The following is a 72089-nucleotide window of genomic DNA, read 5'->3' as shown; positions in this document are numbered from 1 at the left end:
GGTAATTATTATTTAGGGTTTAAATCCCTCTAATAAGGTTTTAACAAAATAATAAATAAAGAAAATTAGTTTTAATGTTTTCTTTATTTATCTACTGGTTTTTATTTAATTTGGAAAGTTTTCATAATAATTGAATTTTAATTGAATTTAGAATAAATGAAAAGGCTTGATTAATAATGGTTAAACAATTAAATTTTTATTAAGAATAAAAATTTCATATTTTATTTTTATTGAATAGATTTTATTTTTAGGAGCATTTTGATATCTCATTTGTATTTTCCTGAGTTATAATGAATTTCCTAAATATTTGCAAAGTTTCAGATATTTAATGGAATTTGAATTTAAACGAAATGACTAAACACACCGGGCTAGTCTACCCGCAGAGGCACTGACCAGTGGGCCGGAGTCCACGTCAGCTGCCACCGTGGCTTTGACTGGTCAAAATCGATGACATGGCCAGGGGAGCTCTCTACCGGCGATCAGACGGCAACGGCGCCGCCGTTGCTGGGCGCGGCGGTGCTCACAGGCGTGCGACGCGACATCGTTAGGATGGATGCGCGAAGGAACCAAAGGGTCCTCGAGAAGCAGGAGCTCACCGTGATCACGAAGAAGGTGACGACGAGGTCGGAGGTGGTCGGACGGCGACTCCATGGTCGACGGAGACGGTGGTCGGGAGCGGAGAAGATGAGCTCGTGAGGTCGCCTCGGGATGCTCTGGCTCAATTCCTCGCGCCAGTAGAGCAAGTATAGCATGGCGATGACGATGACGTCCACGGCGGGGCCTGTGGCTTCCCCAATCGACGGCGAGAGGTGGCGGTCCGGGAGCTAGGGTTTCGGATCTTTGGTCGATTGAGACGAAGAGAGGTCAAATTGAGAGCTTCTACGCATTTTATAGGGTCCCTGGCGTGCGCTGGCGGTCAATATCGGCGGCGACGACCGCGGGACGTGGAGCTCGTCGGCGCCGTGGCGCTCTCCCGTGCTCCCAGAGACGAAGACGAAGACGTCGACTTGGTCTCCGACCTTATCCGCCCGAAGCGGTACACGGGCTGGGCTGGGCCATGGTGCTGGGTTGCCTCGTGGGCTACTCCTGGGCTGCGTCGGCTGGTAAGGTCTAGGTAAGGTTTTCCTCTCCTCTCTTTTGTTTCCATTTCTTTTTCTGTTTTTATATTTGCCCATTTAAATTCCTATTTTCAATTCGGTTATTTTTACAGGTCTTGCTCATTTTATTCATACAAGAATTAGTTCAGGGTACTGCAAAGTCTTTAGTGGTGTATTAGAAAATTTGATATGACACTATAACATTGGTTTAATAATTAGTATTGGTATTTGGATTAAATTTCCATTTAGGCATGAATTTGTGTGTTCTTTAAAATTCCTTTTTCTTCTTGGTTCTAAATCTCTTCTGAATTATTAAAGTGGGTAACTTCTATTCAAAATATTTTAAAGACCATTATGGAGGCTTGGTTTCTTATTTGAGAGTGTTTCTCACTTACATATTATTTTAGGGGATCACTTATGTATTAAAGTTTTGGAAGTTCTATTATAACACCTTTTCAAGACCACACTTTTATTATTGTTAGTTTATATCCAAATTAGATATTGTTCCCATAATGGCTTGGTCTTGGTTACAGAGATGAGGGGTTGATCACCACACATGGTTTTAATTCTAGGATTTAGCACTAGGTTCATCTTATGCTCCGTAATTAAACATAGGATTTAGTTTGTGAGCAATTCTAGGGTTCTAATGATATTCATCTAATGGTATATGGTTTGGAACTCAAACGTGAACTAGGTTTATAGTTGTGATCACTCAAGGGATGCACAAACTAATATTGGGATATAGGTTAGGGTTTTACTTGTGATTATCAAATAATTCACAAGTTAGTTTGAGACATGGGGATAGGTTCTATATGGGATTTAACACCACTTTACTTTGGCTAGGGTTGCTCTTCCTCACCACACATAGGATGATTCAATCCAAGATCCTTTGGATTGAGTTAGGGCTGGACTAGTCAAAGATTTATTACTATTCAGTTGTCTCTCTAATTATCATATGAAAAATGGTTTAGGGTTTCTAATAGTTCCCCTATGATTTTATGTGTTGGATACAATCTGTTTAACCCACTAGGGTTTAACTTATAATTATTTATCTTCAAGGTATGATCATGGATTGGACATGATCAACTTGTTATTAATGTCTTCTACCTCAAGTTCTTAGGGTTTATGATCATTACACAATTTATAATGATCAAAGTTTGGCTTCCTAAGTTATCTCTCAAGAATTAGGTTTCTCACTCCCAAGATTAAGTATTGTCTTGATCAACTAGATATAGTTTCTTTCTTATATTATCATGAATGGATATGATTTCCTCAATAATTTATATCCCAGGAGAATGAATGAGATAATAACTTATAGTTCTACTTAAGGAATGATGATTTAATCATCAGGACATATGGATAGTTCTCTCCCTTACATTTAAGTGTTGTCTCAACTATTTTGAGTATAACACCATAGGTTGAGCTCTTTCATATAGGAATAGTTATTCTAGGGTTTATGGTGTACTGTTAATATTTCTTTAGGTATCTCAGCTAAGGATTCAATTTTCTAGCTTAATTGAATTAATCTTATCCTTATTTCTTTAACTCAGGGACATGGTCTTATTCCATTTGGTATTTAGTTATCTCACCCCTTCGAGATGAAATGGTTTACCTCCTAATACTTTAGTTCAATGGTGGTAATTTATTCCTAAGTAATTAAAGCTAGGATTTATATGGATGGTATCTCTCATTTGGAAAGGATTGTATTACTATCCTATGGTTAGGCTCCCTAGAGATTGATATGATCACCATTATCTATGTTTCACATAAATGGTTTCTCTCTCTAAGGAATGTAATACGTCTCAAACGTATCTATAATTTCTTATGTTCCATGCTACTTTTATGATGATACTCACATGTTTTATACACACTTTATGTCATTATTATGAATTTTCCGGCACTAACCTATTGACGAGATGCCGAAGAGCCGATTCTTTGTTTTCTGCTGTTTTTGGTTTCACAAATCCTACAAAGGAAATATTCTCGGAATTGGACGAAATCAACGCCCAGGGTCTTATTTTTCCACGAAGCTTCCAGAAGACCGGAGAGGATACGAAGTGGGGCCACGAGGCGCCGCCACCATAGGGCCACGCGGCCTAAGGGGGGCCGCACCGCCCTATGGGGTGGGCCCCTTGTCAGCCCTCCAACGCTGCCCTTCCGCCTACTTAATGCCTTCGTCGCGAAACCCTCTGTACCGAGAGCCACGATACGGAAAACCTTACTGTGACGCCGCCGCCAATCCCATCTCGGGGGATTCAGGAGATCGCCTCCGGCACCCTGCCGGAGAGGGGAATCATCTCCCGGAGGACTCTTCATCGCCATGATCGCCTCCGGATTGATGCGTGAGTAGTTCATCCTTGGACTATGGGTCCATAGCAGTAGCTAGATGGTTGTCTTCTCCTCATTGTGCTATCATGTTAGATCTTGTGAGCTGCCTATCATGATCAAGATCGTCTATTTGTAATGCTACATGTTGTGTTTGTTGGGATCCGATGAATATTGAATACTATGTCAAGTTGATTATCAATCTATCATATATGTGTTGTTTATGTTCTTGCATGCTCTCCGTTGCTAGTAGAGGCTCGGCCAAGTTGATACTTGTAACTCCAAGAGGGAGTATTTATGCTCGATAGTGGGTTCATGCCTCCATTGAATGCGGGACGAGTGACGGAAAGTTCTAAGGTTGTGGATGTGCTGTTGCCACTAGGGATAAAACATCAATGCTTTGTCTAAGGATATTTGTGTTGATTACATTACGCACCATACTTAATGCAATTGTTTGTTGTTTGCAACTTAATACTGGAGGGGGTGCGGATGCTAACCCGAAGGTGGACTATTTAGGCATAGATGCATGCTGGATAGCGGTCTATGTACTTTGTCATAATGCCCTGATTAAATCTCATAGTAATTATCATGATATATGTATGTGCATCTCTATTTGTCAATTGCCCAACTGTAATTTGTTCACCCAACATGCTAGTTATCTTATCGGAGAGACACCACTAGTGAACTGTGGACCCCGGTCCATTCTTTACATCTGAAATACAATCTACTGCAATACTCGTTCTTTACTGTTCTACGCAAACAAACATCATCTTCCACACTATACGATTAATCCTTTGTTTACAGCAAGCCGGTGAGATTGACAACCTCACTGTTACGTTGGGGCAAAGTACTTTGATTGTGTTGTGCAGGTTCCACGTTGGCGCCGGAATCCCCGGTGTTGCGCCGCACTACACTCCTTCACCAACAACCTTCACGTGCTCCTTGACTCCTACTGGTTCGATAACCTTGGTTTCTTACTGAGGGAAAACTTGCTACTGTACGCATCACACCTTCCTCTTGGGGTTCCCAACGGACGTGTGTCAACTGCACGCATCAAGCTCTTTTTCTGGCGCTGTTGCCGGGGAGATCAAGACACGCTGCAAGGGGAGTCTCTCACATCCAATCTCTTTACTTTGTTTTTGTCTTGCTTTACTTTATTTTATTTACTGCTTTGTTTGTTCTCTATATCAAAAACACACAAAAATTAGTTGCTAGTTTTACTTTATTTACTATCTTGTTTGCGTTCTCTATATTAAAAACACAAAAAAATTAGTTACTTGCATTTACTTTATTTAGTTTGCTTTATTTACTACTGTTAAAATGAATACTCCTGAAAACACTAAGTTGTGTGACTTCACTAGCACAAATAATAATGATTTCCTATGCACACATATTGCTCCACCTGCTACTACAGCAGAATTTTTTGAAATTAAACCTGCTTTACTGAATCTTGTTATGAGAGAGCAATTTTACGGTGTTAGTTCCGATGATCTTGCTGCCAATCTTAATAATTTTGTTGAACTTTGTGAAATGCAAAAGTATAAGGATGTAGATGGTGATATTATAAAACTGAAATTGTTTCCTTTCTCATTAAGAGGAAGAGCTAAAGATTGGTTGCTATCTTTGCCTAAGAATAGTATTGATTCATGGACTAAATGTAAAGATGCTTTCATTGGTAGATATTATCCTCCTGCTAAAATTATATCTTTGAGAAGTAGCATAATGAATTTTAAGCAATTGGATAATGAACATGTTGCTCAAGCATGGGAAAGAATGAAATCTTTGGTAAAGAATTGCCCAACCCATGGACTAACTACTTGGATGATCATCCAAACCTTTTATGCAGGACTGAATTTTTCTTCGTGGAACTTATTGGATTCAGCTGCTGGAGATACTTTTATGTCCATCACCTTGGGGGCGGCAACAAAGCTTCTTGATGATATGATGATAAATTACTCTTAATGGCACACTGAAAGGGCTCCACAAGGTAAGAAGGTAAATTCTGTTGAAGAAACCTCCTCCTTGAGTGATAAGATTGATGTGATTATGTCTATGCTTGTGAATGGTAGATCTAATGTTGATCCAAATAATGTTCCTTTAGCTTCATTGGTTGCTCAAGAAGATAATGTTGATGTGAATTTCATTAAAAGTAATAATTTCAACAACAATGTTTATAGGAATAATTCTGGTAACAACTATAGGCCATATCCTTCTAATAATGGTAATGGTTATGGTAATTCTTATGGTAATTATTACAACAATAATAGGAGTGTACCCTCTGGTCTTGAATCCATGCTTAAAGAATTTATTAGTACACAAACTGCTTTTAACAAATCTGTTGAAGAAAAGCTTGGTAAAATTGATATTCTTGCTTCTAAGGTTGATAGTCTTGCTGCTGATGTTGATCTTTTAAAATTGAAATTTATGCCTAATGAAGATAAAGATACTAAGTTATTTGCTACAGCAAACGCCATACAAGTTCGAATTAATGAAAATATTAGATTGATGGCTGAATTGCATGCTAGGTGGGAAAGAGAAGAAAACGAAAAACTTGATAAAGAGAATAATGTAGCTAAAGTTTGGACTATTACCACCACTAGTAATGTTGATGCCTCACATGTTGCTAAACCTCCTACTATCAATGGTAAAATAATTGGTGTTGGCAATGTTTCTACTCCTAGTACAAAGCATACAAAACTGCCTGAAACTGCTAAAACTGCTGAAATTGCTTGTGATAAAACTGCTGAAATTTTTCAAAATATTGGGGACAATGATCCCATTGATGTAGATCATAATGATTTAGATTTTGATGATTGTCATATCTCTGAAGTTATAAAGTTCTTACAAAAACTTGCTAGAAGTCCTAATGCTAGTGCTATAAATTTAGCCTTTACAAAACATATTACAAATGCTCTCATTAAAGCTAGAGAAGAGAAATTAAAACTTGAAGCTTCTATTCCTAGGAAGTTGGAAGATGGTTGGGAGCCCATCATTAAGATGAAAGTAAATGATTTTGATTGTAATGCTTTATGTGATCTTGGTGCAAGTATTTCTGTTATGCCTAAGAAACTCCATGATATGCTTGGCTTGCCATCATTGAAAAATTGTTATTTGGATGTTAATCTTGCTGATCATTCTATAAAGAAACCTTTGGGGAGGATTGATAATGTTCGCATTACGGTTAACAATAACCTTGTCCCCGTTGATTTTTTTGTCTTGGATATTGAATGCAATGCATCTTGTCCCATAATTTTGGGAAGACCTTTTCTTCGAACTGTTGGTGCTATTATTGATATGAAGGAAGGGAATATTAAGTATCAATTTCCTCTCAAGAAAGGTATGGAACACTTCCCTAGAAAGAGAATGAAGTTACCTTTTGATTCTATTATTAGAACAAATTATGATGTTGATGCTTCATCCCTCGATAATACTTGATTCACACTTTCTGCGCCTAGCTGAAAGGCGTTAAAGAAAAGCGCTTATGGGAGACAACCCATCATTTTACTACAGCACTTTTGTTTTATATTTGAGTCTGTTGCCTGCCAAAACCCACCGGCGAGCAGCGACGAGCAACACGAAGAGCCGGGAGGCTCCCAGGACTGCTGGTGGGCCCTGGTCCCTCGGTCAACGGCCCGCAATGCTCTGGCACACGTCCTGACGGTCTCAAGGGCGTGCCACCTGACCTATACCTGGTCAGGAAGGTGTTGGATCGCTTCGATTAGCTTCCTGCATGGTAGACACGTAAACATTAAATACGAGCCTGATCGGCTCTCAAGTTGCCCTGTGAATCGGCTCAAAGAGCCGATTGCCCCATGGTTCACGTTGGATTTACGATGACATGGGGATCTTGCTTGATCAATACAAAGTTACACCAATCTACGACAGTTTAGGGTTTTCACCGCATAACCGGAACATCCTACGCGTAGTTGAGCCTAGCAGATACGCAAGATGATGGAAAACTAATCATAAAAGAGGCCTAAAAACCAACATTAAGTCAATTTCCGGAACAATCCCTTTTAGGACTAACAGACCACGCCTCACGCACTACCGGATCGTTCAACCCGTTTGCAAGGCCTAACCATGCAGATATCAAACTAATCCTTGGAGAACAAGGAGCAACTATAACAGATCGGATCTACTAAATAAAGAACAAGCAAGGTGCTGCCCTTACACCTAAGATAGGTGTAAGGGCAGCTAGATATCGAGGGACGGCATAGCTAAGCAAATATATATAAGAAAAGCATCGATGCAAGCCCCAAAACACCTACGATAAGTAGTGTTACTCGCCATCAACAAGGCTTCAGTACGAGCAACACAAGATAACGAATAAACCTATACTGCCTAGATCGCAAGATGCGATCTAGGCAGCATGATGCTTACCCGGAAGAAACCCTCGAAACAAGGGGTGGCGATGCGCCTAGATTGTGTTTGTTGTGAACATGATCATCCTTCTTTCTCGATAACCCTAGATACATATTTATAGTCCGGGGACTTTCTATCTTTAGAATACACCTATCCGTGTACGAGCTAAACTCTATCTCTTAATTCTAAACTAAGATGCAATCTACTATAAAATACAGATACACGGGCAATCTAGCCTAAATTCTCGTTCAAGGCCGATTCAGAGACACTCCACGTGTATATCTTCCAAGCCCATCTCAATTACGGCCCATCTCTTGATCCGGTTAAAATCTGGTGATAACACATGCCCCCCTGGTTTTGGTAATGATAATTTCAAAACCACTCTGTTTTTTCTTCGTAGGGTCACGTCGTGGCAGAGCAGAACCGTCACAGTATCCTTTCATCATGATGCCTTGCCTTCTCAACTTCTCTGCACTGCACGATTTGACAGTTTTGGCACCGCATCCTCGAAACTGCCACAGCATTGAATCGTCTTTCACTAGACCCCCTTTATTTAAACTCATCTGAGCAGTTCGCCTCTTGATCCCCCTTTTCCGCGCTAGCCATCGGCAAAAAATCCTCCCCTGCGCCATGGATTCCTCCTCCTCCTCTGCCTCCTCAGGCCTATCCTTCCAATCCTCCTCCTCCAGCGAGCCGGAGCCGGACTTCGACCTGATGGCAGCGTACGAAGCCCTCGCCCCAGAATGGTGGGATGAGAGGGATTGGGTCTTCACCGATGGGTCGGAGGACGACGCCTCCCTGACCGACGGGGAGGACAACCTCCAGCTCCTTGTGGATGGAGGGTTGGAGGAGGAGAGCGACGACGACCTCTTCTCCTGGGACGGCTTCTCCTCTTCCGACGAGGAGGAGGAAGAGGAGGATGACAGCTCTTCCGACGAGCCGTCGGCGAAGCGCTTCCGCGCCGGGTCGGATGCCGACGACGACGACAATGACGAGGAGGAAGAGGCCCCTGCCGAGGGCTACGGCAGTAGTGACGAGGAGGTCGCCGGCAGCAGCGCCGACAGCGGCGCAGACGGCGACGACGAGGGTAGCGACGGCCCGTAGATTAGGGACTAGTAGTAGTGCTAGTAGTAGTGCATTAGGCACTAGGTGATCCTTTTGAGAGCAATCGGCTCTTCCTTATAAAATCTCTCTGTTAATCAATGAAGAATGTTCCTCCAATTTGATTTTCCAATTGTCCAATTCTAATCTTCCGATTGTCAAAGTAGGTCAACGCACCAAGAACCGATAGCAACGCATCGGTCTTTCACCATCAAACGCCCATAAGGCCAAACTCAATTACCAAATTAGACAGGTTCAAGCAAACACTCCTCAAATTCAGACTGTAACTTGATACCTGATCATAATATTTTGTACCTCTAGAGTCGATGGCTGCGCATCGGCTGTTTTATTCTCAAGTCGATGTCTGTGCATCGGCTGTACCTAGCATCCTGTTGCTTTGCACATATATTTCTTTTTACCGGCCGATTTCATGCATCGGCCCCCATATTCCACTGTACATCATCCCCATACTTGGGAAGAAAATTGTTTTTCTTTTACTGGCCGATTTCGTGCATCGGCCTCCATATTTTACTGCCCATCATCCCACATACTTGGGAAATACTTCTTGAGATGCTGGCCATTGACAGCCACTGGGAACTTCACGCCATCCAACTGCTCGAGCATGTATGCATTCCCCTTTAAAACTTGGTCGACTCTGTACGGCCCGTGCCAATTTGGAGACCATTTACCATACAGTTTATCCTTAGTCCCTAACGGCAATACAACTTCCCATACCAGATCACCAACTTGGAACTCCTTTGGTCTCACCTTCTTATTATATGCACGAGCTACCTTGGCTTTGTTCTCCTTAATTTTCTCAAGCGACCATATTCTGAGTTCCGTTACATCCTCAATGCTGTCACTCATCAGGGCTGCATATTCTTCAGTAGTTAAGTCATTCTGAAACGCAATCCGTCTCGAGCCAGCCGTGATTTCCCAGGGTAATACAGCTTCTTGTCCATAGACCAGATGGTATGGCGAGGTTTTTATCGCTCCATAACATGACATGCGATACGCCCACAAAGCTTCTGACAATACCTCGTGCCAACGTCTAGGATACTCGTCGATTTTCCTCTTAATCAGCTTGATAAGACTCTTGTTGGATGCTTCAGCCTGCCCATTTGCTTGAGCGTAGTATGGAGACGATCGGATCAGCTTGATTCCCATATCCTCGCAGAACTTTCTAAACTCCTTAGAAACGAAAACCGAACCTCCATCGGTCGTGATAGTCTGGGGAATCCCGAATCTATGAATGACATGTTCTTTCACGAAATTGATAACATCTGTCGATGCCACTGATTTCATAGGGACGGCCTCCACCCATTTAGTGAAATAATCTGTAATGGCCAGCACCCACACATGGCCCTTGCTCGATGGAGGATTGATTTTGCCGATCATATCCATACCCCAACCTCGAAATGGCCAAGGTTTGATGATGGGATTCATTGCTGATGCGGGTACCATCTAAATGCTCCCAAATTTCTGACATGCTTGACACCCTTTATAGTACTTAAAGCAATCTTCAAGCATGGTGGGCCAATAAAATCCCGATTGCCTGATCAGCCACTTCATCTTATGAGCCGATTGGTGAGTTCCACAGGCACCTTCATGCACCTCATGCAAGAGCCGATTGGACTCGGCTGGTCCCAAACATTTGAGAAGTAACCCTTCCAGAGTCCTGTAGAACATGTCATCCCCAATCAGGACGTACTTCATGGCCTTGTATCTTATCCGTTTAGGTGCCCCCCGAGCCGAATCTTTCAAGTAATTGAAAATATCGGCTCTCCAGTCATCCAGTTCCATGAACTGCACCTGAGCATCGGTTCCATCTGCTACGTCCTTGTATCCTGATGCCATCTGTGCGAGATCGTCCGCCTCGGTATTCTGCGACCTTGGGATCCAATTGAAATTTATATACCTGAACTGTGCCATCAGCTCACGGCATTGCATCCATAATGGGAAGAGCGACTCGCTCTCACACTTGTATTCCTCCGTGAGTTAGGAAATCACCAATTTGGAGTCTCCAAAAATTTCCACTGCTTCTGCCCCGGCTTCCAATAGCAACTCCATTCCCTTGCAGATTGCTTCATACTCGGCGACATTGTTGGTGCAAGGGGTAGGTAGCCTGATGGAGAAGGAATATGTTACCCCCCGAGGCGACACGAGTAGAATGCCGATGCCGCAACCATCCTCACAGACCGATCCATCGAAGAACATGGCCCATGCACGCACAGACAGTGCTGCTATATCAGTGTTTATTCGTTCAGCAATAAGATCAACCAACACCTGTCCCTTGACTGCTTTCGCAGGCTGATACCGGATATCAAATTCCGATAATGCAAACATCCATTTACCGAGTCGGCCTTTCAACACAGGAGACGACAACACATGCTTGATGACATCTGATTTGCATATGACGATAATTTCTGCTGACAACAAGATGTGCTGAATCTTGGTGCAGGTGAAAAACAGACAGAGGCACAACTTCTCGATCTCAGGGTACCTCGTTTCTGCATCCAACATCCTTCTGCTGAGGTAGAAAACCACTCTCTCCAGACCATCATACACTTGCACCACCACTGAGGCGATGGAGGTGTCAGCTACTGACAAGTAAATGTAGAATGGCCTGTCTTGCTGTGGCGGAACCAACACAGGTGGCTTCATTAGATACTCCTTAATCTCGTCAAATGCTTGCTGTTGCTCTGCCCCCCCAGCGAAACTCCTCGTCAGATTTAATTTTCACCAAGCCCATGAATGGCTCGATTCACCCTGACAGATTGGAGATGAATCTTCTGACGAAGTTGATTTTGCTGATGAGACACTGGAGTTCTTTCTTCGTGGTAGGTGGCTTCATTGTTCGCACTGCCTCTTGGCTTTTCAGGCCGATCTCAATTCCGCGTTCATGAACCAAGAAACCCAAGAATTGGCCGGCTGTTACACCAAAAGCACACTTCTTTGGATTCATTCTTAGTCCGAACTTTCTAGTTCGGTCCAGGACGTGTCGCAAATCCTCCAAGTGTCCTTCCACTGCAACAGACTTGACCACCACGTCATCAATGTAAATCTCCACCAATTTGCCGATCAGATCATGAAAGATGTAATTCATGGCTCTTTGGTACGTTGCGCCGGCATTTTTCAGCCCAAATGTCATGACTACATACTCAAACAAGCCCACCGAGCCTGGTACTCTGAATGCAGTCTTGTGTATATCTTCTGGAGCCATGAAAATTTGGTTGTAGCCGGCATTGCCATCCATGAAACTTAGAACCTTATGACCAGCAGCTGCATTGATCAATGTCTCTGCTACCGGCATTGGGTACTCATCCTTTGGAGTGGCTCTATTGAGATCCCGAAAATCTATGGCGACGCGCCATCGGCCGTCCTTTTTCTCTACAGGTACGACGTTAGAAATCCACTCAGCATACCTGCATGGCCTGATGAATCCGGCGTTCAGCATTTTCTCGATCTCTTTCTTGACTTCTACCAGAATTTCGGCCTTCATCTGTCGTGCTCGCTGCTGGAACGGCCGAAATCCTTTCTTCGAGAGGAGCCGATGCTCAATGATGCTCCTGTCTAACCCTGGCATCTCTGTGTAATCCCAGGCAAAGCAATCCGGGTACTCTTTCAACAAAGCTATCATCAGGCCCCTCAGACGCGGATCTAACTTTTTGCTGATAAATGTTGGTCGTGGCTTATCCCCATGACCAATGTCAATCTCTTCTAGCTCATCAGCTGCTGTAAACCCATATCCTAGCTTTCCGTCGCCTGCTAGATCGATGCTGAACACAGGCAAAACATATGGTGAGGATAATATGGGCCGATTGCCTGAATCGGCCTCCTTTTCCATTGCATTACTCAATGAGGGTTTACAACTTATTTGTGCTTTACAACGACTACGTGACATGCTTGAGGTGAGATCATTGCTTTTTATTTTTTGGGGCCGATCGCAGGAATCGGCCTTGCCACGTACGTCTACTGACTTTGGTCTTGCTAGTCTGTCAGGCCGGTGGATAAGACCAGCCTCACCCCGTTTTTTGAAGCTTCGATGCGCTCACAGCCGTCCAAACTGATTCCAGAGATCGGCTCTTGGTCGTCTGCATCCCAAATATTCATGCCAGCTAGTGAGATCTCGATCGAGTCATCTGCATGAACGACCTCCACTTCGTCTCCATCCCACTGTATCAGGCATTGGTGCATCGTGGATGGAATGCAGCAGTTGGCGTGAATCCAATCCCTCCCTAGTAGGACAGCGTAGGTGCTTTTGCTGTCGACGATGAAGAACGACGTAGGGATGGTTTTTCGGCCTATGGTTAGATCCACGTTCAGAACACCCTGTGCTTCTGATGCTTGGCCGTTGAAATCGCTTAGTGTGACGTTGGTCTTGATCAGATCTTCATTAGAGCGTCCCAAACGCCGTAGCATGGAGTATGGCATTATATTAATTGCCGCTCCCGTGTCAACTAACATCTTGTTGACAGGAAGCCCATTGATATAACCTCTTAGGTATAGGGCCTTCAAGTGCCTGTAACTCCTCTCTCGTGGTTTTTCAAAGATAACCGGCCGTGGGCCGCAGTCAAACTGTGCTACTGGCACTTCTTCAGTTCTTGGAGCATAAAACTCCGATGGCAGTATGAACACCATATTTGTGTCAGCCGATGCCTTTGCATTGGCTTTTGTCTGCTTGGGGCGCCATTCTTTCTTTTGCGGGCGAGTCTCCGTCTCCAACGTTTGTTGAATTTTCACGTCCAGATCGGGCCGTGCTTTCCTCAACGTGTACAGGTACTGCGCTTCGGCTTCCTCCAAGTTACGTAGCCGCTGAACCCTACGCTTCTGGGAATGACTGAGTCCATCAGGGCACCACCTTGGCCGGTGGTACCTATCTTCTTCTTCATCTTCTGACTCCTCGAAGTCTTCATCTCGAGATGACTCAGCTCGTCTGCTCTGAGGTGGGAGAGGCCCTAGACACTTGAACACTGAAACCTCACTTGTGCCCTTCCTCTGCTGTCTACATTCTGGGCAGTTGTCGATTGTGGGCAATCGGCTCATTCCTGAGTCCCAGCTGTGCTTAAAGAAAGGACAATCCCAGTGCCTGTCCATGTCTTCCTGCTCTCTTGACCTCCCTTTAGCGCGGTGTTCATATCCTTCATCGTCTCTGTCATATCGACGATGTTTTCTGTTGTCTGCATCAGACCGACGATATCTGTCGTCATCTACGTCGTACCGCTGGCGTCGGTCATACTGATACTCATATTTGTTAAGGAGATGCGCGGAGAGGGGTCGTTGGTACCGCACGCTTCTCACTTCTTCCTCGGTGTGGTACCGTCTGTTATCATATTGGGGCCGGTCGCGTGGATCGGCCTCCTTCTTATCCTTGCCATGGGAGTGACTGCTTTCCTCTTTATCCTTACCATGGCGGTCTACAGGCCCCGCCATGTTGATATCGAAAGAGAAACCCGGCTGACGCTTCGTGGAATGGTTGAGCTCCACCATGTTGATGCCAGGAAACGGTTGCATGTCCACTTTCATGGCAAACTGACCGAAGATCAATCGGCCTTGTTCTATCGCCATTTGAATATGTCGACGCAATTCTTTGCAATCGTTGGTGACGTGGGTGAATGTGTGATGCCATTTGCAGTATGGTCTCCCGTTCATCTCTTGCGCCGTAGGGATTTTATGGCCTTCGGGTAACTTCAGCTGTTTTTCCTTTAGCAGCAAATCGAAAATCTGCTCAGTTTTGCTTAAATCAAAGTCAAACCCTTTTGCAGGACCTGGTTGTTTCACCCATTTGCAGGACACGGGTACTGCCCCCCGAGCCCATTCAGCCACGGCGACTTCCTGATCTTCTGCAGAGTCTTCAACTTCTTCTGCCTCAACCAGGCCTATCGGGCGCTTGAACTTGTCTTGGTACAATTCTGGGTGGCGCTGCTCATACAATGTCAGTTTCTGGACCATATGCGCCAGTGAATTGTAGTCCACTTGGAAAGTCAGATCCTTGAGCGGCGCTGCGAGGCCTGCCACTGCCAGCTCGACTGCTTCTTTCTCAGTTAAACGAACCGAATAACATCGGTTCTTGACAGTCCTGAAACGCTGAATGTAATCAGACACCGTCTCTCCCCGCCTTTGCCGCACCTGAGTCAGATCGGCAATGCCAGCTTCGGTAGCTTCTGAGTGATATTGTACATGAAACTGCTCTTCCAGATGCTTCCATGTCCGAACTGAATCTGGTGGCAACGAGGTGTACCACCCAAAAGCTGGACCCGTGAGCGATTGCGCAAAGAACCTTACACGTAGCGGTTCTGATGCTGAAACCATGCCCACTGTGCCAAATATCGGCTCACATGCTCAATCGAGCTAGACCCTTCTGATCCACTGAACTTTGTGAAGTCAGGGAGCCGATACTTGGGCGGCAGCGGGATCAGGTCATATTCGTTGGGATACGGCTTGGAATAGCCGATTGTTCTCCTCTTTGGCAGGATACCGAACTGATCTCTCAAGATTGTACTGATTTGATCCATGGTATGAGCTGCAGGGGTTGAGCTTTTATGACTCGTTCCGGTGGCATATTTAGCTAGCCACGCCTGTTTCTCAGCGTCTGCTCCAGAAATCCCCCCTGCTCCAGCAATCCCTCCTGCTGTAATCTGGTTCGTGTGTGCCCAGTTGTTGCAGTCCGGCACGTATGTGCACACGTATCCATGTGGGATCTCTTTGGGTGGCTCATACAGGAATTGGTAATCGCCAGGATCACCTCCAACCTTGTAGACGACGTATGCCGGTGAACCTTGTTGCTGTGGAGCTGCAAGCGGGAATGGCAGTTGCGGTCTGGTGTGGAACGGTATTTCTCCCTGGTGAGTCCCTAGGGCAGGTCCTGACGGAGAATACTGATGCTTCATGATTTCCTGAACCACACGAAGCGCAACACGCTCGAAAGCGTTCACCAGGCTCTCAGAATGACGATGTAGAGAATGAGCCACCATATAATTTGTTTCCTGGCGCAGGGCTCGGTGCGCTCCTCCGAAGGAAGAGACAGATCTACTCCATCGAGCACGCCTTCGGGTGTGAATCCTTTGAACCTAATGCCATGTGAACGGGTTTTTCGAAAGAGCCGATGAGATCGGCTTCGAAGAGAGCCTTAAGCTCATCATACTTCTTCCGGTGCTCTTCGAGCGGATCTTCATACTTGACTGGTTCGTCCGACATCTCAGCTGCAGATGTTGACGTGGTTGCTGCAGATTGTCCCACCGGGCGTGCCAGAATGTGTTGCCTGCCAAAACCCACCGGCGAGCAGCGACGAGCAACACGAAGAGCCGGGAGGCTCCCAGGACTGCTGGTGGGCCCTGGTCCCTCGGTCAACGGCCCGCAATGCTCTGGCACACATCCTGACGGTCGCAAGGGCGTGCCACCTGACCTATACCTGGTCAGGAAGGTGTTGGATCGCTTCGATTAGCTTCCTGCATGGTAGACACGTAAACATTAAATACGAGCCCGATCGGCTCTCAGGTTGCCCTGTGAATCGGCTCAAAGAGCCGATTGCCCCATGGTTCACGTTGGATTTACGATGACATGGGGATCCTGCTTGATCAATACAAAGTTACACCAATCTACGACAGTTTAGGGTTTTCACCGCATAACCGGAACATCCTACGCGTAGTTGAGCCTAGCAGATACGCAAGATGATGGAAAACTAATCCTAAAAGAGGCCTAAAAACCAACATTAAGTCAATTCCCGGAACAATCCCTTTTAGGACTAACAGACCATGCCTCACGCACTACCGGATCGTTCAACCCGTTTGCAAGGCCTAACCATGCAGATATCAAACTAATCCTTGGAGAACAAGGAGCAACTATAACAGATCGGATCTACTAAATAAAGAACAAGCAAGGTGCTGCCCTTACACCTAAGATAGGTGTAAGGGCAGCTAGATATCGAGGAACGGCATAGCTAACCAAATATATATAAGAAAAGCATCGATGCAAGCCCCAAAACACCTACGATAAGTAGTGTTACTCGCCATCAACAAGGCTTCAGTACGAGCAACACAAGATAACGAATAAACCTATACTGCCTAGATCGCAAGATGCGATCTAGGCAGCATGATGCTTACCCGGAAGAAACCCTCGAAACAAGGGGTGGCGATGCGCCTAGATTGTGTTTGTTGTGAACGTGATCGTCCTTCTTTCTCGATAACCCTAGATACATATTTATAGTCCGGGGACTTTCTATCTTTAGAATACACCTATCCGTGTACGAGCTAAACTCTATCTCTTAATTCTAAACTAAGATGCAATCTACTATAAAATACAGATACACGGGCAATCTAGCCCAAATTCTCGTTCAAGGCCTATTCAGAGACACTCCACGTGTATATCTTCCAAGTCCATCTCAATTACGGCCCATCTCTTGATCCGGTTAAAATCTGGTGATAACAGAGTCTTGGAAGTTTTTACTACTGTAGCAACCTCTCCTTATCTTTATTTTATTGCATTGTTGTGCCAAGTAAAGTCTTTGATAGCAATGTTGATACTAGATTTGGATTACTGCGCAGAAACAGATTTCTTACTGTCACGAAATTGAGCAGCCCCGTCTGTAGATATCTCATAAAATTCTGCCAATTTACGTGCGTGATCCTCAGATATGTACGCACCTTTCATTCAATTTGAACTTTTTCATCTGAGCAAGTTAAGTGCCCCAGAAAAATTTGTCTTTACGGACTGTTCTGTTTTGACAGATTCTGCCTTTTATTTCGCATTGCCTCTTTTGCTATGTTTGATGGATTTCTTTGTTCCATTAACTTTCAGTAGCTTTGTGCAATGTCCAGAAGTGTTAAGAATGATTATGTCACCTCTGAATATGTGAATTTTTTATTATTCACTAACCCTCTAGTGAGCTTGTTTTGAGTTTGGTGTGGAGGAAGTTTTCAAGGATCAAGAGAGGAGGATGATACAATATGATCAAGAAGAGTGAAAAGTCTAAGCTTGGGGATGCCCCCGTGGTTCATCCCTGCATATTTCAAGAATACTCAAGCATCTAAGCTTGGGGATGCCCAAGGCATCCCCTTCTTCATCGACAACTTATCGAGTCACCTCTAGTGAAACTATATTTTTATTCGAGTCACATCTTATGTGCTTTACTTGGAGCGTCTATTTGCTTTTGTTTTTGTTTTTGTTTGAATAAAATCGGATCCTAGCATTCTTTGTATGGGAGAGAGACACGCTCCGTCTGTTGCATATGAACACATGTGTTCTTAGTGCTACTTTTAATGTTCATGGCGAAGGTTGAAAACTGCTTCGTTCATTGTTATATGGTTGGAAACGGAAAATGCTTCATGTGGTAATTGGTATAATGTCTTGAATAATTTGATACTTGGCAATTGTTGTGCTCATATAGATCATGTTTAAGCTCTTGTATCATGTACTTTGCACCTATTAATGAAGAACTACATAGAGCTTGTTAAAATTTGGTTTGCATGATTGGTCTCTCTAAGGTCTAGATATTTTCTGGTTAAGGTGTTTTGAACAACAAGGAAGACAGTGTAGAGTTTTATAATGCTTGCAATATGTTCTTATGTAAGTTTTGCTGTACCGGTTCATACTTGTGTTTGCTTCAAACAACCTTGCTAGCCAAAGCCTTGTACTGAGAGGAAATACTTCTCGTGCATCCAAATCCTTGAGCCAAAAACTATGCCATTTATGTCCACCATACCTACCTACTACATGGTATTTTTCTGCCATTCCAAGTAAATACTTCATGTGCTACCTTTAAACAATTCAAAAGTTATTATCTCTTATTTGTGTCAATGTTTTATAGCTCATGAGCAAGTATGTGGTGTTTTATCTTTCGATCTTGTCATTTACTTCGGACAGACTTTCAACAATGGACTAGTGGCTCATCCGCTTATCCAATAATTTTGCAAAAAGAGCTGGCAATGGGGTTCCCAGCCCCGATTAATTAACTTGCATTAATAATTCTCTTCACATGCTTTGACCTGATCAATCAGTGAGCAACTTAATTTTGCAAAAAGAAAAAGGAAAGAAAAAGAAAAAAATAGACACTCCTCCATGGTATGAGAATGTTGGAAGGCACCCGAGGATTCGGTTAGCCATGGCTTGAGAAAGAAAAGGTGGGGAGGAGTGTCATCTATAAATAATAAAATGCATGTGTAAACAAAAGAGAAGAGGGATGATCTACCTTGGTGGTAGAAATAACGTCCTTCATGGGAGCCGCTCTTGAAAGTCTGGTTGATAAGGTAGTTAGAGTACCCACTACCATTCGTTGACAACAAAAAACACCTCTCAAAACTTTACTTTTTATGCTCTCTATATGATTTCAAAACTTGAAAAGCTCTAGCACATGATTTAATCCCTGCTTCCCTCTGCGAAGGGCCATTCTTTTACTTTATGTTGAGTCAGTTTACCTACTTCTTTCTACCTTAGAAGCAAACACTTGTGTTAACTGTGTGCATTGATTCCTACATATTTGCTTATTTGCATTCATCATATTACTTTGTGTTGACAATTATCCATGAGATATACATGTTGAAGTTGAAAGCAACTCGCTGAAACTTATATCTTCCTTTGTGTTGCTTCAAAACTCTCTACTAAGAATTTATTGCCTTATGAGTTAACTCTTATGCAAGTCTTATTGATGCTTGTCTTGAAAGTACTATTCATGAAAAGTCTTTGCTATATGATTCAGTTGTTTAATCATTGTCTTTACCATTGCTTCGAATCACTTCATTCACTTCATATGCTTTACAATAGTATTGATCAAGATTATGATAGCATGTCACTTCAGAAATTATCCTTGTTATCGTTTACCTACTCGAGGGCGAGTAGGAACTAAGCTTGGGGATGCTTGATACGTCTCAAACGTATCTATAATTTCTTATGTTCCATGCTACTTTTATGATGATACTCACATGTTTTATACACACTTTATGTCATTATTATTCATTTTCCGGCACTAATCTATTGACGAGATGCCGAAGAGCCAGTTGCTGTTTTCTGCTGTTTTTGGTTTCAGAAATCCTACAAAGGAAATATTCTCGGAATTGGACGAAATCAACGCCCAGGGTCTCAATTTTCCACGAAGCTTCCAGAAGACCGGAGAGGATACGAAGTGAGGCCACGAGGCGCCGCCACCATAGGGCCGCGCGGCCTAAGGGGGCCCGCGCCGCCCTATGGGGTGGGCCCCTCGTCAGCCCTCCAACTCTGCCCTTCCGCCTACTTAAAGCCTTCGTCGCGAAACCCTCTGTACCGAGAGCCACGATACGGAAAACCTTACTGTGACGCCGCCGCCGCCAATCCCATCTCGGGGGATTCAGGAGATTGCCTCCGGCACCCTGCCGGAGAGGGGAATCATCTCCCGAAGGACTCTTCATCGCCATGATCGCCTCCGGATTGATGCGTGAGTAGTTCATCCTTGGACTATGGGTCCATAGCAGTAGCTAGATGGTTGTCTTCTCCTCATTGTGCTATCATGTTAGATCTTGTGAGCTTCCTATCATGATCAAGATCGTCTATTTGTAATGCTACATGTTGTGTTTGTTGGGATCCGATGAATATTGAATACTATGTCAAGTTGATTATCAATCTATCATATATGTGTGGTTTATGTTCTTGCATGCTCTCCCTTGCTAGTAGAGGCTCTGGCCAAGTTGATACTTGTAACTCCAAGAGGGAGTATTTATGCTCGATAGTGGGTTCATGCCTCCATTGAATCGCAGGACGATGACGGAAAGTTCTAAGGTTGTGGATGTGCTGTTGCCACTAGGGATAAAACATCAATGCTTTGTCTAAGGATATTTGTGTTGATTACATTACGCACCATACTTAATGCAATTGTCTGTTGTTTGCAACTTAATACTGGAGGGGTGCGGATGCTAACCCGAAGGTGGACTATTTAGGCATAGATGCATGCTGGATAGCGGTCTATGTACTTTGTCGTAATGCCCTGATTAAATCTCATAGTAATTATCATGATATATGTATGTGCATCTCTATTTGTCAATCGCCCAACTGTAATTTCTTCACCCAACATGCTAGTTATCTTATCGGAGAGACACCACTAGTGAACTGTGGACCCCGGTCCATTCTTTACATCTGAAATACAATCTACTGCAATACTCGTTCTTCACTGTTCTACGCAAACAAACATCATCTTCCACACTATACGGTTAATCCTTTGTTTACAGCAAGCCGGTGAGATTGACAACCTCAATGTTACGTTGGGGCAAAGTACTTTGATTGTGTTGTGCAGGTTCCATGTTGGCGCCGGAATCCCTGGTGTTGCGCCGCACTACACTCCTTCACCAACAACCTTCACGTGCTCCTTGACTCCTACTGGTTCGATAACCTTGGTTTCTTACTGAGGGAAAACTTGCTACTGTACGCATCACACCTTCCTCTTGGGGTTCCCAACGGACGTGTGTCAACTGCACGCATCAGAATGTCTTGAATAATACTCTAGGGGGTTCCTCTTGCAGATAATGTTGTGATCATATGGATATTTATATCCAAGGTTTGCCTCAAGGTTTGTCATTGGTTCTCTAATATAGAACTCTTACCTCTCTAGGTTTGATGTATAATAATTTGGAACAGAGAAGAATTTATATTCCTAGAGTTGATCTTCTTGTCATGTTTTCAAGAATGAAGTGGAATGATTACCATGAGGTTCATGGTATGGTCATGGATTAGTTTAAGACATGGAAAAGATAAATCTAGAATAGTTTCTCCATTTTATTGTTACTTGATTTGCACTTGAATAGATGTTTATATGTTATGGCAAGGATTACCATATTATGATCTTTTGCAAGATCAAGTAATTGATCCTTGATTAATTTGTTATTGTGTTGGTTTTTATTTCATTTGATCTAACCCTTTAGATCAAATCATCTCTACCCAAAACAAGGTTTAAACAGAGTCACATTGAGGTTTATAGCGCTTGACTTGATGAGCTACTTCAATTCCACCAAGGTCAAGTGAAACTTCAGTTACTGTGACTGTTTTACTTTAAAGCGCGAAAATTCCCCGGATTTTCTATGCATGAATGCAATGCACACATCCGTTTCCTCTATTTTTGTAACCCCAAATACTGGGATATTACAACCATCCAAGGGCTTGGTAGAGGAGGGTAATGCCGAAGCACCTCCCTCTTCTAACGCACCCTTGTCCTTTTTCTTTTCCTTTATGACGGGAGCCACAGAGGGAACCGGAGTCAAAAGCTCGGAAATCATTTTTCTCATGCTTTCCATTTGAGCTTCCATGGAGGACCTCAAAGATGTTTCCATTAACTTGAGATCATCCATGGAGACCATCTTTGCGGCCCCTTCCGCAGGCGCGTCGTCCGACATACTCTTAGGCGGTTAAGCTCGAAATAAGAGTCGAGGCTCTGATACCAATTGAAAGGATCGTATTCTGCACCTAGAGGGGGGATGAATAGGTGCTAACCAATTTTTAGTTCTTTTTCCGATTTAGGCTTGACACAAAGGTAAATTCTCTAGATATGCAACTATGTGAATTTACCTATATGACAAGGTCAACAACTAAGCAAGATATAGCTACGCAATATATAGGGGAGATAATAGGATAGAGGTAACCGAGAGTGGAGCACGTGGAGACACGGAGTTGATTCCCGTAGTTCCCTTCCTTTGCAAGAAGGTACGTCTACGTTTGGAGGAGTGTGATCGCTACTGATGTCTACGGGAGCTTCTATTCTTGTAGACAGTGTTGGGCCTCCAAGAGCAGAGGTTTGTAGAACAGCAGCAAGTTTCCCTTAAGTGGATCACCCAAGGTTTATCGAACTCAGGGAGGAAGAGGTCAAAGATATCCCTCTCATGCAACCCTGCAACCACAAAGCAAGAAGTCTCTTGTGTCCCCAACACACCTAATAGGTGCACTAATTCGGCGAAGAGATAGTGAAATACAAGTGGTATGAATGAATATGAGCAGTAGTAACGGCGCCAGAAAAGTGCTTGCTGGCGTGCAGTTGATGGTAGTAATATTGCAAGAAGTAAACATGCAGCAGAACAGTAAACAAGCAGCGATAGCAGTATTTAGGAACAAGGCCTAGGGATCATACTTTCACTAGTGGACACTCTCAACATTGATCACATAACAGAATAAATAGATAGATGCTAGACTCTACACCCTCTTGTTGGATGATGAACACCACTAAGCGTGTAGGATTACACGAACCCTCAATGCCGGAGTTAACAAGCTCCACAATATTCAATGTTCATATTTAAATAACCTTAGAGTGCATAACAGATCAACATAACCAAACCAAGTACTAACATAGCATGCACACTTGTCACCTTCACACTACGAAAGGAGGAATAGATCACATCAATACTATCATAGCAATAGTTAACTTCATAATCTACAAGAGATCACAATCATAGCCTACGCCAAGTACTACACGATGCACACACTTGTCACCATTACACCGTGCAGGAGGAATAAACTACTTTAATAACATCACTAGAGTAGCACACGAGATAAATTGTGATACAAAACACATTGCAATCATAAAGGGATATAAATAAGCACTTCACTATGCCATTCATAACGGTGAATAAGTATTACGTGAAATATAGCCTAAGAGACCCACACGGTGCACACACTCGTCACCTTTACACACGTGGGACAAGGAGTCTCCGGAGATCACATAAGTAAAACCCACTTGACTAGCATAATGACATCTAGATTACAAGCATCATCATATGAATCTCAATCATGTAATGCAGCTCATGAGATTATTGTATTGAAGCACATAGGAGAGAGATTAACCACATAGCTACCGGTACAGCCCCGAGCCTCGATGGAGAACTACTCCCTCCTCATGGGAGACAGCAGCGGTGATGAAGATGGCGGTGGTGTTGATGGAGAAGCCTTCCGGGGGCACTTCCCCGTCCCGGCGGCGTGCCGGAACAGACTCCTGTCCCCCAGATCTTGGCTTCGCGATGGCGGCGGCTCTGGAAGGTTTCTCGTACCGTGGCTTTTTCGTATCGTGTTTTATGTCAGGGACCTTTATATAGGCGAAGAGGCGGCGTCAGAAGGTCAACGAGGCGACGACATAGTAAGGCGGCGCGGCCAAGGCCTGGGCCGCGCCGGCCTATCATCTGGTGGGCCTGTGGCCCCCCTCTGGCGACTCTCGGGTGTTCTGGAAGCTTCGTGGAAAAATAGGATGCTGGGCATTGATTTCGTCCGATTCCGAGAATATTTCCTTACTAGGAATTCTGAAACCAAAAACAGCAGAAAACAGGAACTGGCCCTTCGGCATCTCGTCAATAGGTTAGTTCCGGAAAACGCATAAATATGACATAAAGTATGCATAAAACATGTAGATATCATCAATAATGTGGCATGGAACATAAGAAATTATCGATACGTCGGAGACGTATCAGCATCCCCAAGCTTAGTTCTGCTCGTCCCGAGCAGGTAAACGATAACAAAGATAATTTCTGGAGTAACATGCCATCATAACCTTGATCATACTATTGTAAGCATATGTAATGAATGCAGCGACAAAACAATGGTAATGACATGAGTAAACAACTGAATCATAAAGCAAAGACTTTTCATGAATAGTACTTCAAGACAAGCATCAATAAGTCTTGCATAAGAGTTAACTCATAAAGCAATAATTCAAAGTAAAAGGTATTGAAGCAACACAAAGGAAGATTAAGTTTCAGCGGTTGCTTTCAACTTATAACATGTATATCTCATGGATATTGTCAATGTAAAGTAATATAACAAGTGCAATATGCAAGTATGTAGGAATCAATGCACAGTTCACACAAGTGTTTGCTTATTGAGGTGGAGAGAGATAGGTGAACCGACTCAACATAAAAGTAAAAGAAAGGTCCTTCAAAGAGGAAAGCATCGATTGCTATATTTGTGCTAGAGCTTTTATTTTGAAAACATGAAACAATTTTGTCAACGGTAGTAATAAAGCATATGTATCATGTAAATTATATCTTACAAGTTGCAAGCCTCATGCATAGTGTACTAATAGTGCCCGCACCTTGTCCTAATTAGCTTGGGTTAACACCGATTATCATTGCATAACATATGTTTCAACCAAGTGTCACAAAGGGGTACCTCTATGCCGCTCGTACAAGGGTCTAAGGAGAAAGTTCGCATTGGATTTCTCGCTTTTGATCATTCTTCAACTTAGACACCCATACCGGGACAACATAGACAACGAGATAATGGACTCCTCTTTTAATGCTTAAGCATTCAACAACGATTAATATTCTCATAAGAGATTGATGTTTTATGTCCAAACTGAAACTTCCACCATGATTCATGGCTTTAGTTAGCGGCCCAATGTTCTTCTCTAACGAGTATGCATACTCAAACCATTTGATTGTGAAAACCGCCCTTACTTCGGACAAGACGAACATGCATAGCAACTCACATGATATTCAACAAAGAGTTGATGGCGTCCCCGAGAAAACATGGTTATCGCACAACAAGCAACTTAATAAGAGATAAAGTGCATAAGTACATATTCAATACCACAATAGTTTTTAAGGCTATTTTGTCCCATGAGCTATATATTGCAAAGGCGAATGATGGAAATTTAAAGGTAGCACTCAAGCAATTTACTTTGGAATGGCGGAGAAATACCATGTAGTAGGTAGGTATGGTGGACACAAATGGCATAGTGGTTGGCTCAAGGATTTTGGATGCATGAGAAGTATTCCCTCTCGATACAAGGTTTAGGCTAGCAAGGTTATTTGAAACAAACACAAGGATGAACCGGTGCAGCAAAACTCACATAAAAGACATATTGTAAACATTATAAGACTCTACACCGTCTTGCTTGTTGTTCAAAACTCAATACTAGAAATTATCTAGACTTTAGAGAGACCAAATATGCAAACCAAATTTTAGCAAGCTCTATGTATTTCTTCATTAATGGGTGCAAGGTATATGATGCAAGAGCTTAAACATGAGCACAACAATTGCCAAGTATCAAATTATCCAAGACATTTTATCAATTACTACATGTAGCATTTTCCGTTTCCAACCATATAACAATTAACGAAGCAGTTTCAACCTTCGCCATGAACATTAAAAGCTAAGAACACATGTGTTCATACGAACCAGCGGAGCGTGTCTCTCTCCCACACAAGGATGAATTTATTCAAACAAAACAAAAACAAACAGACGCTCCAAGTAAAGTACATAAGATGTGACCGAATAAAAATATAGTTTCAAGAGAAGAAACCTGATAAGTTGTCGATGAAGAAGGGGATGCCTTGGGCATCCCCAAGCTTAGATGCTTGAGTCTTCTTGAAATATGCAGGGATGAACCACCGGGCATCCCCAAGCTTAGACTTTTCACTCTTCTTGATCATAGTATATCATCCTCCTCTCTTGACCCTTGAAAACTTCCTCCACACCAAACTCGAAACAAACTCATTAGAGGGTTAGTGCATAATCAAAATTTCACATGTTCAGAGGTGACAAAATCATTCTTAACACTTCTGGACATTGCACAAAGCTACTGGAAGTTAATGGAACAAAGAAATCCATCCGACACAGCAAAAGAGGCAATGCGAAATAAAAGGCAGAATCTGTCAAAACAGAACAGTCCGTAAAGACGAATTTTAAAGTGGCACCAGACTTGCTCAGATGAAAATGCCCAAATTGAATGAAAGTTGCGTACATATCTGAGGATCACGCACGTATATTGGCAGATTTTTCTGAGTTACCTACAGAGAATTATGCCCAGATTCGTGACAGACAGAAATCTGTTTCTGCGCAGTAATCCAAATCTAGTATCAACCCTACTATCAAAGACTTTACTTGGCACAACAATGCAATAAAATAAGATAAGGAGAGGTTGCTACAGTATTAACAACTTCCAAGACTCAAATATAAAACAAAAGTGCTGTAGTAAAATAAACACATGGGTTATCTCCCAAGAAGTGCTTTCTTTATAACCATTAAGATGGGCTCAGTAATTTCAATGATGCACTCCCAAGAAATAGTAGTTGAAGCAAAAGAGAGCATCAAGAAGCAAATTCAAAACACTTTTAAGTCTAACATGCTTCATATGCATAGGAATCTTGTAAATAAACAAGTTCATGAAGAGCAAAGTAACAAGCATAGGAAGATAAAACACGAGTAACTTCAAGATTTTCAGCATATAGAGAGGTGTTTTAGTAACATGAAAATTTCTACAACCATATTTTCCTCTCTCATAATAATTTTCAGTAGCATCATGAACAAATTCAACAATATAAGTATCACATAAAGCATTCTTATTCACATGCATAAAAGTATCATTACTCTCCACATAAGCATAATCAATTTTATTAGTTGTAGTGGGAGCAAATTCAACAAAGTAGCTATCATTATTATTCTCATCATCAAATATAGGAGGCATATTGTAATCATAATCAAATTTATCCTCCATAACGAGGCGGTACTAAAAGACCAATATCATTATAATCATCATAAATAGGAGGCAAAGTATCATCAAAGAAAATTTTCTCCTCAATGCTTGGGGGACTAAAAATATCATGCTCATCAAAGCCAGCTTCCCCAAGCTTAGAATTTTCCATATCATTAGCAACAATGGTGTTCAAAGCGTTCATACTAATATGTTCCATAGGTTTTTAAATTTTCGCATCAAACCATCCATGTCTTAAATCAGGAAATAGAATAAGAAGCTCATTGTTGTCCATTATGCCTAACTAGTGTAAACAAGAAACAAAAAGATGCAATTGCAGGATCTAAAGGAAATAGCTTCGAGCACACACACAACGGCAACAGAAAAGTACTTAGTTACCTGGGACCGAAGTATGAGTGCCTCTTACCTTTCCTCCCCGGCAACGGCGCCAGAAAATAGCTTCGTTGCCGGGATCCGGTGTGTGTGTGCCGTTTACCTTTCCTCCCCGGCAACGGCGCCAGAAAATAGCTTGATGTCTACGGGAGCTTCTATTCTTGTAGACAATGTTGGGCCTCCAAGAGTAGAGGTTTGTAGAACAGCAATAAGTTTCCCTTAAGTGGATCACCCAAGGTTTATCGAACTCAGGGAGGAAGAGGTCAAAGATATCCCTCTCATGCAACCCTGCAACCACAAAGCAAGAAGTCTCTTGTGTCCCCAACACACCTAATAGGTGCACTAGTTCGGCGAAGAGATAGTGAAATACAAGTGGTATGAATGAATATGAGCAGTAGTAACGGTGCCGGAAAAGTGCTTGCTGGCGTGCGATTGATGGTAGTAATATTGCAGGAAGTAAACATGCAGCAGAACGAGTAAACAAACAGCGATAGCGATATTTAGGAACAAGGCCTAGGGATCATACTTTCACTAGTGGACACTCTCAACATTGATCACATAACAGAATAAATAGATAGATGCTAGACTCTACACCCTCTTGTTGGATGATGAACACCACTAACTGTGTAGGATTACACGAACCCTCAATGCCGGAGTTAACAAGCTCCACAATATTCAATGTTCATATTTAAATAACCTTAGAGTGCATAACAGATCAACATAACCAAACCAAGTACTAACATAGCATGCACACTGTCACCTTCACACTACGAAAGGAGGAATAGATCACATCAATACTATCATAGCAATAATTAACTTCATAATCTATAAGAGATCACAATCATAGCCTACGCCAAGTACTACACGATGCACACACTGTCACCATTACACCGTGCAGGAGGAATAAACTACTTTAATAACATCACTAGAGTAGCACACGGATAAATTGTGATACAAAACACATTGCAATCATAAAGGGATATAAATAAGCACTTCACTATGCCATTCATAACGGTGAATAAGTATTCCGTGAAATATAGCCTAAGAGACCCACACGGTGCACACACTTGTCACCTTTACACACGTGGGACAAGGAGTCTCCGGAGATCACATAAGTAAAACCCACTTGACTAGCATAATGACATCTAGATTACAAGCATCATCATATGAATCTCAATCATGTAATGCAGCTCATGAGATTATTGTATTGAAGCACATAGGAGAGAGATTAACCACATAGCTACCGGTACAGCCCCGAGCCTCGATGGAGAACTACTCCCTCCTCATGGGAGACGAGCAGCGGTGATGAAGATGGCGGTGGTGTTGATGGAGAAGCCTTCGGGGGCACTTCCCCGTCCCGGCGGCGTGCCGGAACGGAGACTCCTGTCCCCCAGATCTTGGCTTCGCGATGGCGGCGGCTCTGGAAGGTTTCTCGTACCGTGGCTTTTTCGTATCGTGTTTTAGGTCAGGGACCTTTATATAGGCGAAGAGGCGGCGTCAGAAGGTCAACGAGGCGACGACACAGTAAGGCGGCGCGGCCAAGGCCTGGGCCGCGCCGGCCTATCATCTGGTGGGCCTGTGGCCCCCCTCTGGCGACTCTCGGGTGTTCTGGAAGCTTCGTGGAAAAATAGGATGCTGGGCATTGATTTCGTCCGATTCCGAGAATATTTCCTTACTAGGATTTACGAAACCAAAAACAGACAGAAAACAGGAACTGGCCCTTCGGCATCTCGTCAATAGGTTAGTTCCGGAAAACGCATAAATATGGCATAAAGTATGCATAAAACATGTAGATATCATCAATAATGTGGCATGGAACATAAGAAATTATCGATACGTCGGAGACGTATCAGCTACGAAATCCAGACCAACGCCACGAAGGCTTCAATCAGGTCTCCTGTGAGCACCGCCACGAAGCCTAGCCCACTTCCACTAAGGGATTTCCTCGAGGCGGAAACCGGGCCTTTACAAGGTTCTTGGGGCACACATCCACAACCAAATTGGAGGCTCCCAAATCTGTAACAACACAACAATCAACAAGAACACATCAACAACAAACAACTAGGGACTCCAAAGAGGAACACTAGCAAGGGGGCCCTCAACAAAATGAGGGGGGAATGCAAATCGCTTTGGTGAAGATGTAGATCGGGGTCTTCTCCTTCGATTCTCCAAAGCTCAAGGGATTTGGGTGGTTGAGGGAGGAGATCTGACGATTTTGGTGTTCTTGGTGGCTCAGCAATGGTGGAACAAGTCTTGAGGGTTTGAGCAATGTTCCAAGGTAGGAGAAGGGTCCCTTTTATACCCCACCAACTTTTCTGCCCGTTGGAACGGTATCGACGGCAGTGCCGGCCCTGAAACGGCGGCAGTGCCGGCCACTGACTTAGGGTTCAGCTGGTCGACAGGGTAGGCGGGCAGTGCCGGGGTTGAACCGCCGACAGTGCAGGGGTGCATCCACCGACAGTGCCGGGGTGCATCCATCGGCATTGCCGGCCCAACACCACCGGCAGTGCCGGCCACAGGAAAACTTCAGCTTCACTCCTTTCTTCCTTTTTGATTGGATCGAGATTATCAGATGATATCTTTTCTTTATCTCTTACTCACTTAGCACACAGTTAGTTCGTCACCGGTGTTGTTAACAAATACGCAAAACCTTAGAGATCATGAAATGCTCTTTCAGCTGTTGGAGTTGTTTCGATCTGACGCTGCGTCGTGACGTGGTGGCGGGGATGAACTGCTCTTGGAGTGCGGCGGTTTTGACTGTTGCGTGCTTGCAGAAGAGGGTGGGGGATTTGGCCGCCTAAATGGCGGGGTGGCGCTGGCCTCGGATCCGGCGTTGAAGAGGCTCGGAGGAGCCCCCCGACCGATGTTCCTTATCGAGCTAGATCCAGTCTTACGGTGCTGGTGGATATTGCGGCTCGTCAACGCCTCATGGCTAGGGGCTTTCTTCAGCGTCAGTGAGTGGACCAACTACTAGTGCTTTTCTTTTCCGGCGACGGCGAGGGATATGTGTGCTTGGTAGTTGCGGTGGTGGCCGTTTGCAGCGGTACAAGTGTGTGTATTCTCCATGTGTTAAGTTGCTCGTACCTCGTGTACCAACTCTGTATTAGTGTTATGAATACATCGTCAAAAAAGAAAAAATTGTCATGTGCCACGCAGGCACTCGCCATCCTCCATTCCTGCCAGCGTGGCTCGTCCCCCTCTATCCTCGCGGACCGCAACAGCTGCATACTTCGGGTCAGTCTCCCTCCAAAGCGAACTACCACTCGAGAAAAAGAGGGAAAGCGGGGTGCGGCGGCGGCGGCGGCGATGTTGCGGCAGATGCGATGGATGACGGACAGGGAAGGGAGGTGGGAGCTGGACCTGGAGTCCCCGGCGACGATGGAGGGCACGGCTCGCCCTGTGCCAGGCGACCCGCTGCCCCTCGGCCTCTCGCGGGGGCCCCGTGTCACCCGCACCAAGCAGCTCGACTTCTTCCACCGTTTCATGGCCTCTCCGCTCGTCCCCACCTTCTCCGCCTCCCGCGCCGGCCTCTCCCTCCACCACGCCCACCTCTTCCATCTCGCCCAAAACTGGTAATTAACAGCACCCCCCATATCCTCCCTGGCACCCCAACTCACCTCCTCCAATCTTGGCAGAAGCGTTCATATTTGCGTATCAACGCTGTTCCCAGGTTGCTGCGATTGTTAGATAGGTGAAAATGTGGTTTGTTTACAAGGTCAGTGCCGATTCATTGGTGGTTCTATACGTACTACCAACCATCCCAGTGGAGAAACATCATTAGTACTAGTACATCACATTAGTACTGTATTTGTTTCTAAATGCCCTGTGTTTGGTCAATATTTTCATTTGTTTGAACCCTGCCTGCCTGCTTACAGGAAAACAAACTGCATAATAATCGCAATGATTTTGTTTTTGTTTTTTTGCTTCATGTATTACAAGTGTTTGACCAAACTCATGTTCACTAACAACTTAAAACGTAACCTGTCCAGGTCTTTTACTATCTTGGAGCAGCTTCATGTACAGAAGCTTGTGGCAGCCGTGAAAGACAAGTTGTCAAGTCGGCAAGAAGGGGTCCCCTGGTCCAATGATCTCAAGAGACATTTGCACCAAGTTATGTCTCTAGGTGTTGGCACGGAACTATTGATCACGCCAGACACCACTTTGCTGCTGGAGCTGTACAATATCAACAAGGGGGATCGAGGCAAAGCGATTATTCACCACAAGGCAAAACACCTGGATGCACTTAAGCTCTTTGGTATTTGCGTGTATTATTGTTACTTGCACTTCGAGGTTTTCTCATTAAGAAATATCCTGGTATGTTGAGTAGGACATGTAGTCATGAATAGATTGTGATTGGTTGATGGGAACACTCTATCCTTTTTTTATTTTGGGAATTACTAGTTTACTTAACTAACTCTCGCTGTTACTATTCTGAATGCTTGGATGAACTGAACTGTTACATTTTTTTTTGTTTTGCTGTTTGCAGTTTCCTCAACAAAATCTTACACTAGCGGCATCTTGGCCTGGATTATTTGTTGATAAACAAGGGGTGTATTGGGATGTGCCTTTATCATTATCAGCTGACCTTGCTTCAGCTGGCTCCAGTTCTGGATTCAGTTATCATCTATTGCTTCAGCAGAATAGTGGGGAACCGAAATGTTTTGGTGGTGATGAAACCAATGAAGTTCCTCTTGCCCTGCTACCTGGATTGTGTGCTAAGGCAGCTATGTCCCTCAAGAAAAGCATCGATGTTTGGAGGAAGAAAGAAGATAAGCTAAAAATGGTTCAGCCGTATGATGTATTTCTCTCAGACCCTCATGTTTCATTCACTGGGATCGTTGGTAAGAATCTATCTTTGAGCTTCAGCAATTCGTTATGTAAGCTTGTTTCAAGAAAAGTTCTTGAATCTATTTGCTAGTAGGTTCTCTCTGGGCATTATTTTCGTTTGCATGCCATGGCCTACTCGTTGTCACATTTCAAGAATATATGATAATTTAACTCACCTGTCTCCTTGTGTCCTGAACTTCTGATGTATCATGAGATTTTTGCAGTCAGTAATATTCTACACTTTCTATGGATATATTACCATGAACAACTTTGTAACCCATTATTATATTTGATTTATAGGTTGTCTGCACCAAATGATTTACTATTTACTGCTTCTTTTTATCCGTTCAGGTGCAGTAGCCAGTGGTTCTTTCGGGGATTGTTCAAAAAGAATATCTGTGCCGGAAGAAACACGAAAAAGTAACGCCTTCAGAGTGTTCCGCGAGAGGAATAAATTTGCTGCTTTTGCAGACCTTTTTGCGTCTGTTAATTTTACAGCTCAACATGGGAATTTTCAGAGGCTTTTCCTAGATTTGACAAGGGTCAGTGCCCGATTTGATATATCCTCAGGATCTTTGTTTCTACGTGGTGCTTCTCATCTAGCGCAAGACTTTTTCTTCTCTAGACGGCCTGATTTAGAGACATTCTGCGATGTTTGTCCAGATGTGATTGTTTCTCTTCAACAACAGGTAAATCATATATTTCTTAACCTATTTCTTTGCTGTTTGATTGATGGGGGCATCTAAGAGCTTAGTTGTACCATTCCCTTTCCCACAGTAATAGGTTACACAAAATGAATACATACATCGTTTTCTCTACAAAAACTTGATTGGTTTCCTAGAACATATTAGTGAGTTCAGTTGTTTAGGTATAATTTTTCTTGAACGTAATAAACAAATTGGTTAGGAGGAGGTATCCAGTAACTGTCACTGCCACCATTAATTTTCTTTTTTTACTGTCGGGACATTTGTATCTTTCCTTTTATTTTCTGTTGTTTCAGCTATTTGTAAAACTGTGAGGAGTACAAAAGCAACTTGGGTCTGGTGACAAACAAGCGGCAACAAGCATTACGGGAAGCTAGCATCTAATATGATCTAGTGCTAATGGATGCAGTGCAGGAGAACTTAATCATGTCATCTAATAGGACTAAGCTATTCTTAGATTTAGAACCCCAAAATCCTTTCCTATTAGTAAAGGTGGATACTGAGCCTAGGCCCTAAAGAAAGTGCGTGGCAACAGATACTACTGTGACTTGCTGCTTGATGCTTTTGCTATTTACTGCTTATGACTTGAGCACCAGCTTTTCAATTTACTGCTGAGACGCAATAGGATAATTGTTTGCACCACATGTCAGTGACACACATAGTGGTGTTTTATGATATCATTTGTTTGAAGTGCTGTAGTGTTAGATGGTATTTGCTTCCTAGATTTTTTTTTTTGAGAATATGTTTCCTAGAAGTTGGGAACCAGTATCGATTGGTACCCTCCTGGTCATCATTCTCTTGTTGCCTTCCTTGAGTGTATCCTGAGTTGATGAATTAAGCAGACAGACAAGATGATTGCAGTGCTGTCATAAATAAAAAAACTTAATAAAGCTGTTGCTTGTTGTTTGTGCAGATAGTTGGGCCGTTCAGCTTTCGTGTTGAATCCTCTGTTGCCATTGACCCAAGAAGTGAAGAGCATTTTGTTCGAGTGGACGACTCGGTCTTTGCCATTGATTGGGCTCTGAAGGTTCTGGGTTCAGCAAAGGCCACAGCTTGGTATTCCCCCAAGCATCAGGAAGCAATGGTGGAGCTTCGTTTCTTGGAGGCCTGAAATATTTGTCACCTTGAATGGCATATCACATAGTCACGGTCCGGTAATAGTGTCAGTTGAGATGAATGGTCGCATTTGTTGTGTGATAATTTTTTTCCTACATTACTATGTGTGAGATTTAGGGTGAAAGTGGAAACACGCAAAACAATGACTTGTCGGCTTCTCTGGCTGGACGATCCTTGTGAACTCCATTGGTCTTGTCTGCATGAGATGGTAGTGGACTGGAGTAGGTACGTCTACGTAGCTGGAGAAAGAATGCAGCTACATCACCACATGTGACTATATATATATGCGCTGAAAATAAATCGATTTATTATGCTAATGGCATATCCAAGGTCTGCGATTGTCCATGTTGTGAAGATGATTGACAGAGGCGATGATCATCGTATCAGAAAGTAGTAGTAGTAGTAGTAGTAGTAGTAGTACATCTCGTTTCCCTGCAAAAATAATAATACGTACGTACTGTAGTAGATCTCGTTTCAAACAAAATTGCACGGACGGAGCATCGCAGTAGCAGAGAAGCCCAGTTGCAAGTGTGAGCATTTGGGCCATTTCCCCCCGATCGATCCCAGTTCACTAAAAAACCCTACCCACCTCGCCCGCCGCCGCCTAAACCCCGCCTCCCCTCCCCTCCCGCCCCGCGCGCACCACCACCACCATCGCCGCCGCCATGGCGGCCGCCTCGAGAGGCCTCCTCACGCGCCTCCGCCACCTCTCCCTCACCGGGCCGCGCCTCCCCCCTTGCCGCTTCTTCTCCGCAGACCCTCTCGGCGAGGCCGGGGGGCGGATCATTGAGGCGCGTCCTGGGGTCATGGGCCCGGACTCGCGGCGGACCGGCGTCATCGGCGTCAAGTGCGGCATGTCGGCCATGTGGGACAAGTGGGGCGCCAAGGTTCCCATCACCGTCCTCTGGGTCGACGACAACGTCGTCTGCCAGGTCAAGACCGCAGAGAAGGAGGGCTTCTACGCGCTGCAGGTGCTGCAAATTTTCCAATCTCAAACCCATTTTTTGTGTTTTAAGCCCGCCCTGCCAGAGCCAGATGATTAGGGTTTGGATCTACACATGGAACTTTATCAACTATTTTTTGGAGAGGCTCTCCACTAACTGATTAATAGATCACGAGACTTGAAACTGGCTGTGGCATTTTTCTTCCCATGGCACCTAAGAAATCAGTAGAAAAAAAATAACGACACCTGATTTGTTTCACGTGCGCTTGCCATTCTGCTTTCTCTAGAACCACGATATCGGACTATGTAATTTGGCTGTTTCATTATATAGTGCTAAGGTTTTTTCATCTCCTAGCTTTGTGCTAACAACTTGTCTTCATGCCACACAGTTGCCATCTCATGACTCCCTGCCCTCACAATGAATACTTTAGACCGATTAACATTAGTGACATAAACATTCTCTATTAGCTTTGTATTTTTATTGATCTAGAAGATGCAACTATACACGGTATAAGTTTGTAGAGTTTATGCTTTTTGGCTTTTGCCATTATCCTTCAATGCTGCAAATTTTGTTGCTTGCTTCTAAAAGTCTCTCCTGGTATTTTTTATTTTTTTTAGCTCGGAGCAGGCCAAAAGAAGGAAAAGCATCTGACGAAGCCTGAAGTGGGCCACTATAGATCACAAGGAATCCCACTGAAGAGAAAATTGAAGGAGTTTCCTGTTACCGAGGATGCTCTTCTTCCTGTTGGGACAGCCATCTCGGTCCGCCATTTTGTGCCTGGGCAGTTTGTGGATGTCATTGGAATCACAAAGGGGAAAGGTTTTGCAGTACGTGTTTCTTGCCTATCTATGCCTAACTTCAATGCTTTTCAACAGTGCCTAACATGGTATCATTGAATCATGGATTTCTTCTACCAACACAACTTCCTTCAATAAGGACATACATATAACTAAAACATATCTACATCTGCCTCATAATGCAGGACATACATTCTAGTGTCTTGGCTATCGACTTTAGAACCGGTCTTGTTTTGAACACCTCGATTTTTGCTCCTGAATTTCTGACAATCGAGGCAAAACATTGCTTTGTGTTGCTGATCATTTTTTGAAATTCTAAACAGATACAAATGTGATATAATATTGACTGATATTATCATATTAGTTACAAAATACAGTTCAGTTATATGAGAGCAAAGAAACCATAGTTTTAAAAACCGGACCGGCGGTTTGACCGGAAACCAATGCCCTGTCCGGGTTTTTAAGAGCCACTGGTCGAACTAGCAAAAAACCGGCAGAAAATGCTCAAAATAATTCACTTTATCCGGATTTGAACCTGCGACCTTGATCTATGTTGTGTACGGCTCGCCCGAAGCCTAATACCACCTCCACTAAGAACCCCCTTTGTGATTTTCTACCAAAGTAAATACTCCCCCCGTCCCATCAAAAGTGTCTCAACTTTGTCAAGATTTAGATGTATCTACCTACTAGATAGTGTCAAGATACATCCAAATTTTGACAAAGTTGAGACACTTTTGGTGAGACGGACGGATTACAATATATAGGATTCCGCGGAAAGTTTTCACGATATTAGCATAATTATTCATTGAATTTAGCTTTTTTTTTGTCGCAATTGAACTGGCTGAGCTGGCGGTTGGACCAGTGAACCAGTAAGCCAGTCACCTCACCAGTTTCTTTTGGTATAAAATGTTCAGCTTTCTCTTAAAGACGATGGGATTATTTTCTTTATCTGTAAATTTTAATCCAAGTTGTTGATTATTTGCTATTGCAGAGAAGTGTATTACCTCATAATATTACAACTTCCCTTTGCTGCTCTTCTATAATCAACTTTTGGTTTTTAGAAACAACCTACTACTGTGTATTTATTGTACTGATATACATCAATCGTGTAATCTTTTCGTCGCTCTTCTGTTCTTGTAGGGTGGCATGAAGAGACATGGTTTTAGTGGGATGCCTGCATCACATGGTGCTTCTTTATCACATCGCAGCATCGGTTCTACTGGTCAAAGGGATGCTCCTGGAAGGGTATGTAGTGAACAATTCATATAGATCTCTTTCCTCAAAAGGGAGCTGGTATTCTATTAGAACAAGCAGCAGTGATGTTTTGCTGGAAGTTACTCACCCACTTGACATTGTTAATTCTGGATGTTGTGTTATTCACTAGTTGTTTTCTAATGTGTATAATTATTAGGATAGATAACACCTTGTTATAATAATTTGTGGTTGTGCTAATCATAGGATGGCCTTCTGCTTTTTGCATAATATTAAATAGATTTGCGCGTTCCCTCTGTGTACATGGGGAGTAGTGTCAAGTGCTAATCTGTTAATGTTAAATGCAGTAATCCCTCCGATCCATAATTGACACTTATTATGGATCGGAGGGAGTACCTAAAACCGTTATTTGGATATTCTTAATGTCTTCGCTGGAGAATCGGAGATACATCTATAGATATTAAAAAAACACAAACTATGCTTCTCATGAGAAGTAGAGTGTGCACTTTGCTTTTAGCCTTTTGGCTTAGAGTGTCTTGACATTCACTCAATCAGTATTTAACATTCTGATGTACGGAGTGGTAGAAAAACGAATCGCAAAGCTTTGAAAACGGTATTAGGTAATGCAACTCTATGCAGCAATGGGAAGGCAGTTAATCTCCTTGTAGTTTTTATTTAGCATCCTATTCTCTTCAAAATTAATCGAGATCTAGTCAGAGACAATAAGACTGCTAATTCTACTTCATGTTTACCACCTACTGGCGTCTGCTGACAATATACACATTATATGTGTTGGACTCCTGATGAATGTTAGTGGGTGTATCTGTAAATGTATGGAGCAAAAAGAAAAAAAGGACTACATGCCATTTTGAACGTTTCTGTAGTAATATAGCATTCTCAAGTTAGAACCTTTTCATATAAGCTATTTTTCTTGTTTTTTCAATGTGGTACGTGCAGCACTATTGAACCATTATTGAACCTTTCAATTCTCATGTGGGAGCGACTTAGCGTGGCTGCTTTAAACTAGCACAAACAAATGCATTTGATTACAATTGTGGATGGACAACTTTTGAACTTAAGATTTTATTAGGAATGTGCTGTTGAAGTGTTGTGTCCCAAAAGAAAAACACTGCAGCATGTAGATAACAGCTGTAATTATGTTGCAGGTATTTAAAAACCGGAAGATGCCTGGGCGTATGGGTGGTGTACAACGCACAGTGAAAAATGTATGGGTTTATCAAATTGACCCTGCCAGGAACTTGCTGTACCTGAAAGGCCAGGTAATTTCATCTGCATTTTGCAGTACATCTGCTGAAGTGATCATGTTGTGATATGCGTGTTATGCATTCTCTTGTCTACTTTCCAGGTTCCCGGCCCCCAAGGTAGCTTTCTTTTCGTTAAGGATTCGATATACAAGAAACCCGACAGAGCTTTGCTGCCATTCCCTACTTATTTCTCGCAAGAAGGCGAGGAGGAAGACTCGGAGCCCCTCATTGCCAATCTTGGTGACATCGACCCATTCATGGTAGCAGATTAAGACGAGGGACAAATTTAGAAGAATGCTTTTGCTTTCAGTGCACTTCTCGACAGTCCCCACACGATTGTTTGTTAAATTTTGCATTGATATATGAGTAGTTCCTGGATTACAAGAGTCATTACTGACCTGCCAGATCTATGTTGTTCCATGTACATTACCTGGCAGATACGCCAGGGCCCTAGCTCTGTTAGGGTTTCAAGCTGATTGTTTGATCGACTGAGTGGAACTCTTTTTGTTTAATAAGTTGTGTAAGCTTAAGATTCAGATAGATATATAAAATCAAAAATCTCCACTGCTGAGATTACCATCCTGGGCTGTCAGTTCCCTGATGCGGTAATTTCTTCCTCTGCCTTTGTGCTAGTAGCTGATTTCATTTAGTGCTGGTGGGGTCTTTCAGAGTTGTGTTTACCTTCAGGTAACTTTACCTTCAAGTAACTTTCTTTGCATAATAGACAACTGAGTTTTTACAAAATCCAGATGGTGATATTATATGCTATAGTTTTGAAGTTGGACAGAATTTGCAGTATTTTATCTACTAGCTAACATATTATCATCTCTTGAGTGGAGGCTGAATATGGTGCTACCTAGTTTGGAGCTAGAACCAAACCTATGGTTGAATGGTTAGGAGGGCGGTGTCATCCCTAACCTAACTGAGTTTAAATTCCTTGTTTGACACTTTGTTGTCTCATTAAAAGACAGTGATATTCTTCAACGGAAGATGACGTTTTCGTCGATAGCGAGGCACTTGTGGTGGCTTCATCAATCTTAAGACCTGCCGAATCAGTTTTCTTGGATTCAGTCTCTCGAAGATGCTTGTGTGTGCGTTTATAGAGATGAGTATATGCATGTACGTTTGAGCGCGTGTACGTGTCTCACCAAAAAAAAAGTAGGTTTCTCTCTGACAAACAGAGATGCTCGTATACACGTGCATAGACTCACCCCCTATGAATGCGGCCCAAAGCGATGACATACTTGGCGTGTCCGCGACGAACATTTGATCTGCTTTTGGCTCTGCATGTTGCCCTCATGTGGTCCACCCATCGACCCCTATGCAACTGAGGGGGCCACATCATCCCCATGATCCTGCGTGGGAGGTTTGAGCTTGGCAGTTGGCCTTTGCACAACCCGACCGATTTGTTTCGAGTGCCGCAAATTTACAGCTCAAGAGGGAAGAAATTGCATCACCATGTATAGGGAGGGCATTCCCTAGAGCATTGTTTTTGGCCTTTTGAGTTCTAAAAATCAGTCTCTCTTTTGCACCAAATTTGTTTTATATTATTGGAGATGCTCTTACATTGCTCTGTTGTCGTACATCATACCAGTTCAGTACTTCAATTTGTGAGAAATGATTATAGATAATAGTGGGTAAGTCATAGTTATTTGTGAGAATGTCACAGTATGTGTGATAACATGAATTTCAATCCTAGGCATAATCCGAACAGACTCTACAAAACCAGGCGCACATACACTTGTTCCAACTAAAAGTAGAACAAAAAATGAATACATCTAGCAACACACGTGACAAGTGTAACTGTTACTTTCCCTTTCACCTTTCTCCCTCTTGCTACAATACCTGAGAGAGCTCCTCACTGCTTCGAGCCGAGCTGAGGCCTTCTTTGGCAGCGATGCCGTCTGGGAATGGCTAAGGCGAAGCTCTGACCTCCGTAGTGTATATACTAGGTGTAGACGTTTGTCCTCTGTGGCAAATGGGAGTAGGGTATCACATCTTGGGAGCCATATCTGGTACAACCTGTTCTTCATCTCCTTCTTCGTGCTGCCCAGGCTTGAGCTGATGTGGATGGAATAGTTGACCGCGGGGATCTCCGCCAGTAAGGCTCCGCTCGCGAGCTCTTCTGCCCTGCTGGTTTGGCGCGTTGCAGGGTTATCTCTTGTGCTCCTCCGATGTGCTCCCTAGCTAGGTGGGAGGATGAATAGGTGGAGATCGAGGAGGGCTTCTTCAATAAGCGCTTACATCTCCAGGTTTGCAGTCCCGTCGCTGATCCTCTCTTCTTGGCCGGCCTTGGTGGCGAGGGAAAGGAGGGGAGAAGGGTGGTGACTACAAGATCTTAGAGAAGCTCTTCGAAAGTTGTTATTCTATATCCTGGAGTTCATCAACTGAGGACCTGCGACAACGACCATGTCTGTCTTGCCTCTGCTTCCTATGGTCGAATGGCGACCCTCCTCGACCAGGTTTCGTCGGTCGCGCTTCTTCCTCATGGCCATAGGCTGATGTGGAGGATCTCCAGCTCCAGCCGGGCACCAAGCAGTGGTGCTGGCCCAAGTGGTTCGTCCCCGGTGCCGGCGTCCTTGGCCTAGCGACAGAGCTCGTCAACTCGATGCGGTGGAGAAGGACCTTGTGGACTTGATCGCGTTTTCATGCATGTTTCCGTGGGTGTAGATGTAAAAGTGAAGATCCTACTTGTATTTTTCATTCTCTTTCTGGACCACTTTGTAAATTGTATACCCACCGCTTATGAATGAAGTAACTTCTGGGTCCTTCGGGACCCGCCCCCTTTAAAAAAAAGACAAGCATATCTGTTGAAATAAATGGGCTATTACTTTTTGTCTCAAATCCCACATATGTGACAACCTATGTGAGTTTGATCCCAAGTTGGTGGTAGCTCATTAGGGAGTGGCAAGAGGTGGGAAGTCCCACATGGAAAATTGGGAGAAAGTTAGACCACCTTGTAAGGTGGGTTGTTCCATCACTAAAACATGCTCTATCATTCTCACAAGAAATATTCGGGAGTGGCTTTAAAATGGAAAGATTTAGCCTAATCCAGATCCTAATCAGCACTTTTTCTTCGGATTCTGAAGGAAAGATCATACCGTATTATCCCAATCAGCTAATCTGAAACAACAAACAAGATGCACTGACATCCCCCACTTAAGCAGTTACCAGTAGTGGCGATTTTTTTAAATAATACATTTTTTTTGCTTATTCCATAAATAATACTCGATTTCGAGATATTCCAGGCCTGTCGGGTTCAGGAAACCCGAAATTTAAAAATCGGGGTAGAGGAACCCAAAATTTAAAAATCAGGGTAGAGGAACCCGACTTCTCCTGTTTCCGCGAGGTCGAAAAAGAAAAAATAGAAATCGGGGATGCTGAGCCCGATTATTTTAAATCGGGGTAGAGTAATCCGATTCATTGCAATCGGGTTTGGCGAACCCGAGTTTGTTCTCCGCCACCATTTCAGACACCCCTCTCCCACCACCCCTTCCCTCTACCGTGTTTCCCTCCACCCCTTCCCGCCACCGTGTTTTCCGCCACCCCTTCTCGCCACCGTGTTTCCCGCCACTCCTTCCCGCCAATTAATCATCTCGGCTCTCTATAAAAAGAACAGAACATCTAGATTATTTTGAACAAGCATTTGTTGTATCCATTTCTTCCACCGCCATATGTTCCCGCCATGAGTGTGCCTTGCTCGGACCAAGATTGGAGACCTAGGAAGAAGAAGGATGCAAGCTTGCCCCCCGACATTCAAGCGGAGTGATGCTAGTGCGGTAATCTTGTGAAGGTGAAGGAGTCAGAAGACTTCTCATATAAGTTTGGCATGAAGTTTTTCATGTGTCCGAACTACGATCACGATGCACCGGCAAGCTCGGCTTACCCGAGACCTTCGGTAAGTTGTTAGCTAGGGAAATAAAGATATTGTTTTTATTTATTTGCTTTAACGTTGTCCTAACTGTTGCAGTCTCCGCCACCATTCTGTATGTGGTACCATTGGATTGACAAGGAGCAGCCTAAGTGGGCCAAGAAAGAGATTAAAGATAAGCATCGTCGAGCGTTGGCGGACTTCAAGGAAGAGGAGGCGGCATAGGAGGCTGCTACTCAGGGTGGGCATAAAACCCGTGAAACCGAAAACCGAACCAAAGCCGAAACTGAACTAACCGAAATCTCAGTTTTTTCCATTAACTGCTATTTTCGGTTTCCATTTATACTAACCGAATTAAATTTGGTAGAATTCGGTTTTTAGCCCCACCAACCGAACAAGACCGAATAGACCGAATTGAGTAACCTACCATCAATTTGTGCATAAACCGATCATTCCATAGAAGCCCAATAGCGTTTGATGTTCCAAAAAGTGTTCATTCAATGTATGACTTTGGTCTTTGATGCACTAGCTTTTTCTGAATATAGCGTGAAGCCTGCATAATAGAACACGTCGCTCGAAGTCTTAGCTACCCCTTTTAATCGCTCACGAGTGATGCACATGTACAACGAGTGCCGCAGCCTACCAAATAGCATCCCTCCACGATTGGTGCTTATTTGTCGATTTCTTGCGCAGTTGATGTTTTTTGTGTTGATATGTCAATCACTATTTGGTTTCTTCGGTGTATGCCTACTATTTGTTCAAGTGAGTAGGTTCATTCGGTTTTAACCAAAAATTGAACCGAATTTGTCGGTTAACCGAATCTTCGGTTTCCTAAATTTTCATGCCAATTTCGGTTACCATTTTTGAAAGCCGAATTTATTCAAAAACCACAAAAACCGAACCGAAATTTCGGTTAAAATCGAATGCCCACCCTGAGCTGCTACAAAGGCGAAAGCAGCGAGAGAGAGATGGTTGCAGAAGCATCGTGACGAGCAAAATGAGTGGCTTGACGACTGGGGGAGAGACTTGATGCGGAGAGGGCAAGGTCCGCGAAGAAGGAACGGATGAGAAAGGAGCTCCGTGAAGCGGAGAGGGTGCGGAAGAGTGAAAGTTCAGGGATGGTAAACCTAGAGGGGGTGAATAGGTTTCTACAGATTTTAATTCTTTCTTTGCAATATTAGGCTTTGCAGAATATAAAGGTGAGCCTAATGCAAACTAGGTGCGACAACCTATATGAGGATACAAGTAACTTGAGAACGAACGCTCTCACAGGCGGTTATATCACAAGTAAGAAGTTCGGGTAGAGATAACCGATAGCACGCGGAGACGGGGGTTTATTCCCGTGTTCCCTTCCTTTGCAAGAAGGTACGTCACGTTTGGAGGGGTGGAGGTCCCACGAAGGATTCCCCACGCCACGAGAGAGCAAGCTTCTTGATGAATACAAGAGGGAACAAGATTTTGCTTGGAGGAATGGTAGATCAAGGCCTCCTCTATCTTTTCCCCGGAGGGATTTGAGTTTGGGTGGAGGAGGAGGGAGATCTGAAGGATTTGGAGCTCAACAATGGAGTATGAGAGAGAGATATGTCTTGAGCTTTTGCACTGGTTTTCCTTACCCCTTCAAGCTGGAAGAAGGGGCTTATATAGGTGTCCCGGAAAAGTAGCTCTTTCTAGCCGTTTTTCACTTTAGACTCGAGCCACCCGGTGGCTGACCCGGTAGTACCGGGCCACGTACCGGACTTCTCGGTAGCAGCACCCGCTGGACCGGGCTGGCTGCCGGGTTCCCTTTTCTTCGGCTTATTCTATCAGACCGGTAGCAGCACCCGGTGTACCGGGATGGCTACCGACATTTCCGGTAGCAGCACCCGGTGTACCGGGCTGGCTGCCAGAACCTCCTGGCTTCGGCTTCTCCTCTCAATCCGGTAGCAGCACCCGGTGTACCGGGCTGGCTACCAAACTTTCCGGTAGCAGCACCCGGTGTACCGGGCTGACTACCGACTTTTCCTGGAGCTTCAAAATGACTTCATCTTCTCGGCACTTCTTCTAGTTTCTCGAGCTTGAAACTGAATCCTCTCGGACATAGGTGGCTCCATATTTCCCCTCAGGTCTGCAACTACGACCAACTGCAGTTCTCCTCGAGGCTGATCGTTGACTTGTGCTCCAAAGAACTCCGGGTGCGGGCGCTCGAGAAACTCAGCTAAGGCCTCAAAGTCTCTCTCAAAGATCAGGCTTCCTTCGTTGCCCAGCTGGTAAAACTTGGTGTGGTTGAGCTGCTCCATCTGTAAGTGAATTGGATGAGTAAGTTAGAGAAGTGAGCAAGTGTGTCAAAATTTTATGTAGAATTACAAGGAAAAGTAGAGCATGGATTTCTCATTTTGAAAAGATCTCAAGGACAAGAGTGAGAATAAGTTTTTATAAATATTTACTTCATTTGTTTTGAAACTAAGTTTTTTAGACGTCCATTCTAACTAGGGCCTCCTAAGGTCAAACAATGGCTCTGATACCAACTTGTCAACACCCGGATTTTTAATTCCAGATGCCTATTATGCCATACATCGCAATCCCAGGAAGATTGTTTTTGTGAGACATAACAATCGATATCAAAGAACATTATTTATTACAAACCATAATCGTCTTACAACAAGGGATCACATGATCCAGTCTTACAACAACAGTTGATCTAAAGATCAAATATAAAACACATAGCGGAAGAAACGTAGTAGCGGTCCATCTATTCCACAGGCAACGCTTGACGTCGGGAGGTAGTCCTAGTTATCATAGACATCCTGCTGTCCATCTTCCTGGTACTGGTGCTCCTCTTCATAGTTTGGCCATTTGAATAGCCAGGGACAAAGCCATGAGTACTTTTAAAGTACTCGCAAACTACCACTAATAGAAGTACTAATAGCTCTAATCATGGTTCTAAGCTTCTAGGTTTATTTGCACAAAGCTAGTTTTATTTCATAAATACCTAATAGTCAAAAGTCTTTAGTTGTCTAAATTTACTCCAGTGGGAACATTAGTGTCATTCCCACAACTCTGTTGTGATCAAGTCAAATTCACCTTTCAAGTCACAAGTAATTTTTAGAAAAACATCTGACAACGGAATAGTATGGCCATCCAACCATCCATGACCGCGGACGCGGCTATTCGAATAGTTTAACACTCTGTAGAGGTTGTACACTTTTGCCACAACTTTTGATTACATCCGCCAGGGATAGCCCTAAATAATCATACTCAGTATGCGGATCATCAACCATTAACCTTTCACTTACATACCCTAGTACAAGCACCTCCCCTATGAGCTTGGCCTCCCAGCGATGGCAGTCTGCCATCCTGGGAACTGCACAGGGCTTGGGTAGGACATTCACCTCTATTTCACGTCATTTCACTTTTCACGGAGGCAGCCTCGGCATAACCCCTATGACGCTTGTTCAGAGGGAATCCATACTAAAGCACATAAATTTCCAGCTAAGCCATACCCATTATCAGGTATTGTGGGGGTACTCTAAATTTGGAATGGTATCGCATCCGAACCCAACCATCAGTTTTTTTCAAATTCACCTTGTCATTCAAAGGTCATATTCACCTTCAAAACTTTCAGAAGAATGACTCATCATTCTAAGGTTTTCAAAGTCATTTGATTCATATGTTCCCATCTAGAGTAGTCAATTTTAGTTTTAGCACTAGCAACTAGTCATGAGGGGTGCTAACTAAATTTTAGCTCTCTAGGCTAAGTTTGATGCTCTTGTAGTATTCTATCTCTAGACCGATATCAACTATAAGAAAAAGCCTTGGTAAACAAAGTAAAAGATTGCAAGATAAAAACTTGGGCTTGGAAAAAACTTTAAACAAAAGAGTATTGTAAGGGTATCTTGCACTTTGCATTAGTAGAGCTTGCATTGGTAATATCTTGCCTTGATTGGTACAGTGATCAAAGTTTTCCTCCTCTTCTTTATAGAAGACCTCCTCCTCCTCGTAGCCTTCGGTACTAGCGTCTATAAACGGATATGAGGTATACAATCACCAAACAATACTTAAGTAGACTAATTTGCCATAGTGTCTCACGCAAGATGATCTATTATCATCACAAACATTAATACTAGGGTTTCCATGTATTTCCTTTGAAAAATAATTTCCTTTCATTGAAAATTACTAAGATTTAATATCCTCAAATAATAAAATATGAGGCCATGTAACAAAAGTCATAACCTCACATCAAATTACTTGGGAAAGTGATTTAAATGAGATGCAACACCTCATAAGGTTTTATTAATATTTTGCATGATTTAAATGAGCTAGAAAATAGCCACATAGCCATTATTTAGATCTAGCCCATGTCTACTGCAACTAAAATTCAATATTCTTACATATTCAAATAGAGTGTTTGAAATGTAAATTTTGAGAGGTGGAATCAACTCAAAATGAATTATGGTTATTTTTTTATAAATGTTTGAAGTTGGCAAAGGTACTGTCTTATTATTTTTATTGCAGTTGTTCTGTAATGAATCAGAGGTTGAGACTAATTGGGTTGGATAGATAATTTGATCTACTTTCTCACAAATTTTGAATCATCCAATTTGGCTTAGCAGATATGTTTCTATTGAATTTTGAACAGAGCATCAGTATTTGAATTTAGGTTAAAAGAATTAAACGAAATTTGAATTTATGGGCTAGGCGGGAAAATTAAACGGGCCAGGAGAAAAAGAAAAACAGGCCGGCCCAGTGGCGCGTCTCGCACACGCGAGCAGCCTGACAGTGGGTCCCACTGTTAGCGTCTATTTAAAACCCGAAACAGTACGCTAGCTAGGGAGCGTTGGATTAGATCGTGATCTAACGGCTGAGGCTCGTCGTCGTCGACGGCGAGCTCCAACCCTACTGGCGGCAAACCTAGGGGGTCGGAGGCTCACCGGAGGGCGGGCGAGCATCGACGATGAGGTAGATCGGTGTTGTCGTCGACAGCGAGGCTCCTGGTACCGGCAGTAGCTCCTGGGGTGGCTCCAATCGTCGGCGAGCTTGCAGTGGTACTGGCGGAGCTCCGGCGAGAAATTCGGTGGCTACGGGCTAAATTGCGATAGGGGATTGCTCGAGGAGGGCCAGTGAGAGAAGAGGAGTGGAATGGTGTGAAGAAATTGAGCGGGGGCGGCATCCTTTTATAGCGAGCGAGAGGTGCTGCGGGTGGTCACGGTGTCGATCATGGAGGTGGCTCTCTGGGTTGCGAAGGGGCAAGGCGAGGACGGCATGCTGCTCCTGGCGTCATGGCGAGCGAGATGGGCTTCGTGGCGCAGAGAATGGTGGTCACGAGCAGTGGTGCGATCGTCATGTCCGGCGGTACTGTGGCGGAGGTCGTCGATGATGGCGACGGCGACAGGGCACGGGGGAGAGAGGGAGGATGTCTGGCGTGTTCCTGGTGTCGTGGCGATGCTCAGGGTGGAAGCAGAGGTCAAGGGGAGGACTGAGTCGACGGGGCGAGGCCGTGCTCTGGCGTGCCCGTGGACATGGCCGTGCACGCTCTGGCGTCACTGGGTGACATGGGCACGTCCTGTGCTGGTCGGTGCAAGCCTCTCCTTGGCCAACGGCGTGTACCAGCAGGGTCAGTAGAGTGAGGTCAACCTCCAGGACATGGTGGAAGTGAGAGGAGAAGGCAGGGTGAGGTGTGGCATGAGGAGTGGCATGGTGAGTGACATAGGCATGTCTTGGTCATGTTTCTCCCATGAACACTGGTGCCAAGGCTTGGCATTGTTCAAAGGATGCAAGGAGGCACTGAGGATGACACAAGCACTGATGGTTTAGGCTAAAACCTGTTGGATATTGAGGTGTATGCACATTTCTGAATTATGCATATAAGGTGTTTAACAAAATGGCCGCAAGAGATTTAAATTTGAAATTTGCCAAAATATTTTATGGGTGTGATTAAAATAATGTTTGGCACTTCTTGGTGACATTGGTTTGCAAAATGAAGTTGTTTTGATAAAAATCAAATTTGAGATGATCTTAATTCTGTTTCAATGTTGTCACTTTGGATGCTTATTATAAGCAACTGAAATTGATTCAGCAAGTTTGGTCAGCACCAATTTATTCACTTTTATGTGTACTTGAGATCTGGGTAAAAAGATTATGATGCTTGGTTTAGAAAATAAAAACTACAGGGGCTCAAAGTAGGCATCAGGCTATTAAACTCAGAAATGACCATTATCATATGTGACTTGGTTTTTATTATTATTTTTATTTATTTTGCTTTTCTTTGATTCAAATGCTATTGTTTTGAGTTTGTTAATGTTTTCAAACCATCTACACAAAGTAAACATGGCCTAGGTTAAGATTTCCAAATGTGGCCATAGGCTCATATATAATTTTATTTTATTTTATTTTATTTTTATTTGTTTCTCTTGGATCTAAATAGGCATGGTTAGGGTTTAGAAACATTGTCAAATACTTCAAACAAACATCATGGAAACATCACAACATGCATGCATGAACACTATGCACATACTTTAAAATCAAACCAAGTTTTTGTTGGCTCCAAATTTTGGAATAAGGGAATTGCATTTCTTCTTTGTTTTAAATTTTTGGGATGTTACAAACCTTCCCCCCTTACAAAATATCTCGTCCCGAGATCTAAAGAAAACTAGGAACTAAAGAGATCAGGGAATTCAGTCCTAATATAATCTTCTCGCTCCCAGGTGGCTTCTTCTTCAGTATGGTTGCTCCACTGAATCTTCAGAAACTTGACACTTCTGGTGCAGGTGGTTCTGAATGTTTCCTCCAGGATTCGAATGGGTACTTCACGATAGGTCAAGTCTTTGTTTATATCCACAGATCTGTGATCAATGTTTTTGAAAACCTTTGTCTTCTCAGGAACTTCCAAACATTTCCGAAGTAACAAGATGTGAAACACATTATGCACAGCTGGCATTTCCTCCGGCAGTTCCAGCTGATATGATACTTCTCCTCGGCGACTTAGAACTTTGAAGGGTCCAACATATCTGGGTGCAAGCTTTCCTGTGAGTTGGAATCTCTGCATTCCTTTGAGGGGTGATACTTTTAGATACACAAAGTCTCCAATACTGAAGGTCATCTCTCGGCATCTCTTGTCAGCATAACTCTTCTGTCTAGATTGGGTAGTCTTGAGGTATTCGCGGGTCTTGTGAACCTTCTCTTCAGCTTCTCGTAGAATATCGGGTCCAAATATTTGACTATCTCCGACTTCTGACCAGTTCAGGGGGGTACGACACTTCCTTCCATACAATGCTTCAAAGGGGGCCATTTGCAACCTGGCTTGAAAGCTGTTGTTGTATGAGAATTCTGCGAAAGGCAGGCAGTCTTCCCATTTAGATCCATATTCTAGCACACAGGATCTCAACATATCTTCTAATATCTGGTTGACTCTTTCTGTCTGTCCATCAGTCTGCGGGTGATAAGCTGTACTAAAATTCAGCCGGGTTCCTAATCCTTCTTGTACCTTCTGCCAAAATCTTGAGATAAACTGGGATCCTCTATCTGATACAATTGACTTTGGTGTTCCATGCAGGCTAACTATTCTTGAGATATACAGCTCAACTAGCTTAGTTCCTTGGTAGGTGGTTTTGACTGGTATGAAATGGGCTACCTTGGATAATCTATCCACCACTACCCAAATAGAATCATTTCCTCTACTTGACTTGGGCAATCCAGTTATGAAATCCATTCCTACAGAATCCCATTTCCATTCAGGGATCTATAATGGCTGCAGTAATCATGCGGGTCGCTGATGTTCTGCTTTGACTCTCTGACAGATATCACACTTGGCTATGTAACTTCCAATCTCTCTCTTCATTCTGTGCCACCAAAATTGTTCCTTCAAATCTTGGTACATCTTGGTTCCACCGGGATGAATGGAGTAAAGGGTATCATGGGCTTCCTTCAAAATGACTTGTTCAACTCCGAATCTGCTGGTACACAGAGGCGTCCGTTGTACCAGAGAACTCCTTCTTCATCTTCGGTAAATCCAGGTGCCTTTCCTGCAGCTATTTGGCGCTTGATTCCATCAATACTAGCATTTCCTTTCTGTGCTTCCTTTATCTGGCTAATCAAGGTAGGCTGGAGCTCAATGCTTGCTAGGAATCCTTCACTAACTAGCTCCAGTCTAAACTTCTCAAATTCCTGATGCAAACTAGGTTGTTCTTCTGCGATCATGGAGTTTAATTGACACGACAGTCTACTCAGGGCATCTGCTATCACATTGGCCTTGCCGGGGTGGTAGTGAATTTCCATGTCATAATCCTTAATTAACTCTATCCATCTTCTCTGCCTCATGTTTAGCTCCTTCTGGGTGAAAATGTACTTCAGGCTCTTATGATCTGAATAGATCTCACAGTGATTACCCATGAGGTAATGACGCCATACCTTCAAGGCTAAAACTACTGCCGCTAACTCTAAGTCATGGGTTGGGTAATTCTGCCCATGTTGCTTCAGTTGCCTAGACAGATATGATATTACTTTGCCTTCTTGCATCAGCACACATCCAAGACCAATCTTGGAGGCATCACAATAGACGTCAAATGGCTTGGTAATGTCAGGCATGATCAATATTGGGGCTGAGGTTAATCTAGTCTTGAGCTTCTGAAAACTCTCTTCACATTTATCAGTCCATTCAAACTTCTTGTCTTTCTTCAACAGTTGAGTCATGGGCCTTGCTATGCTTGAAAATCCTTCAACAAACATGCGGTAATATCGCGCTAATCCAAGAAATGCACGGACTTCAGTTTGAGTGGTTGGGGCTTTCCATTCCGCAACGGTCTTGATCTTCTCGGGATCGATGGCAATTCCTCCTGCAGACAGAATATGTCCCAGGAATCCTACTTCTTTTAACCAGAACTCACATTTGCTGAACTTGGCATACAACTGATGCTCCCTAAGGGTTTCCAGGATAACACTCAGATGTTGCTCATGATCTTCTTCTGACTTGGAGTAGATTAGAATGTCGTCGATAAAGACTACGACAAACTTATCCAAAAATTTCATAAAGATCTTATTCATGAGATTCATGAAATAAGCTGGGGCATTGGTTAATCCAAATGACATGACATTGTACTCATACAGTCCATATCTGGTGGTGAAGGCAGTCTTGGGGATATCCGTTGCGCGAATCTTCAACTGATGATAACCAGTCCTAAGATCAATCTTAGAGAACACTCTGGCACCGGTCAGTTGGTGAAACAGATCTTCTATCTTTGGCAGAGGGTATTTGTTCTTGATGGTGACATCGTTCAGTTTACGGTAATCCGTACACAAACGAGTAGCACCGTCTTTCTTATCCACAAACAATACCGGTGATCTCCAAGGCGAGGCACTTGGTTGAATCAAACCTTTGCTTTGCATATCATCCAGTTGCTTCTTCAGCTCTACTAGTTCTGTCGGGTTCATACTATAGGGTCTCTGAGCTATGGGTCCGGTTCCAGGAATTAACTCGATGATAAACTCGATATCCCGATCTGGGGGCATATCGGGTAATTCATCAGGAAACACATCGGGGTAATTACAGACTACCCTGATTTGATCCAAGGTTGGCTTGGCTAAGCTCTTATTGCAGGTGAATTGTCTGGGCATCCTTTCAGACACGTGTTCTACTAACACACCGGTGCTACTAGTCATGGTGATGGCCTTCTTGGCACAGTCAATCAATCCATGATGTTTTGACATCCAATCCATACCCAGCACTACTTCCAAACCTTTTGTTCCCAGAACTATAATATTTGCATAAAAATCTACTTCATGTATTCTGATAGTCACGACTTTGCAAATTTTTCTAGCTTTAGTGGTTGAACCAGGTATTTGAACTATCATAACATGCTTCAAACTTATTTGTTGAATCTTACTAGTGCATGCAAAATCTTCAGTAACAAACGAGTGCGATGCTCCAGAATCGAACAAAACTCTTGCAGGTACTGAGTTAACGGAAAACATACCCAACACGACATCTGGCGCTTCCTGGCCTTCTTCGGAATTCATGTGAAAGAGGCGGTCATTACGGTTGTTTGGGTTGCCTGGGGCAAACTTCCTTCCAGTTGAGACACGGCGTTGTTACTGGGCAGGTGCAGCGGTATTGGGGGCAGTCTTTGCTAGCTTCTTGGGGCACTCATTGGAGTAATGTCCAGTAACTCCACACTCATAACAGGTCACAGGTTACTTGTCCTTTGGGGCAATGGGGACATCATTGCTTCCAGTCCTTGGGGCAGTGTTGGTGTCTTTGTGGTTGCCGGGAGCTCTCATTGGGGAACGGTTGAAGTGGTTGTTGTTGGCATGGTGGTTGTTATTGCCTCCTGGCCTTGGGTGTCCTCCACTCCGATTGGGGAAATTCGTACGTGACAGCGGCATTGGTGGCTTGTTGAATCTTGATGCAAATCCTCCACTTGAGTTATGGCGATACCTTGAGGTATTGCTGGGTCCACTCTGGTTCATCATTCTGCGCTTGCGGTTCTCATTGTCCTGGTGAAGCTTTCCTTCCATCTGGATGGCAGAATCCACTAGTGCTTCCAGGTTAGCAAACAGAATGTTCACTAACACTGTCTGCATCTCATCATGCAGTCCATTCATGAATCTTTCTTTCTTCTTCTCATTGGTGTCTGTCTCGTCCGGGGCGTACCTAGACAGAGTAAGGAATCTGTCACGGTATTCCACCACAGACATTCTTCCCTGCTTGAGCTCTCTGAACTCATCTCTCATCTTCTTGATCAAACCCGGGGGCACATGGTATCTGCTGAACTTGAGCTTAAAGTCCTCCCAAGTCATCATCTGTCCAGCATTCATTGCACGGGCACTGTTCCACCAGGCTCTGGCAGGTCCTGACAGATAATGGGTGGCAAACAGCACCTTCTCAGCAGCTTCAACTCCTGCAACTTCCAGGTTGTTCTCCATTGATTGGAGCCAGTCATCTGCATCTAAGGGCTCTTCAGTCTTGCTAAACATGGGGGGATTAGTATTCTGGAAGTTCTTCAACTTAGACCCAGGATGATCATGGGGTCCATGTCCTTGGTTGTTCTGGGCTATCTGCTACAATACGGCAAGGTTGGCTTGCTGCTCAGCTCTTTCGACTTCTTTATCGGCCCTCATCATTTGTAAAATTTGCAGCATTGCATCCTGGTGGGCGTTGCGGGTTGGAAGGGCCATCTGAACATTGAGATAGATAATAAGATAAGAGGGAAATTTTCTATGGCTTGTTTGGGTAAAGTTTAAAACTTGAGTACTTGTCAGGTTGAAATCAAACAACACTTTCATTCATTCCAAACAACCATTACAAGCTAACACACCAATGGTTTTAAGAACCATTTCATCGTTCTACGATATAAGTGGGACGGATACAAACTCACACCTACGCAAGTGCTCTAGTGATACTCCTCCTCCTCGTCAACCTCTATCGGAATGAAGTCATCCACTCCGGCTTCCATGAACTCATAGCCCTCCACATCTATGTGGAAGTCCAGGTCTTCATCTTCCTCAAAGTCATCATCATCACTCAGGTAGGAGGTTCCAACTATATGGATGTCTTCACCTTCTCCTTCCAGATCCTTCAGTTGGGTCTCTTGTGCCTCAACTGTTTCCTCCAGGGCTGCTATCTTCGCATGGAGGCGAGCAATGATGTGGTCCTTCTTGGCACGCTGATGGTGAAGTGACTTGCGCTCCTTAGCGAGGATCTTGATGGTCTCGATCTGCTGCGACTAGTGGAGGTGCGTCTGGTTGGCATAGGCACGAGAGTTGTCCAACTCCTTGCGAGTCTCGCACAACATGAAGTCTAGGTGCTCCACATGGTACTTCAGGTTTGGGTGCGGTGACAGGTCCATTGGCTCTCCCATTGAGTCATGCCTTGCAAGGTGAGCAAAGCGGGTTCCCGTGATCTGGTTCACATTCTGTCCACATAGACGGGCAAGTGCTTCCTGCAGGGCTCGAGCTAGTCCATCCAACCAGTTGTTCTCCCTCACGGAAAACTGGATCCTCTCGGACATAGGTGGCTCCATCTTTCCCCTCAGGTCTGCAACTACGACCCACTGCAGTTCTCCTCCAGGCTGATCGTTGACTTGTGCTCCAAAGAACTCCGGGTGCGGGCGCTCGAGAAACTCAGCTAAGGCCTCCAAGTCCCTCTCAAAGATCAGGCTTCCTCCGTTGCCCAGCTGGTAAAACTTGGTGTGGTTGAGTTGCTCCATCTGTAAGTGAATTAGATGAGTAAGTTAGAGAAGTGAGCAAGTGTGTCAAAATTTTATGTAGAAATACAAGGAAAAGTAGAGCATGGATTTCTCATTTTGAAAAGATCTCAAGGACAAGAGTGAGAATAAGTTTTTATAAATATTTACTTCATTTGTTTTGAAACTAAGTTTTTTAGACGTCCATTCTAACTAGGGCCTCCTAAGGTCAAACAATGGCTCTGATACCAACTTGTCAACACCCGGATTTTTAATTCCAGATGCCTATTATGTCATACATCGCAATCCCAGGAAGATTGTTTTTGCGAGACATAACAATCGATATCATAGAACATTATTTATTACAAACCATAATCGTCTTACAACAAGGGATCACATGATCCAGTCTTACAACAACAGTTGATCTAAAGATCAAATATAAAACACATAGCGAAAGAAACGTAGTAGCGGTCCATCTATTCCACAGGCAACGCTTGACGTCGGGAGGTAGTCCTAGTTATCATAGACATCCTGCTGTCCATCTTCCTGGTACTGGTGCTCCTCTTCATAGTCTGGCCATTTGAATAGCCATGGACAAAGCCATGAGTACTTTTAAAGTACTCGCAAACTACCACTAATAGAAGTACTAATAGCTCTAATCATGGTTCTAAGCTTCTAGGTTTATTTGCACAAAGCTAGTTTTATTTCATAAATACCTAATAGTCAAAAACTCTTTAGTTGTCTAAATTTACTCCAGTGGGAACATTAGTGTCATTCCCACAACTCTGTTGTGATCAAGTCAAATTCACCTTTCAAGTCACAAGTAATTTTTAGAAAAACATCTTACAACGGAACAATATGGCCATCCAACCGTCCATGACCGTGGACGCGGCTATTCGAATAGTTTAACACTCTGCAGAGGTTGTACACTTGTGCCACAACTTTTTATTACATCCGTCAGGGATAGCCCTGAATAATCATACTCAGTATGCGGATCATCAACCATTAAGCTTTCACTTACATACCCTAGTATAGGCACCTCCCCTATGAGCTTGGCCTCCCAGTGATGGCAGTCTGCCATCCTGGGAACTGCACAGGGCTTGGGTAGGACATTCACCTCTATTTCACGTCATTTTACTTTTCACGGAGGCAGCCTCGGCATAACCCATACTAAAGCACATAAATTTCCAGCTAAGCCATACCCATTATCAGGTATTGTGGGGGTACTCTAAATTTGGAATGGTATCGCATCCGAACCCAACCATAAGTTTTTGTCAAATTCACCTTGTCATTCAAAGGTCATATTCACCCTCAAAACTTTCAGTAGAATGACTCATCATTCTAAGGTTTTCAAAGTCATTTGATTCATATGTTCCCATCTAGAGTAGTCAATTTTAGTTTTAGCACTAGCAACTAGTCATGAGGGGTGCTAACTAAATTTTAGCTCTCCAGGCTAAGTTTGATGCTCTTGTAGTATTCTATCTCTAGACCGATATCAACTATAAGAAAAAGCCTTGGTAAACAAAGTAAAAGATTGCAAGATAAAAACTTGGGCTTGGACAAATCTTTAAACAAAAGAGTATTGCAATGGTATCTTGCACTTTGCATTAGTAGAGCTTGCATTGGTAATAGCTTGCCTTGATTGGTATAGTGATCAAAGTTTTCCTCCTCTTCTTCGTAGAAGACCTCCTCCTCCTCGTAGCCTTCGGTACTAGCGTCTATAAACGGATATGAGGTATACAATCACCAAACAAAACTTAAGTAGACTAATTTGCCATAGTGTCTCACACAAGATGATCTATTATCATCACAAACATTAATACTAGGGTTTCCATGTATTTCCTTTGAAAAATAATTTCCTTTCATTGAAAATTACTAAGATTTAATATCCTCAAATAATAAAATATGAGGCCATGTAACAAAAGTCATAACCTCACATCAAATTACTTGGGAAAGTGATTTAAATGAGATGCAACACCTCATAAGGTTTTATTAATATTTTGCATGATTTAAATGAGCTAGAAAATAGCCACATAGCCATTATTTAGATCTAGCCCATGTCTACTGCAACTAAAATTCAATATTCTTACATATTCAAATAGGGTGTTTGAAATATAAATTTTGAGAGGTGGAATCAACTCAAAATGAATTATGGTTAATTTTTTATAAATGTTTGAAGTTGGCAAAGGTACTGTCTTATTATTGAATAAGAGGTTGAGACTAATTGGGTTGGATAGATAATTTGATCTACTTTCTCACAAATTTTTAATCATCCAATTTGGCTTAGCAGATATTTTTCTATTAAATTTTGAACAGAGCATCAGTATTTGAATTTAGGTTAAAAGAATTAAACGAAATTTGAATTTATGGACTAGGCGGGAAAATTAAACGGGCCAGGAGAAAAAGAAAAACAGGCCGGCCCAGTGGCGCGTCTCGCACACGCGAGCGGCCTGACAGTGGGTCCCACTGTCAGCGTCTATTTAAAACCCGAAACGGTACGCTAGCTAGGGAGCGTTGGATTAGATCGTGATCTAACGGCTAAGGCTCGTCGTCGTCGACGACGAGCTCCAACCCTACTGGCGGCGAACCTAGGGGGTCGGAGGCTTACCAGAGGGCGGGCGAGCGTCGGCGATGAGGTAGATCGGCGTTGTCGACGACGACGAGGCTCCTCGTACCAGCAGCATCTCCTGGGGTGGCTCCAATCGTCGATGAGCTTGCAGTGGTACTGGCGGAGCTCCGGCGAGAAATTGGGTGGCTACGGGCTAAATTGGGACAGGGGATTGCTCGAGGAGGGTCAGTGAGAGGAGAGGAGTGGAATGGTGTGAAGAAATCGAGCGGGGGAGGCCTCCTTTTATAGCGAGCGAGAGGTGCTGCGGGTGGTCACGGTGTCTATCATGGAAGTGGCTCTCTGGGCTGCGAAGGGGCAAGGAAAGGGCGGCGTGCTGCTCTTGGCGTCATGGCGAGCGAGATGGGCTTCGTGGCGTAGAGAATGGTGGTCACGAGCAGTGGTGCGATCGTCATGTCCGGCGGTACTGTGGTGGAGGTCGTCGATGATGGCGACGGCGACAGGGCACGGGGAAGAGAGGGAGGATGTCTGGCATGTTCCTGGTGTCGTGGCGATGCTCAGGGTGGAAGCAGAGGTCAACGGGAGGACTGAGTCGACGGGGCGAGGCCGTGCTATGGCATGCCCATGGACATGGCCGTGCACGCTCTGGTGTCACTGGGTGACATGGGCACGTCCTGTGCTGGCCGGTGCAAGCCTCTCCTTGGCCAACGGCGTGTACCAGCAGGGTCAGTAGAGTGAGGTCAACCTCCAGGACATGGTGGAAGTGAGAGGAGAGGGCAGGGGTGAGGTGTGGCATGAGGAGTGGCATGGTGAGTGACATAGGCATGTCTTGGTCATGTTTCTCCCATGAACACTGGTGCCAAGGCTTGGCATTGTTCAAAGGATGCAAGGAGGCACTGAGGATGACACAAGCACTGATGGTTTAGGCTAAAACCTGTTGGATATTGAGGTGTATGCACATTTCTGAATTATGCATATAAGGTGTTTGACAAAATGGCCGCAAGAGATTTAAATTTGAAATTTGCCAAAATATTTTATGGGTGTGATTCAAATAATGGTTGGCACTTCTTGGTGACATTGGTTTGCAAAATGAAGTTGTTTTGATAAAAATCAAATTTGAGATGATCTTAATTCTGTTTCAATGTTGTCACTTTGGATGCTTATTATAAGCAATTGAAATTGATTCATCAAGTTTGGTCAGCACCAATTTATTCACTTTTATGTGTACTTGAGATCTGGGCAAAAAGATTATGATGCTTGGTTTAGAAAAGAAAAACTACAGGGGCTCAAAGTAGGCGTCAGGCTATTAAACTCAGAAATGACCATTATCATATGTGACTTGGTTTTTATTATTCTTTTTATTTGTTTTGCTTTTCTTTGATTCAAATGCTATTGTTTTGAGTTTGTTAATGTTTTCAAACCATCTACACAAAGTAAACATGGCCTAGGTTAAGATTTGCTAATGTGGCCATAGGCTCATATATAATTTTATTTTTATTTTATTTTATTTTTCTTTGTTTCTCTTGGATCTAAATAGGCATGGTTAGGGTTTAGAAACATTGTCAAATACTTCAAACAAACATCATGGCAACATCACAACATGCATGCATGAACACTATGCACATACTTTAAAATCAAACCAAGTTTTTGTTGGCTCCAAATTTTGGAATAAGGGAATTCATTTCTTCTTTGTTTTAAATTTTTGGGATATTAAAAACTCCCCCTTTTTGGTTAACGATGACAAACCGAGCTAGAGTCATACAAAAATATTATGATGGAGTTAAACAATTTTTTTCATGTAAGATACTAGGCAAGCTCCCCCATAATGTATGCACTTGGAGAATTTGCATTTGAATACAAGGTGCAACGATATAGCATATGAGAAGCTCCCCCAATATCTTATGAAACAAGCATGGATGGACAAGATAAAGCTAGCATATCTATGATATAAAGTTATAGCATAACGTAGATAGCATAGATAGATATCCAAGATACATAGCATAAGATATACATGTCCATCACACAAATTTAAAGCATAAATTGTTTCAAATGAAAAGTAGCAAATAGTAGCACAAGCCAAGAAGAACCAAATGAAATAGCCAAGGCTTGTGCACATGAAAAACCTACTAAGACTCTACTCCCTGCTCCCCCTTTGGCATCGGAACACCAAAAAGGGAGACGGAGTGAGATGGGTACTAGCGCATCCCAAATGAAGAACAGTTGCGCCTATGACCAAGACAGAGACTAGGACTCCTCGGACGTTTCCTCCTCTTCTTCTTGAATGTCATCTCCACTATATCCGGCAAACATGGCATCATCAAGAGGTGGCATACGATAGTTGAATTGAGCAATAGGTGCCATCTCAGGTGGATCCTCTGGCAACTCAAGTCCACAAGCACGGAAGTACTCTCTAATAAGCTCACGGTTGCTTTGAGCCAACCGAAGAGCCTTGGAGTTCACATCATAGGAGTGCTTGCACATCTGAAAGAGAGACTTGAAGAACTTGGCAGCCCCCTTCTTGGGCTGCACAGAGCTGGAGCTAGAGGCCATCAAGGGGTCAGGACGGCGCCTGTTGGCGGGCCCCGAGGAACCTGCAGCAGGGCGCATATATGGAGGCTCAGGTGTGTCACCGCAAAGTGGCAAGTCAAGAAGTGCATGCCGCTCACGACGCCCGGCCAACGCAGAGGCAGTAGCGGTCTTATAAAGCAAACACATGACATAGGGAGCATAATTAGGTAACATCCTTTTCTCCACAACTCTCTTCAGCTCATTGTAGATGTAATCAGGCACATGAATCTTCTGCTGATTGTTAGGATGAGTGTAGAACATGAGATTCTTGGCATACCGACGGCAAGCCTGAAAGTCACCCGCCTTGCTGACAATAGTGCACCGGTAAATCTTGGCCATGGTGATGTAGAAGTAGTACATGGCAGTGATCTGAGGAATAGGAGGAACTGGTGCAGCTGATGGGTAGCAGAAAGCCAGAGAGGAATCCGACATAGACCCTTCACTATGGATGCGAAAGCCGCCACGCAGATTTCCAGTGTATCCAAGGGCAGTCTGAAACTGGTCATAGGAGATACTGCACTGATATGTGCCTACCATAAAAGTAATGTGCCTCTGAGGTGTGGGATGGAAGAAAGTTGTGTAGAAGAACTGGCTGACTAGAGCTGGTATGTAGTCTTGCTCAAGGGTGACAAGCTTCCACAGATTCATCTTCTTCAAAGCCATGTCAACATACTTGAAGTCATCATGCTTATACATATCATGAAATTCAACATTGAGATGTCTGGGCTTCACAGCTGGTTCTAGCACAGCAGGCTCATAAAACTGCTCCCACAAGGAAAATTGGGCTTTTGTCCAAAAGCGCCTATCTTCGGTGAATGGTTGTTCGTCATTCACATATGGGTTGTCCTGCCGCAGGTTTGTCCAAATCACCAGCTCACATGTCTTTAGATCATTACTGGGAACATAGTTTGGATCATGATACTCAACTTCGTGAGCAAACTCTGCATATGCATCCTCCTTGGAACCATGTCTAGAGGATGATGAGGCCTTCTTTCTCTTGGCCTTCCTTTTGACACGGCCAGTACCACGGCTGCCACCTGTCTCACTCATGGGACCTTTGCCCCTATTAGTTTCTGGAGGAACAAAATCCGAGTCACTTCCCTCATCACCTGTGAATAAGAGAGCATAGAGGAGCAGCAAGTATAAGTGTACATGCCCGAAAAATAGATGTCAAGGTGAAGAAAATGTTGCAAAAGTGAAGTTTTGGAGGTAACAGGGATGACTCGGTAGAGAGCTCGGTACACCGGACCAGATACCGGGTTACCCGGTAGCAGCACCCGGTGTACCGGGCAGCTCGGCAGGTAATCCGGTGTACCGAGTCAGGTACCGGGCAGCTCGGCAGGTAATCCGGTGTACCGGGTACCCTACCGGAAATTTCGAGGAAAAATCCCCAATTTGTCTCTCCCTTGTTTGCTCCAAAAATTTCTCAAGTACTTTTGCAAAACTAACTTATGATGAAGTGAGAGTCATGAATAGACGTGGTTGACTCTCTAATGGCATAAGTTCTAACCCTAAATCCTCAAGTTCATATGTTGGGTAACAAGAAGGAAGAACACTTGAGGAGGGGGATGAAGAGAAGATGAGTTTACCCGAAGACATGATCTCCTTGCCCTAACTTGGCGGAGAAGATCTTCTAATGGAGAAAGCTTTGGTAGGTGGAAATCCAAAGTCCTCCCAAATGGCTTGACCAATCTTGAATCCCTTCGGTGGAGATGCTCCAGATGAAGATAGGAGCAAGTGGAGTGGATGGATCTGGAGATCCTAGGGTTGAATCAACCACTTGAAGGTGGGGAAGGTGTGGCAATGGTGGCTATGGTGGAGAGATGAGATGGGGAAGAAATGGGATCCAAAGGGTATCCCTAACTTCCCAGGGTCAGTAAGTACCCTTGTCCCGCACGAACTCGGTACACAGCCCGGTAGTACCGGACCACCTGCCGACCTGGTCGGTACCCAGCCCGGTGGGCCGGGCTGACTACCAGAAATTCTGGTAGCAGCACCTGGTGTACCAGGTCAGATACCGAAACTATGAAATGACCTTATTTTGATAGATTTTTAACATGGGAATGCACATACATAGATGAAGAATAGAGTAGGTTTGATTAGATGAGGTTTTAGATTGTATACACGCTCATTGGTCAAAAAGAGAGAATCAAATAGCAACAATGAGCATGGTTTTGAATTGAGCATAAACCAAGGAGATAAGATATGCCATTTAAGATCAAATGGCCTCAAAGGATGAATAGGCTAAGATGCATAAGAGGCAAATAACAGGGCGGGTGATTTCTCCCCCTTATGTGAAAGCGCAAATGTCATGAGACCTCGAAGAGACATGCTTGGGTCCATATTTTGATATTGGTTCTATTAATGTTGCACACATAGGTATGCATCATACCAAGACATGGTAAGATGACTATCCCCATATGTGATGCACCTCTAAGCTAGATAGCAAGATAAATGAAAGAATATAGTGCAAGAAGTTATTGAATCTAAGTTTTTAGGATCAAGAATACCAAGTTCTCCTCTCAAGTTCACAAACCGGGCTTCATCCAAAGGCTTAGTGAAAATATCCGCCAATTGGTACACTGTCCCCACATGAGTGAGAACAATGTCCCTATTAGCAACATGGTCACGTAGGAAGTGATGGCGAATGCCAATGTGTTTGGTGCGACAATGATGAACCGGGTTATTGGCGATCTTTATTGCACTTTCGTTGTTGCATAGAAGAGGCACCGTACCAAGAGACACACCATAGTATTTCAAGGTTTGCTTCATCCACAACAACTGAGTGCAACAAGATGCCGCGGATATGTATTCGGCTTCGGCGGTGGATAAAGCGGTGGAGTTTTGTTTCTTGGATGACCAACTCACCAATGACCGGCCAATAAATTGGCAAGCCCCGGAGGTAGACTTCCGGTCAACCTTAGCACCGGCCCAATCGGAATCCGAATAGCCAATGAGTTCAAAGGTTGACCCCTTTGGATACCACAGCCCGAGAGTAGGAGTAAGAACAAGGTATCTTAGAATCCGTTTGACCGCCATCAAAATGACTCTCCTTAGGAGCAGATTGGAAACGACCACACATCCCTACACTTAGCATGATATCCGGCCTAGAGGCACAAAGGTAGAGCAAGGATCCTATCATGGAACGGTATACCTTTATATCCACATCCTTCTCACCATCACATGAGCCAAGTTGTCCCTTTACGGGCATGGGTGTCTTCATTGGGTTTGCATTGGTCATGTCGAACTTCTTGAGCATGTCCTTCACATATTTTTCTTGAGAGATGAAGGTGTATTGTGTAAGTTGCCTCACTTGGAAGCCTAGGAAGAACTTCAACTCTCCCATCATGGACATCTCAAATTTTCTAGTCATCAATAGCTCAAAGGGTTTGTTATGATTGGGGTTAGTTCCACCAAATATAATATCATCAACATATATTTGACATATAAATAAGCCACCCCCTTTAACCCGTTTGGTGAAAAGGGTGGAATCGACCATTCCCATGCAAAACTCATCATGTAGTAAGAAATCCCTAAGGAACTCATACCAAGCACGTGGAGCTTGCTTGAGACCGTAGAGTGCCTTATGGAGTAAGTATACATGGTTGGGTCGGCATGGGTCTTCGAAACCCGGGGGATGAGCTACATATGCAGTTTCCTTTAGGGGACCATTCAAAAATGCACTTTTCACATCCATTTGATATAATTTGAAATTGTGGAAAGATGCAAATGCAAGCAAAAGACGAATAGCTTCAAGACTGGCTACCGGCGCAAACGTATCCTCAAAATCCATACCTTCTATTTGGGAAAACCCTTGCGCCACTAACCTTGCTTTATTTCCTATAACAATGCCATTCTCATCTTGCTTGTTCTTGAATACCCATTTGGTCCCAATAACATTGATGCGATGATCCTTGGGTCTCTCAACTAGAGACCATACTTCATTACGAGTGAAACACTCCAATTCTTCTTGCATGGCAATTACCCAATCCGGATCAACCAAGGCTTCATGTACCTTGAGTGGCTCAAAACTAGACACAGAAGCATGGTGTTGACAATAAGTGATAAGTAATGCATGGTGTCTACGAGTTACCACTCCTTTTGAGATGCTACCAAGGACTTGATCTACTTTCATGTCACTTGCCCTTGTAGCAACCTTAATCTTCCGAATGGTTCCTTCATGATCAATGAATTCATCTCTTGCTAGTACTTGATCACAAGGGACCACTTGAGCTTGATCATGAGTTGAGGATGTTTCTTGATCATCATCATGGTCTTGCTCAGTGGGATGAGGACTTTCTTCTTGTTCTTCGGAATGTGACTCATCTTGAGTGGATGATGGTTCTTGAGTTGTACTTGATGGTTCAGCTTGAGTTGAGTTGGCTCCACTTGGGCTGTGCTTGATACTTCTACTTCATCACTTTGATCATCAATATGAACTTATGTGGGCCGGATATGTCCAATGTCCATAAGCTTGATGGCATTAGACGGATCATCATCACCTGCAACACATGGAACAACTTGCTCCACTTGGGAGCCATTATCCTCCAAGAACACCACGTCACAAGATACTTCAATAGCCCCAGTGTCCTTGTTGTAGTATCTATAGGTGTGGGAGTTCTCCGCATAACCAACCAATGTGCCCTCTATGGTTCTAGTTTCAAATTTACTGAGTTTCCCTTTATTGTTCTTAACAAGGCATTTGCATCCAAATACACAAATGTACATGACATTAGGCTTGTTACCTGTGAGAAGCTCGTATGGAGTTTTATTATGGAGGGGGTGGAGAAAGAGCCGGTTGGAGTAGTGGACAACTGTAGAGATGGCTTCTCCCCAAAAGTTGTGGGGTGAGTTGAATTCACTCAACATGGTTCTTGCCATCTCAATGATAGTCAGGTTCTTCCTTTCAACAACACCATTTTGTTGAGGGGTGTACGGAGCTGAAAACTCATTCTTGATGACCTCATCATCAACAAACTCTTGCATAGTGTAGTTCTTGAAATCGGTGCCATTGTCGGTCCTTATTGCCTTGATCTCAGATTCATACATTCGTTGAGCCTTCTTGGCAAAGGTGATGAACTCTCTATGGGTCTCATCTTTAGACTTGAGGAGAAAGACCCAAGAGTATCTTGAGTAATCATCGACAATGACAAGTCCATACTTGCTCCCACCAAGAGTATCATAATGTGATGGCCCAAAGAGATCCAAATGAAGGACCTCCAAAGGCCTAGATATGGTGACGATGCTCTTGATAGGATGTTTCTTCTTGAGTTGCTTTCCTGCTACACATGCACTGCATACACGATCTTTCTCAAAAGAAATGCCGGTTGGTTCAACAATGTGCTCACCCTTTAGGAGTTGTTTAAGATTTCTCATGTTAACATGACCAAGTCGGCGATGCCACAACCAACCTTCGTCATGCTTGGCTGCCATTAGACATGTGGAGGGAGAGGGGCTCTCTTTCGAGAGGTCAACAACGTAAAGGTTGTTCTCCACATATCCAACAAGGACCAATTTGAGATTGTCACTCCTAAATACTTTCACAAAATAATTAGTAAAATATGAATTTTAACCGACATCGGCAAGATGATATATAGAAAGCAAGTTATAGCCAAGGGATTCAACAAGCATGACCGTCTCAAGACACAAGTCCTTAGAGATTGCCACCTTGCCGTACCCAAGTACCTTTCCCTTTGAGTTGTCAACAAAGGTGATGCTTGACTTCTTGTTGATATCCTCAATGAATTGATCAATCACACCTCTTCCTCCGGTCATATGATTGGTGCATCCACTATCAAACACCCATTTTGGACCACCGGAGGAATACCCCTACAAAATCAAGTAGAGGATTTAGGAACACATCGATTAATGGGTTCCTTTGTATTGGCAAGAATATCTTTTGGTACCCAAATTGAGTACCCTCTATAAGCATAACCATTACGAGGGCCAACATAGTTAGCATAAACATCACCATAGTAATCAACAAATAGTTCATAGTGATTGTTAGGTCCCGTGCGGTCACTACTAGTGGCTTTTCCCTTTGAGGCTTTGCCAACATTAGCGACCTTCTTGTTCTTCTCTTGAGCGGGCTTCTCCTTCTTGTAGAAGTTCTTCTTGTAGGGCTTGGGAGTATACCCAAGTCCATGCTTTTGAATGTTTGACCTTGGCTTACTCAAAAGGTCATCCAATCCCATCTTATTCTTGGCGGTGGTGAATCTGGCTAGTTCCTTTGTCAACCTAGCATTTTCCTCAAGAATGGTTGCTTTCTCACAAGCCGATTCATTAGGATGATAGTTGAGACCATATTTGGTCACCAAAGATTCAAGATATGTATTGGTCTCATCATGCAAAGATAGTTCCTCTTGTAAACGAACATGTTCCGCAACAAGCTTAGCATGATCACTAGTAAAGGAGGTGGAGGAACTAGCAACATTTTTATCAATAATGGGATCATTCAGTGATCCAAGAGCCTACTTGTAGGTTTCTTGGAGTAGGTCATGGTTCTCTCCAAGTTTCTTGAGCTCATCCTTAACAAGCTTGTTAGCTCTTTCAAGGTGGTCAAGATCCCTAGTGAGAGAAGCATGAGCAACTTCAAGCTCCTCCTTTGAAGCATTGAGCTCTTGCGTCAATAATTGATCCCTTTCAATAGTTTCAAGGTCCTTAACTTTATCTAGTTCATAAGTTTGTTGACGTCAGAAACCCCCTGGCGGGCAGAGACGGTCAACACGGTAGAGCCGGGAACAACTAGGGCTGCGGCTGGCCCCAGTCCCTCAGAGCGACGGCCCGCAAAGCCTCCTGGTCGCACGTCCGATGCTTATCACAAGGGCGTGCCACCTGACCTATACCTGTTCAGGAAGGTGTGGATGATGCCTCGCTTAGTTTCCTGCAGGGCACACATGTAAACATTAAATACGAGCCTCGATCGGCTCTCAGGTTATCCTGTGAATCGGCTCAAAGAGCCAATCCACCCATGATTCAGACGAGGTGTCCGAATATATGGTGGTCCTGCTTGATCAAGGTAAAGCTAATGAGATCTACGATGATTTAGGGTTTTCACCGCATAATCGGATCATCCTACTCACGATTGGGCCTCGCACTCGCGCACGGTGACCGTAAGCCGATCCTAGACAGGGCCTAAAAAACAACACGAGGTTGATCCCCGGAACATCCTTTCTAGGGCTAGCAAACGCCACCCTACACGCCGCTGGATCCTCCAACCCTTTGTAAGGCCTAACTATTGCGGATGTTAAACTAATCCTTGATGAAACAAGGAGCAAGCGTAACGGATCAGATCTACTAAACTATGATCAAGCGGGGTGCCGCCCCTACACCTAAGATAGGTGTAGGGGCGGCTAGACATGCAAGGGTTGCACTACGATAGCATATGATACGAAGAACAATGCTAACCCTAACATGTCTAAGATAACTACGTTGCTCGCCATCAAAAAGGCTTCAGCACGAGCAACGCATCAACAACGTGGGCAGGCTTGTGCTGCCTAGATCGCAAGATGCGATCTAGGCAGCATGGTGCTTACCGGAGAAACCCTCGAGATGAAGGAGTTGGCGATGCGCCGAGATTTGTTTGTGGTTGAACGTTGGTTGTTGTTTATTCCATAAACCCTAGGTACATATTTATAGTCCAAGGGACTTTCTAATGTGGGCGTGCACTAAACCGTGCACGGGTAAAACTCTATCTCCTAAACCGACACGTAAACTAATATGTTACAGATACAAGGGCAAACTAGCCCAAACTTTGCATGTAAGGCCGATTCACGCATTTCTTCCATCTATATATTCTTCAAGTCCATCTTGATCGCGGCCCACCTCTAACTCGGTCAAATTCTGGTGATAACACATGCCCCCTGGTTTTGGAAATGACATTTCCAAAATCATTATGCTTCCTTTCGTCGGGTCATGTCGTGGCAGAACCGTTGCAGTATCCGTCATCATGATGCCCTGCCTTCTCAACTTCTCCGCGTGACCTGGCAGTTTTTTTTTTTTTTTAGGCACCACTTCCTCGAAAACTGCTGTGGCATTGAACTTCCACTATATCCCCTTTTATTTAACCGCTCCGCACAGTTTATTCCTGCATCTTCTTCGCATTAGCACTCCAAAAGCCCTCCTGCGCCACCATGTCCTCTTCCTCCTCTGCTTCATCGGATCTTTCCACCCGGTCCTCTTCGTCTCGCGAGCCGACGCCGGAGCCGAACCCGGCGGAGGTCCACGCAGCCAACATCCGCCGCGCCATTGAGGCCGGGGAGGAGTCTAGCCATGACTTCTCCCTCTGGTCAGAGGACGACAAGTCCCTGACCGACGGGGAAAGCGACCTCCGCTTCCTCGCCGATGGGACAACGGAGGAGGAGAGCGACGACGATCGCTTCTCCTGTGACTTCACCTCTTCCCGAGGAGGAGGAGGAGGAAGAAGAGGAGGAGGAGGAGGACGACACCTCCTCCGACGAGCCTCCGGCCAAGTGGTTCTGCCCTTGGCCGGGAAACCTCAGCGACTTCGACAGTGACGACGACGACGCTGACGAAGAAGACGAGGACAATGAGGGCCCGGTCGGCGGCCATTGGAGCGACGACGAGCCCGCCGGGAGTAGCGCCGACAGCGGCGACGACGGCGACGGCGAGGGCAGCGACGACCCGTAGATAGGACATCTAGCATAGGACCAGTAGCAGTAGATGGGGCCATGTATCCCCTAGTACTTCCTTTTGAGAGCAATCAGCTCCTTATGTAAGAAATCTATCAATGAAGAACTTTCCCCAATCTGATTTTGCCGATTCCTTTTAGCTTATCTTAGCCGATTTCCCCTCATACTTATCTTGCCGATTTGTCCCCTTTGCCAATGCGTAACGAGCCGATAGCAACGCATCGGTCCTTCGACATTTACCCTTCCATTCTTCAACTGATGATTCTCTTTCCGGTAGATACTGTGGGATTTCCAAGAGAGCCCTTAAATTTCTCCCACCGGTTTCAGCGATCCTTTTTAGCGAGCGCCCATCATTTTGTGAAGAAGGTTGCAACGAAGATCAGCCGATGGTACCCCAATCGGTTCCTCAATAGAGCATCTACCAGGCCTGTTGCCCCCCGAGTCTCAGCCAAGGCAAAACAGAGACGAGGATACGCAAATTAGCTGTATGGACCTGGGCTTGATTATGTCTGAGGGAGCTTCTTATGCAGAGCCAGCCGATTTGAACATAAATCGGCTTCCCAGAGCAGAGAGCCTTCAAGGTGAGCTGCCCCCCGAGTTTCTTCAGTCCGCTTCTAGCGCCTTGCTGGTCAGATCGACTCCTTTCCTTTGGCGGATCTAATGTAATCCATCCTTGACCTGATCTGCACGTCCAGACTGCTCTTGGCATTGTTCTTGAAGAGAGGATCCGAGCCCTTAAACTACTCCATTGAGGAGTTCTTCCATTAAAATCTCCCTTCGTGCTCCATTGACCCTCTGATCGTAACAGTTATTCCTCTTGAGTCGATGGCCACGCATCGGCTTTCATATCCTTAAGTCGATGTCTGCTGCATCGGCTGTGCTCAAAATTTTTCGAATTTTTACGGCCGATTTATGCATCAGCCCCCATATTTTAATACCCATCACCAAAGGATGAGACACTTCTACTGCATATCCTCGTGTTTTATCCACCTGGGTGCCCCCCCCAAGCCGATTCTGTCAAGAGATTTGATGGTATCGGCTCCGTTGGATAACATGTTGAACCCAGGCACAATGGATGGTGAGGATAATTTTGGCCGATTGCTGGAATCAGCCTCCACATTGCTTGCTCGGTGAAGGTTTTGTAATGTCCCTTCATAAATCTTTTGGGGCCGATCACAAGGATCAGCCTCGCCACGTTTGCTTATTGACGTGCTCTTGCTACTCGTTCAGGCCGGTAGATAAAACCAGCCCAATCTCTGACTTTATCATGTTGGTGCGCTTGCTGTCGTTCACCTTGAGTGCATCGTGTAATCGTGGAGCACTAAGCTTCGTCGGAAGAACGAGCACCATGTTTGTGCCAGCCGATGTTTCATCATCGGCTTTCCTTTGCTTGGGGCGCCACTCCATTTTCCGTGGACGACCCTCTTCATCCAGGGCTCGCTGGATCTTCGCAGCCAGATCAGGCCTTGCCTTCCTCAATGTATGCAAGTATAACCTCTCGGCTTCCTCCAGGCCGCGCAATCGCTAAACCCTGCGTTTCTGGGAACGGCTGAGTCCGTCAGGGCACCACCTTGGCCGGTGGTACCTGTCTTCTTCTTCTTCTTGTCCCTCGTTTTCTGAATCCTCGAGATCTTCCCATCGAGGGGACTCAACGCGTTTGCTTTGTGGCGGGAGAGGCCCTAAGCGCTCGAACACGGACACGTTGGCTGCCTCCTTCTTCTTCCGGTTGCATTCTGGGCAATTGCCGATTGTTGGCAATCGGCTCATTCCTGAATCCCAGCAGTGCCTGAAGAAGGGACAATCCCAGTGCCTGTCCTCGTCGTCTCGCTCCATTGCCTTTTCCTTGGCACAACGCTCGTGCTCCTCCTCATCGCGATTATGTCGACGATGTTTTCTGGCCTCTCTAGCCAGACGATCTCTTTCATCATCATCGCTGGACCGTCGGCGTTGGTCATACTGACTCACATACTTGTTGAGGAGGTGATCAGAGAGAGGTCGCTGATATCTTATGTTCTTCACTTCTCCCTCTGTTACGTAGCGCTTGCCATCTTGGCGGAGCCGATCGCGTGGAGCGGCTTCCTCTGCATCTTTGCTATGAGAGCAGCTGCCCTCATCTCCATCCTTGCCAGCGTGGTGTCCAGATCCTACCATGTTGATGCTGAACGAAGACCCTGGCTGGCAACCTTCATGGTAAGAATACTCCACCATGTTAACGGCGGGGAAGGGGTGTGTGTCGACCTTCATGGCGTACTGGTTGAAAATTAACCGTCCGTTTTCTATCGCCATTTGGATCTGCTGCCGCCACACCCTGCAGTCGTTGGTGGTGTGGGTGAACGTGTTATGCCACTTGCAGTATGGCTTTCCGTTCAGCTCTTGCACCGTGGGGAACTTGTGGCCTTCGGGTACCTTTATATGCTTCTCCGTGAGTAAGAGATCAAAAATCTGCTCCGTCTTGGTCACGTCGAAGTCGAACCCTTTTGGAGGGCCTTGTGGCTTCACCCATTTGCAGGTCACGGGGCCCGTCGCTCGAGTCCATTCAGCCACTTGCTATCTCCCGATCTCCCGCAGCACCTTCATCCTCGTCCGCCTCAACCAGGGTCACCGCACGCTTGAATTTGTCCCGGTAAACATCCGGGTGGCGCTGCTCATATGCTGACAGCCTACGCACCATGTGCGCCAATGAAGGGTAGTACGCTTGGGAGGCCACGTCCTTAATCGATGATGAGAGACCCACCACCGCCAACTCGACTGCTTCTTTTTCACTTATATGAGCCGAAAAGCATCGGTTCCTAATGGTCCTGAAGCGCTGGACGTATTCTGACACTATCTCCCCGCGCTTCTGTCGTACTTGCGCTAGATCGGCAATACCAACATCGGAAGCCTCTGAGTGATACTGCTCATGGAACTGTTCTTCCAACTGCTTCCAAGTCCGAATGGAGTTTGGTGGCAGCGATGTGTACCACCCGAAAGCCGATCCTGTGAGGGACTGTACGAAGAACCTCACACGCAACTCGTCTGATGCTGAGATCGTGCCCAGCTGTGCCAAATATCGGCTCACATGCTCGATGGAGCTGGAACCATCTGATCCACTAAACTTTGTGAAGTCCGGGAGCCGATATTTGGGTGGTAGCGGGATCAGTTCGTAGTCGTTGGGGTACGGCTTGGTGTAGCCGAACGTCTTCCTTTTCGGCATCATGCCAAACTGATCCTTCAGGATTGCACAAATCTGATCCGCTGTGATGGCTGAAGGTGTCGAACCCTGAAGATTCGCCGGGGTGGCATACTTAACCAGCCATGCTTGCTTTTCCGGTTCTGAGCCAACTGCAGGAGCTGGGCTCTGGAGGTTTGTCGGAGTGGCGTACTTAGCTAGCCACGATTGCTTCTCGGGATCGGCTCCCGACGTTCCTCCTGCCGTTCCAGAGGCCCCCGATATTGCAGCCTGGTTCGAGAGTGCCCGGGTGTTGCGGTCCGGTACGTACGCGCACGCGTATCCGTGCGGGATCTCCTTGGGTGCCTCGGGTAGGAATTGGTAGTCACTAGGATCACCACCAATCTTGTAGACGACGTATGCCGATGAGTTCGGCAGTTCCGGTGCTGCCCATGCGAACGGGCTGGGGCTGGAGCGGCATCTCTCACTTGAAAGTCCCCGAGCTGGTCCCGATGGAGAATACCGGTGGCTCATGATTTCCTAGACGACGCGCGAGCGACACGCTCCAAAGTGTTCACCGAGGC

At 44.4% G+C, this 72089-nt stretch overlaps 2 protein-coding genes across 2 annotated transcripts; both read left to right on the top strand.

Moving 5' to 3' along the window:
- Nucleotides 1-30954: 30954 nt before the first annotated feature.
- LOC124666816 (protein TRIGALACTOSYLDIACYLGLYCEROL 4, chloroplastic) lies at nt 30955-34664 on the top strand. Its single transcript, XM_047204144.1, has 5 exons — nt 30955-31256; nt 31674-31908; nt 32171-32525; nt 32863-33200; nt 34129-34664. The coding sequence occupies exons 1-5, from the start codon at nt 30991-30993 to the stop codon at nt 34324-34326; spliced, it is 1392 nt and encodes a 463-aa protein (XP_047060100.1). The 5' UTR covers nt 30955-30990; the 3' UTR covers nt 34327-34664.
- Nucleotides 34665-34996: 332 nt separating this feature from the next.
- On the top strand, nt 34997-39158 carry LOC124663565 (50S ribosomal protein L3-2, mitochondrial). Its single transcript, XM_047201253.1, has 5 exons — nt 34997-35302; nt 35893-36102; nt 37213-37317; nt 38451-38564; nt 38651-39158. The coding sequence occupies exons 1-5, from the start codon at nt 34997-34999 to the stop codon at nt 38819-38821; spliced, it is 906 nt and encodes a 301-aa protein (XP_047057209.1). The 3' UTR covers nt 38822-39158.
- The last annotated feature ends 32931 nt before the right edge of the window (nt 39159-72089 follow it).

Source organism: Lolium rigidum, chromosome 6, assembly GCF_022539505.1.
Source record: "Lolium rigidum isolate FL_2022 chromosome 6, APGP_CSIRO_Lrig_0.1, whole genome shotgun sequence".
In the NCBI taxonomy this organism is placed as follows: Eukaryota; Viridiplantae; Streptophyta; class Magnoliopsida; order Poales; family Poaceae; genus Lolium; species Lolium rigidum.
This window is presented reverse-complemented; position numbering and strand designations above follow the sequence as displayed.

Bases quoted from the DNA above. Each gene is read 5' to 3' on its own strand.
- LOC124666816 (XM_047204144.1), top strand. From the start codon at position 30,991: ATGTTGCGGCAGATGCGATGGATGACGGACAGGGAAGGGAGGTGGGAG. The intron at 31,257-31,673 runs GTAATTAACAGC...TAACCTGTCCAG, and splicing joins TTCCATCTCGCCCAAAACTG to GTCTTTTACTATCTTGGAGC. The intron at 33,201-34,128 runs GTAAATCATATA...TTGTTTGTGCAG, and splicing joins TTGTTTCTCTTCAACAACAG to ATAGTTGGGCCGTTCAGCTT.
- LOC124663565 (XM_047201253.1), top strand. From the start codon at position 34,997: ATGGCGGCCGCCTCGAGAGGCCTCCTCACGCGCCTCCGCCACCTCTCC. The intron at 35,303-35,892 runs GTGCTGCAAATT...TATTTTTTTTAG, and splicing joins AGGGCTTCTACGCGCTGCAG to CTCGGAGCAGGCCAAAAGAA. The intron at 38,565-38,650 runs GTAATTTCATCT...TCTACTTTCCAG, and splicing joins TGCTGTACCTGAAAGGCCAG to GTTCCCGGCCCCCAAGGTAG.